The sequence below is a fragment of the Dermacentor variabilis genome, chromosome 6 (genome assembly GCF_050947875.1).
Source record: "Dermacentor variabilis isolate Ectoservices chromosome 6, ASM5094787v1, whole genome shotgun sequence".
In the NCBI taxonomy this organism is placed as follows: Eukaryota; Metazoa; Arthropoda; class Arachnida; order Ixodida; family Ixodidae; genus Dermacentor; species Dermacentor variabilis.
Window position 1 is genome coordinate 69,421,133 of NC_134573.1, and position 62,364 is coordinate 69,483,496.

Consider the following 62,364-nt stretch of genomic DNA (forward strand, 5'->3'; position numbering starts at 1 on the left):
GGCTTTTTCAGGTCAACACTAGCTCTCACTCAGCAGCCGCTGTATTTTGCAGCCGTTTAGATATTTGTGCGGTAAAGTTCCAGCGCCGTGTTACTCTGGGCTGCGGCTCCTTTTCTTCTTTTTAATAAATATCTTGACGCTACTGTGCATATATGTTCCAGCTTAGGGCGTACTATTTATATTGCGGAGTGCACTGACTTGATTATCTCGTTTCAAAGCTAATTGGTGGCCTTGAAATAGCAGTGCGTGGTAAGGGCCGATGTACGCTCGAGCCGCACGCCACGCCACCCGCTTGCCCGTACGCATGTGGTCGGGTGACGATTTGCACATTTCGCAGACTGGTACAAAGACTTTGGTTTACCCTGCATGTGCGAGCCCAGTGTATGCCAAAATGTGTGGGCCAGCGTGCGAAATGTGCAGTTTTCCGCACGACCGCACGCGTGCGGCAAGCGGGCGGTGTTACGGATCAAGCGTGAATCGACCTCTTATTAACCAGCCCTAGGGTCGGCATAAAGCTGTGTAACTGGTGCGCGGCCTACACAGTACTCCGCTATCACACCGGTCAGGTGGTGTAGCGCAAGCAAATTTTCTCGATGTGTGCCTACGTCATCGCACGCTCACCGAGTACAGTAGAACCTTTAAAAAGAAAAGTACTCACAGTTTACGAACATATTTCTCTAAACATTTTAGTGGCGCTCCGTGAACAATCCGCCACCTTGGATTGGAACTGTGATTTAAAACAAACAGCTTGATTCCTGAGTATGTCATATATCGGCATTAATGTGTGTTAAAAAAAATGTATCAAGAACTCTCAAGTTACTTCTCATTCTAAATATATTTCGGCAAACAGTACGAGCTGTTGACGTACTGGGGATACATGTCCCTCAGAAAAAAAAATAGTTTGGTTATGTACAGTAAAGCATTCTTTCAACAAAACTAATGAGCCTTATGACGGAGTACTAAAGTTGTTATTTAGACAAAAGCTAGAAGAAGATATTGTCACGTGGTGGTGACGTTAAGAACACAGTAGTAATACTGTGAAAGGCAAAACTAGATTTTATTGGGCGAACCTGTGCCCACAAAACAGGCTACACTTATAGCACAACGAGAGCAGCGAACACAGTCGGCGATCGTCGAAAAATCGGATCAGCGGGTCAAGCGCGTCGGCTTTTATACACCAGTCGTCGAATGTTCCAGACTAATCGTTCTGACCCGCGTGCCTTCTACAAAGTTCTACACCATTCGCGTCACGCGATGAAATCAGATAACACAAGGTTCGGCTACAACATACAGCCGGGTAGAAGCATCGATAACTTTCCAGAAACTTCAGAACTTCACATGCAGGCGCGTCCCGCGCTGTGCGATTACATTTGTTAGGCGGCGAAACGTGGTCGCCCGATAAAGATAAGTACACGTGTCAATATGTTAACGGTGTACTTAAATATTCTTTGCACAAAAGTAAGAAGTCTTTTAACGGTGTACTTCAAATATTCTTTATACAAAAGTAAGAAGGAAAACTTTTAACAGTATAATGAAAATATACTTTATACAAAAGTAAGAAGGAATGCTTTTAACGGCGTATTTGAAATATTCTTTATATAAAAGTAAGAAAAATATTTTGACACTGTATGAACAAATGCTGCTAGAATGTAAGTGCATGTTGTGTGTATGTTGGATGTACTCACCACGAGCCCGGAAAGACCTGTTGCCTTTTGAGTCCGCTCATTCTAAGACGGTAAAATGCGCCATTGTTATGCTGTGCCTGAAGGAAGCCCTGCAAAAATCATGTGTTCACCTGGTAAAGGACAGCCTCAACAATCAGATTGACAGGTTACAGAAGGCTGGTTTTCCCGTTTCCGTCGTGGATGCTGTGGCAGAGAAGCTTCTGCAAAGCTTGAAACCTAGAACACCTCAAGAAGGTGGCGGTCAACCGAAGACCAGACCGGCGATTCTCCCCTATATTCATAGGGTCTCCCACAACCTAAAGAATGTAGCCAATCGCTACGGTGTGCCGGTGGTATTTTCTGCCCCGCGCAAGTTGGCCTCTTTGTTCCCCCGGATTGTCTCCGGCGAGGAATGCGTGCGAGACTGCATGAAACGTCACGCCACCCAGTTTGTCAGGTGTTCGGTCGGGGCTGTGTATGAAATTCCCCTGACACGTGGAAAAGTTTACATTGGCCAGACGGGCCGTTGTATAAAAGGGAACACAAGCTTTCTATGGTTAACGAAAAAGGGTCAAATTTGGCCTTACATTGCGGCGCATGCCCTTTGGCTACGCCTGATAAAGCATGCCAGCCTTTGCTGGTTAGAACCAAAATCTTAAGGCGCAGTCGTAAACAGGTAGCACGTGAACTCGCAGAGGCTTTTTACATTGATAAGTCAGGTGATGAATGCGTAAGCGATTCTAGTATCAATTTGTATAAGAAAGAGAAAACGTTCTTGGCATGTGCGCTTAGGCAATGATTGAATAAGAAACTAGGTATATATATATGTATGTTCTTTCTGAATAAAAACAGTCGCGAGTTTGCGCGCGTCCATGTCCTTACGCGTCCGTGTCTTTTTTAGCGCAATTCCCTTCTTTAAGTAAGTGTAAATAGACGGTCAGTAAAGTAAAGAGGAAGTTGGTAGAAGTTCTAAATAATGTTAATAGGCATTTTTGCAAGGGATTCCCCACTTTCGCACGTTTCGCCTCTACACGCATTGTCCTTGTGCGTTAATACCAAAATGTCACATGCTTGTAATTTACTTTTATCCGCTGACATCGTCGGGTGGGGCTTCGTACGGGAACTACTCCTGCTTACCTGGTGCCACAACGTTGGATGTACGCACAAAGAGCCCCCAACGTGGATTTATATGGAATAAAATACCCATTTCCTCATTTCACAAGGCGTCTTGCGTCTTCATGAAATTGCATGTGGCACATATTCTATGGAGGCTCGTAAAGATTGCTGGCAGTAATTTTTACTTAACAATAAAACAATTTCGCGTGAAAACCGCGCGCGGTTGAGTTGCAGAAGCAAAAAAAAAAAAGAAAAGAAAGAAGAAACGCGTCAATCAGCGCAGCCGGCGTGCGTACCAGCTAGCGTTCAAAACGCGCGCGCACCCAAAACCGAAACCGCAAGTGCGGTTCAGGTGTCACCGACGGCGGTTTGCTGCGCTGCAGTCAATACGGCTGCTGGGCTGTAGGGGAGAGTCAGCTCTTGTTGAATGCTTTCTCTATGGTGTTCCTTACCAATGATTAAAAATTGTAACATTCAATATTTAGCCTATATAAACAACAGTTGCGCGCAATTGCGGTCAAAAAACGAAGCCACTGCAAGAAGTCTCTCTGCCTCCACAGCGTCCCATCCTTCAGATCCATCCTTCAGAAATGTCCAGTGGAAATAGATTCTAAACACCCAGCCTTACATCCCGTTCAAGCGGTACCATTACTTGCGGCTGGAATCCCATTCGATATTGCGTGCTAATGCTCAAAGTATGGGAGTCCATGGAAGCGGTCGAAGTTTGGTGGCGTTCTTGTAAAGAAAAAGAATAATTTGCGGTGGAAGTACTGCACCGAGTGGTATATTCCCGGTCGCATATCGACTTCAATGATTTAGTATTCAGCTTGTTGCAGCAGCAGCTCTGCTACTTCGCCAGAAGCTGCTTACTTTGCGTGACGGCACGCGGTCGCGCGCGCACCATCTTGAAAGCGATGTGCAAACAGCTCATACCTTTGTGCGCGCTATTTTCTAAACGCTGTTTCCCTTGAAAGGAGTGACAGCACGAAGGTCACTTAGCTCCCTTCCTCCTAAGTAGTTACACATGGCAGGTTTCCTTTCTATTGCCGCCACCCATGAGATTATTTCAGCCTCTCTGACTTTCCGCTTGACGTTTTTTTGTTGCTGTGTGGCCTACCCTACAGGCCACATACATGCTGGTAAGCTTCCGAATTCTCTTCCTCCACTGTGAATCAATGTTTTTCCTGTACAGATACCTCAACACTCTCCCAGCCCATTTGATCTTTTCCATATTCCTCAGTGGTTCTTCATACTCAATTTTATTGCGAGCTTCCCTCATTTCAAAACTAGTCCAGCCCATATCACCCTGCACAGCTTAATTTGTAGTCTTTCCATGAGCGCTCAATGCGAGGTGACCCACTGACCTTTGGTTCCCATCGAGTCCTGATTGTACCCCGGGATTAAAGCAAACAATCGCATTTCCAAAGTAAGTCCTGGAACCATTACACCTTTCCACATACCCCGGAGCCTCTCGTACCCATTGTATCCCCATAGCGCTCTGCGCTTCATTATGGCTGCCATTTCTCTAACCCTTCACTGTTATTGTTTTTTGCTGTTTTTCCATATATCTATTCCCTTCGTTTATCTATATAGCGATGTATTTATATTCTGTTACACGAGGTATTTCCTGGCCGTGTATCACCACTGTCTGTTCACTGTTTTCATTGAATACCATAACACCTGATTTTCTAACACTAAATTTCAAACCTAAACTGTTGCTTTCCTGTGCACACATATTAGCCAGACGTTGCAAATCACTTTGCTTGTTAGCTAGAAACTTCTGGAAGCTAGCTAGCTTCTTTCTGGACACTCTGTGCCATCTAACGGCACTAGCGGGAAGTACGCACATGGCGTTGAGACAAGAAGCGTGCCGCACCGGTATGCGTATTTCCAACTGCTCGTAGGTACAGCGGGACGTGGAACTTGCGGAGACGACAGACGTTTGCGCGCATGCGCGAGTGAGAGCGGGTGCGAGAGAGGAAATGTGGGGAGTTTTGCTCCTTGAAAATACGACTCTGCCTAGGTACTACGGAGTAGTTTCCTGGCGCGCGGTGTATGCGCTTGTCCCTAGGCGTGCCGGCAGAAGTCGCGGGGCGCGGTTGTGCTGAACTTAGCGCCGCAAGATGGCGGCTCGACGAAATCATATTTAATCGATCATGTTTTTACTAATGAAAACAACGTGTCATTCTTTCGCATTATTGGCGGTGCCTCCAGGACACCAAAGCGGCAACGGGGATGCTGCGCCGCCTGCTTTAATATAACCTCAGGTGCTCTCCTGAGGCCTCCGTTTGCCGGCTACATGTGCCCTCCTGGAGCAGTGCTTGTAAAAAATCCGATCTATCGTCGCGACGAAAAAAGCGACCCGCGACTTATAAAACACCAGTCAGAACATTGTCCCTTAAGACACAGCGATCACCAAGCGGCGTCCGCGCCCACTGCCCCACCGCGCGGGCAGCCAGCGGCGGAGCGTATAAACCAACTCTACCGAACCCCGCAGTGCCGGCATGTCTAGGGGACAAACGAATACAACGCACTCTAAAGGTGTATTCGATTCAGCCAAGTTTCTCTGCACCTTCTGCACCTATTCACGGTGCACTGCACCTAGACCCTCGATTTCCCGAAGTGCAGCAGTGCACCCTGCATCCCCATGCTCGATTGAACGGGGTGCAAAGCAAGGTGCCGCCGTGGTGCACTGCACCCTTGCACCTTGCAGCGAGTGGGTGCAGCCCGGCACCCCCTGCACTCTTTCGTTTGAGGTGCCGTGCACCTTTTTCTGAATCGAACAAACCTTAATAAACCTGCTCCGTAGTGCCTAGGCTGAGTCATATTGGCCTCGAACTCCACCATTGGAAAAGCTGTCGCCACCGTCGGCGTGACGTGCTAGGAGGGATCACGTGGACATAGCGGCCGCGTCGGCTGCTTCGGGAGCGCCGAAGCGAGCTGAAAACAAGTTTGAATTCCCTCGTACGCTGCGGTCCTCATTTAGTGGCGAAATTTTTCCGCTTCGAGTGTCTCCTTTACAACGCTTGAAAGCACTACAATAGGTAGTGGCTGCCTTTGAAGGCGCGCAACATGGTAGGCTACTGCTCGGTGCCGCAACGCCGGACGCACGTAACGGAGGCCGGTGTCAGCCTTATTCACACGTAGCCGTAGGGCAAGAAGCTGCGTGAAGCTTGGCTAGCGAAGCATAAAACCGGCACACAGTCATCGGCTACAACTCGGGTATGCAGCAAGCACAGACGCGAGGAAGATTTCTGCTACGGCGCCCGGTCTGCGATGTTCTGAAGACGCGCACTGAGACGCTCGCGCGAGTCTGCTGCACGACTAATGTCATGACGGTTTGGTCTATCAATTTGTCGATGCTATAGATACTGGCAAGTTCAGTGGAGTGGAAAGCCAGCGGTAAGAAGCACATATTAAAAAAGCATGGCATATGGTTATATTTGTGTTATGAATTAATGCACTGGATTACAAAAAAGGAGCAGCGGGAAATTGCACGCTGAGAACACCGATAAACACACAGTGCGACACAACTCGAGAAATAATATTGAAAGGTCAAATAATTTAGAAGAAAAAAAGATTGAATCGTCGCGACGGCACATCATAGTCCCTGTAGGCGTCGAAGTCTCTACAATGAAATTATTTTTGTACAGCTCTGATAGCTCCCACGCAACAATGGTTGCTTCTACACTGTCGAATGCTCATATTCTGCGGCCTAAAGCTCATGGCACGTTGCGAGAACGCGCGCGCGGAGAAACGAAACAGTGCGCGGACACGCATGCAGACGTGCAGTCAGTCGCTGCGAACGTGCGCGATCGCTGCATTGAGGCTTCTTTCTATTACGCTCCATTTAGTTATACAAACACTATAAGAACATATTTCACATAGTTTGCTCTCAGCGTTTACCTACCTTTCACGCAGGAAGCTGGTTCGGGAGACTCCATCGCGGCGACCGCGCGCAGTGGCGTTCACTGTACGTTTTCAGTAAAGAGATAGCGTCTGTAAACGATTGTGTGCTTTCAGTTTGCCCAAGGTTATTATTTAGACAGTAAACAACTTCTCTCGTTTCGAAAGTACTTACGGAAATGTCCGGGAGAGCTCGCGCGTGGTGTTTTCAGTGAGCGCTGACAGCAAAACCTATGAGGAGCGCGCCGCGTGATCCCTCATACTACGCCAGCGAGGCGCTTCCGATAGATGGCGACTCCGTAACTCCTCGCCGCCAATATTCAAGGAGCAAAAGCCCCCAGAATTTCTCTCGTGCACCCGCTCTCACTCGCGCCTGCGCAGAAACGTCGAGCTCCGTCAAAAGTGGCATGCCCCGCTGTATCTACGAGCAATTCTAAATACGCCACCGGTATCTGCGAACGTTGAGAATTGTTGCCACGCTTGCCGCGCACTCAGTGGCACACACTCAGTAACCCCGTTTCTCGAGAGGTTAATTGACGACCGGCTCAAATCCATTGCATCGATGGTGCAGCTAGCTAAAGCATTGGTGCGAAAGGCTACCATTAAAAAATTGACTGCCCTTCCACTACTGTGAAAAGGGGTGACAAGCGAAGCTCGGGATCCGCGGTTCTTCGTTGTCGTAACGACTCAGCTTCGCGCTCCCTTACGGCAAGGTCGGCACGTCGACGACACACCCTTTCTCGAGCGAATTCCTGGCGGCGTTCATCAAACCCCGCTTCAAAGGGCGCCTACATAAAGTTTCTAAATAAATACCCTTGAGGAAGATGTGGAGCAAGTGACTACGGCGCCTCTCCTACGCGTTGCCTCAACATACATGGGAATGATGGGAAGTACAGGCTGCGGATTGACTTCGATCTTCAGACTATTGGCGTTCACTTGCTGCGCAGTAAAGGAAGCTGTATTGTAATATTTTCGGGTAAAATCTAATTTTATTTCTGCAGTATTTCCTATAACGCATAATACATTACATAGGGTTTGTATGACTTCGAGATCGAAGCACGCTTTGCCTCCAGGCACACCAGGGTATACACTGTTCTGCAATTCTGTTCCCGATTGAGCACCACTGAATAATAATTTATTTATTTGTACAACAGCAATAACAACTGTGCATGTGCTTGCATAAAAATACTCACCAAATATTTATAGAAATAAAAATTTTGTATTGTGACAAAGTGTTGCGCCTCTGAGAGAAATGCCACAAGTGTCCTCTGCCACGACGCTCGCATTCTCGATGCCACAAGTGTCCATTCGGAGCGATGCCACAAGTGTCCTCGCTGCGAATGCGAGACTTTTCTCGGAAAGGATAGGCACTTGCGAACTCTCTCGCTCTTTCGAAAGGCCGCATCGGCTCTTGCGATTGCTGATTAAGTAACTTAAGCACATCTGATGTAGTGCTATCTGGGATGCTCGTGGCCTCCTACGAGGGGGGGGGGGGGACAAAGAGGAGGAAAGACAGGAAGGTTAGCTAGTGTAAGTACCCGCTGGCTACGCTGTGCTGGGGAAAGGGGTCAAGGGAATAAAAAGAGAAATAAGAGTATGTTTAATTACATTTTATGTTGACGTACCGCTGCTTATGAAGCTCGCGCCAGCAGCTGTTATGGCTTAGCTTTGCGCTTACCCATTTTGCGACAGCAGACTATAGCCAGGAAGCAGCAACCTTGGGCGCTATAACGTAAAACTATTCCAAACTTTTCTATTCCAATTCTGCTATCAGCCCTCCGCGATTGGTCAAAAACTTTTTTCGACCACCCCCCACTTCACCTGTCTGTCACGCGACGTCATGAAAACCGCAATACCTCCCCTGGTGATATGATGTGTACACACTAATTATGCATGATTTGACAGAAAAAAGAAAAACAGTTATTTCTGATTCGACCCCTTTTCACCATTAGCCGTCGGCTATTCGTAAAAGTTGTCGGGCTGCACTCACTTCACCTGCCTGTCCCGCGACGTCACAAAACCGCACAATTTCACCGCGTCAAAGTGACGTGTACGCGGTAAAGATGCATTATTATGCCGAACAAAACTGAATTCTTTTTCGGAATAGCCGCAGGCTGCCCCGTTCCGAAAGGAATAAAAGATGGCTGCCGCCGATCGCCGAGACGCTGGCTGCTCGCACCTATCGGAGAGCATGGGTGTATTTGCGTATAATAAAACTTCTTGCGTGACCGTGTAACGTTTTCAAGCACTTCCGGCACGTTTCCTACCTCATTCTGCCAACTCTTCTTTGCTGAGGGTCAGTTTTAGCGCCATTCTTAAGCTTCCGTTGCATGCAGCCGCAATTTTGGACCAGCCACCGCAAGCTAAGTAAGGGAAAGCCGACCAATCGCAGGCGCCGGCACCACCCTCTTCATCCGGTTATCGATTTTCAGTGCACTGGCTCTGCCCCAGTCAATCCCTCTCTACTGGATCGTTCTCCTCGCCTTTTGTCAGCCAATTAGATACGACAAGCCGCTCAGTGTAGGCAATGTTATTCGTTTTTCAAGCAAACAAAAGTGACCTCCTATGAACGAGGAGAGCGTTTGATTGGTCTGTTCAGACAACCCTACGGGTGACCGCCCGGTGCTTACGTCGGTGGTTACGCAAATTTGACGTCAGGAAATTGGAATAGAAACATATTGGAATAGTTTTACGTTATAGGGCCCCTTTTCTTGCCACAAGTAAGTTGTGATCTCAAATGTCCTGAAACACATATTTTGATGATTACATAAACGAGGAATGCGTAAAGAAGCCTTCAATCTGATTGTCAAGCGACTAGAAGTACAACTGTCTATGTAGTAAACAACATGTATTATGCAAGCAGTTAGCGGTCTTGCCATTGCACTCTGCATCACTAATAGAAAAAAGTTACTGGCAGGTTATTAATAACCCAGCACATGTGTGCAGCTAAACTTATGCTAGGTTTAAGGCTTGTGTTGCATATATAAGCATCTACAAGAAGCCAAGCAGCTGTAGCAAAGTATTAAGTTGCATCCATACATGCTGACCAGGCTAAGAACAATTGAACGAAAGATGTTACGTGCAACGGCAAGAAACAAGAAAAGAGTTGTGTGTATGCAAATGGGAAAAGCCGATATTCTGTTTGACATTAAGAGAAAATAAGCGAGCTCGATTGGCCATGTAATGCGTAGAGCGTATACCTGATGGACCGGTAAACGCCGGCCCGATCAGTCATCCCACAAGAAAGCATCAGTAGATGCAGAATCGCGACGCTTTTTAATGAGAGCTTGACTTAAGCTTATTACTAGGCACGCCATGTTAATACTTGCGTTAAAGGTTCTAAGCATTGAACATGTAAGTAGTGTCGTGCTTGTATCAGTAGTACCTTCTTCTTGCTCTTCTCAAGTTTGATAAAGCAGGTAACGCTACGGCGCCACCGTAAGACATTTAACAAACCGAGGTCCAAACAGTCAAAACACGTTCTGACAACGTTTACGATGCCGTCGCTTACTCATCAGGGCTTCACCACCACACCGCGACACAAACATCGGCCCAGACGCTAGCACAGTGCCCTATCACCACTTCGACAGAACAAAGGCAGAGCAAAGGCTTTGCGCACGACTACCCCACTGAAGGCTATTGGCCTCGAGCTCCACCACTGGAAAAGCTGGCGCCACCGTCCGTGTGACGTGCTATTAGGGATCACGTGGACATAGCGGCCGCGTCGACTGCTTCGAGAGCGCCGAAGCGAGCTGAAAACGAGAGTTTAAATTCCCTCGTACGCTGCGGTCCTGATTTAGGGGCGATATTTTCCCGCTTCGAGTGTCTCCTTTACAACGCTCGAAAGCACTAGAATAGGTAGCGGCTGCCTTTGAAGGCGAGCGACATGGTAGGCTACTGCTCGGTGCCGCATTGCCGGACGTACGCAACGGAGCCCGGTGTCAGCCTTATTCACACGTAGCCGCAGGACAAGAAGCTGCGTGAAGCTTGGCTCGCGAAACATAAAACCGGCAAACAGTCATCGGCTACAACGCGGGTATGCAGTAAGCACAGACGCGAGGAAGATTTCTGCTACGGCGCCGGGTCGGCGATGTTCGGAAAATGCGCACTGAGACGCTCGCCCGAGTCCGCTGCCTGACTAATGTCATGACGGTTTGGTCTATGAACTTGTCGATGCTATAGATACTGGCAAGTTCACTGGAATGGAAAGGTAGTGGTAAGACGCACATTAAGAAAGGCATGGCAAATGGTCATATTTGTACGTGTTATGAATTAATGCACTGGATTACAAAAAAGAAGCAGCGGGAATCGCACGCTGAGAACACCGATAAACATACAGTGCGACGCAACTTGAGAAATAATATGGAAACGTCCAAGAATTTAGAATAAAAAAAAATTGAATCGTCGCGACGGCACATCACAGTCCCCGTAGGCGTCGAAGTCTCTACAATGAAATTATTTTTAACAGCTCTGGTAGCGCCCACGATACAATAGTTGCTTGTATACTGTCGAATGCTCATATTCTGTGGCCTAAAGCTCATGGCACGGTGCGAAAACGCGCTCAAAGCGAAAGCAAAACATTGTGCGTGGACATGCATGCAGACGCGCAGTCGGTCGCTGCGAACCCGTGCGATCGCTGCATTAAGGCTTCATTCTGTTATGCCCCATTTAGTTATACAGACAGTCCATTCTAACAACATATTTCACATAGTTTACTCTCAGCGTTTGGCTACTTTTCACGCAAGAAGCCAGTTCGGGAGACCCCATCGCGGCGACTGCGCGCAGTGGCATTCACTGTACGTATTCGGTAAAGAGATAGCGTGTGTAAACGATTCTGTGCTTTCAGTTTGCCAAAGATTATTATTTAGACAGTAAAAAACTTCTCTCGTTTCGAAAGTACTTACAGAAATGTCCGGGAGAGCTCGCGCGTAGTGTTTTCAGTGATCGCTGACAGCAAAACCTATGAGGAGCGCGCCGCGTGATCCCTGATACTACGCCAGCGAGGCGCTTCCGATAGATGGCGACTCCGTAACTGCTCGCCTCCAATAGCAAGCGCGCTTGAAGTGAAACCACAATTTCCAAAAGAATACCTGTCGACTAGTTGGTCAAAGAACATAATACCAATTCGTAGTATGTACTTCCCATCATTCCCATGATAGTTTAACAATCGCAGCGCCACATTTCCTTCTAGTTATAGTAGTACGAAACTCTATGGGCGCATGCGACGAACACCGTCGGTTCGTTATACGCGCCCTTTAAAGCGGGGTTTTATATGCATGAAGAGGTAGACGCAGTGCAAGCCGCGAGCCAATCACAGGCGTTGCCTACCTGCGGATGCGAAAGGAAAAGGTGTGGTCGCCTGTTCGCTCGCCTCGCGCCCGCCATTTCCCGCCAAGTCAGGCGCGGCAGTCAGATGGCGGGGGGGGGGGGGGAGGGGCGTTTGGTTGGCTCTGCCGAAGAACAGGCTGTGTTGAAGGAACGGCAGCGGGAGCGGGCCGTACGTCGCGCATTTGGCCGAAGAATAGGGGGCGTTTTATGTACGCCGCCGTGAACTGGCTTGAGGGAAGGGCTTGTCGTCGACGTTCCGACCTTGCCGTGAAGGAGCGCGAAGCCGAGGCGCTACGAAAACGAAGAACCGCGGATCCCGGGCTTCGCTTGTAACCCCTCTTCTCGGCAGTGGAAGGGCAGTCCATATTTGAATGATAGCCTTTCGCGCCAATGCTTTAGCTAATTGGACCAACAGTGCAATTTCTATGTGCCGGTCGTCAATTAACCTCTAACTGAGTGTGCGGAGAGCGTGGCAAACGTTAAATGGAATAATTTTGTTTCGAACCGTTTGCGCTTCACCCAAGCAGTTCCGCAGGGATCTATATTAGGTCAACTTTTGTTTTTATTGTATATAAACGACATCTGTAACATACCTGATTCTCCAGATTTGGTTATGTATGCTGACGATACAAATATTTTTTCACATCACGTACTCTGCCGGAATTAGAAACTATCGTGAACGCCTATTTAGTAAAATAATACGATTGGATGCAGGCGAATAAGTTTAGTTTAAGCTTGTCAAAAACCAGGTACATAATTTTCAGACCTATTAATGCCTGTGTTCATTACACACTTAACCTAATATACGCCAACACCAAACTGCAACAGGTAACAACTCAGACGATTCTTGGTGTCTGGTTTAATGAAAATTTATCATGGAACACGCATATTTCAAAACTTCTTACGGACCTTAGTAAAATGTTGGTTGTCTTTACCGGATCAGCGATCTCTTTCTTGCCCGTTTCCCTTAGAGTATTCATATACTACGCACTATTTTTCTCCAAATTGTCCTATTGTGCACTGGTCTAGGGCACTACAACAATAAGTAATTTTCAGAAGTTATTGCTTTTGCAAAAGAAAGCATTGCGCGCTATTGAGGGTTACCATGGTAGGCCGGAAAACCTACCAACATTACCACTCTATCATAAGCATAATTTACTTAAAGCAAACCATGTTTACATATTTCGCCTGTTACAGTACATCCATCGTAATCGTTTGTATTCCATTGCTCCAAACCGCCCTCCTACTAAGTACCCCCTTCGGTAACACAGAAACTTGGTCCCTTAAACGAGGACAAATTACGGCAAACAAAAACTCGATTACCAGATTCCAGTCGTTCTCAATAAGCCATCCTTAAGTGTCATGTTTGCTCTCCCTAAGAACAAATTTTAAAAAAGACATCAAAAAGTTACTAATCAGCACTGACTCAATATAATTTGTTTTTTACTTAGCGAAACATCTCTTGTTTTTGTGTCAAGTTGTTTGTGTGTGTGTTTTCTTTAACGGCCTCATGCCATGTTTATGCACTGCCTTTGATCTATGGAACCCTGTCTTTGTATCGAAAGCAATATTTCTCATGGTAATACTGTCGTTTGATGCAATGTATTTAGTGCAATGTATTTTGTACGCTATCATACTATGTTAATATTTATTTCTGTATTGCTCACTGCTGTATCCACTGTTTTGGGGGACTGTGACCTCGCCAGGCTTACCGCCTTTTGTCGCAGTTCCCTCTTTCATCTTTGAAGGAAAATAAACTTCAACCTTCAACCTTCAATTCTCAACGTTCGCAGATACCGGTGCGCCCAGCTTCTTGTCTCGGAGGCCATGTGCGTACTTCTCAATAGTGCCGTTAGATGGCACAGCGTGTCCAGAAAGAAGTTCGACAGAGACGAACGGATGCCGAACGACGCATTTCACAGCGTTCACACGCACCGGCACGCCAGATATATTGGTCGCCATGCTCAGGCTTTGCGGCAGCGGCGGTGCCAGATGGCGCCTTGTGTGCTTAGGAACCCCGCTGCAGTACGCGCCTCATGCATAACTTCTTTCCATGGAGGCGTTGTGTCGCCGTGTTCATTGAATATGCTAACGCATTGCCGTCTATACAGTCATTGCGAGCACCGTTCTGCCACAAATTTTATAATCATTAATGTAACGAGCGATATTATGACTTTCCAACTCCCCTTCACGCGCCTGAAAATGTTTCCAAAGTAAACGTTACAACTGATTCGTTTTGTTTGTTTTTCCATAAGAAACTCTTACTAAAGTAAAGTAGTTCTCATTTTACGTCTTCCCATTTGCGTTCCACAGTCGGAGACATTCGCTGTTTATGTTCAGTCGTGATAATAAAATGACCATATCGTGTTTTAAATTAGGTTTCGTATTTTTTCTGTCGGAAATTGCCAAATCAGTAGTGTTGGAAAAACAAAGCCATGATAACGTGGGCTACAGATATAGTTACGCCTTAAAGTAAATGAAATCAAGAAGCGCTGTCCATTGGCATAGCCAGTTTTAGTAATTTCTACTCGCCGAGATCAATGATCCGATCCTCTAATGTTCATCCCGGAAGTGTCAAGAATTATTAGGGCTGCGAACATTTCGTGCTTTAACACTTTCTGCACACTTTGGTAACAAGGTAGTCAAAATTAATTCGGCGCCTGTCATCGCGACGTCCCTCATAACCCCCTCCCCCCCCCCTTGTTTTTTCGGGGCGTTATACCTTTGCTGGCAAGATATGAAATATCTGGCCTACCATTTTTTCTATTACCTTCTTTCATCTTCATTATGCAAAAAGGCATTATAAATGAAGTCTAGAAAAGTCTCCGAAAACTAAGCGAGATGCAGTAGGTCAACGGTATTATTGAGCTGCCAGGTAAATCTTAATTAACCTGCCAGCCATGTGTTTTCAACATGCTTATGAAAGCTCGCAGCGCATCGTTTATTTTTTAGAGTTATGCTAACGCTGAAAAGTAATGGAAATTTTCTGCACTCTTCAAATATCACAGCACATTGCATTTTGAATAGCTGAACCTAGAAGCACCTCTCTGCCAAAGAAACAGAACTCTTTGATAAATACCAGCTGAAGGGGACGCGAAATATCAGTTTGCTGCCACAAGTAGGCAATTTTCCATATGGAGTTAATAGACCTTTGCAGAATTCCGTTTCATTTCATAACTTTTGTTTTATGATGTAGTGCCATTTCCAGCTTTGTCTTACTCTGCGCCTTTCCTTCAGTAATGGCCATCAATACTATTTGCTGTCGATAGAAAGGACCAGACAATAAAGTAAGCGCAATGGCATTTCTGTTGTGTGCTAACTTATTTGAAGTTTTAGAATGTACATTTTGATCAGCTCCAATATCGCCATTTGAATGAAGTTTTGCGTGGCTAACAAAAAAAAAAAATTGTGGGCTCCGTCTTGCGGCCTTCTCGATGACGAGCGGGATAGCAAATAGTTCAGAGATAGGTTGAAGCAACATTCTCGAAGTTCCATAAGTTAAGATTTCGCCCGTTTTATGGAAAATGCGTGTCAGCTGCTCTTTTGTTATTTCGTGGGAACCATTGTATCAAGTGGGCGATTGACATTCTATATTTCTCGTATATGCAGTCTTCTACCTGGAATTCTACCTTTCTGGAATTTAGAAAGGCCATGAGCGCCCGTGCGTTTGAGACACAGCATAAAAAACGCGCAGGAACCTCTAACTGGTAGGTGAAAAACACGAGCTCACTTATAGGAAGCAATTTTAACACCGGGGAGAATGTAACCACTGAGTGCGCTAAGGGAACGACGGAGCCTGTAGCCTTCGTCCCAGAAGAATTTGCTGATGCGCATTTTCATATTTTAGTGAAGACCTATATAGAGCATGTGACTTAGTAAACTTAGGCACTGACTAATGCTCTTTTTGCAGAAGTTCCTGTTACATCAACAATATTGTTGATCTGCCATTTAAAGGGTTCAACCTGTGGTGCTCATGCGAGACAGACACGCCACGAGACGTCATTTCGGCACTGGGAATAAATCGCTTCATTGTTTGTTTCGTCGGCTCGTGCAGAAGTGCCAATTCGAGAGCGCCTCGCGCTCGTGGCAAGGTCCGTACGCTCTAGCGTCCTCAGTCTTGCCAATGACGCTGCTGCTGCAGGACTTGCTCCATAGAGAGCAGCGTGGTTTGAGCAGGAGGGACGTTAGCAACAACATGAGTACAGTCGGTCGGAGCCGGATGGCGACATCCAGGGTTGCGACGGCAAGTGCGATTGTAGGAAGGGTCTTTCAGCAGACAGGCTTTAGGCACTCTACTGCAATGGCGTCAAGTTTTCCATACGCCTCCACGATGTGTGTGGACACCCGTGTCTCCCTGACAGGAAAGGGCCCCGTAAAGTATGGGTGCTGAGCAGGCCGAATTGGTCCTTAGCGCACGAAGACGCGAGTAGCCGCGGTGGTGTAGGTCGGGATGCAGAGCGCGCGGGCGATGCCAGGGCGTGTCGGACCGGGCTTCAAATGTCGAAATAGGTTCCGCAGAAGATGCCCATACTCACGGATTTCGAGAGCTCGCGAAAGGGGTGGGGTGCCGTAGACGAGTTCCGCTCTCAAGCATCGCACGTCTGACTTTAGAGCGCACCGGATGCCCAGAAGTACAAGTGGCAGGAGCTGAGCTCATTGCAATGGGGCGCCATGAATGAACAGCACTGACTTGAGGTATCATTGAACCGGCGCTGCTGTGAGGATGGTTTAAATACGGAGCGTGATCCACGGAAGGCGGTGGAATAAAAAAGACTTCAAGCAGCAGAGAAAAAGCTGAACAGGGCCGCAATCGAGAACGAGAATAGTGACAATGAAACGCATTCTCTCGATGTTACAGGGCAGGCAGTGTCAGCAAAGCATGTGAAACCCCGTGCAACGTGGGGAGGGGTAGTACCTGACAACCAAAGGTGCTCTTCACATTTGAAGGCGCCTACCTGGACCTACATTGAGGCCGTCACAAAGGAAAATCAGGAACGCAGGAGTCAATGCCCCTTGTCAAGTCCGAATCACATGCTAAAGGATAACAAAAGGAAGCAGGGCGAGTCATCCGCAGGAGGAGAGAGTGAAAGGGTGATCTTCTCCGGCGACTCAAACTTGGCTAGATGCTCAGAAGGAATTGTGGAGAGAGGGAAAGGCGATAAAAGAGTGGCGGTATGGACATTTTCAGAGCGGACACTGGTTTCTGTCATGGAGCGAGCAAAAGCAAAGCTCGTGGAACATGCCCACGGACGCAACCTTGTCGTAGTAGCAGACGGGCTAAATGACGTCCTAAAAAAAAAAAGGGACAGGATTGGCCCAGCGCTTGGCAAAGGCGGTCGACGACTTGCGCGAGCTTTCCCCTCAGGTGCAGATCTTCGTGTGAACGGTGCCGGAGATGCCTGTACGTGGCAGTAACGTACAAAGAGCCGTAGTGGCTGCTAATCAGGTTATATGGACAATGACCCGAAAGAAAGCTTTCGAGGTTGCCGAAGTAAACAGGGAAGTGAGAAGGTGTTGTGGTTTTAAACGAGACGGGATCCACTTCAATTACAGGCTTGGACGGAAACTGCAGTTAGCGACTTGCTGGTCAGGTGGTTGCTTCTTTAGGGAGCCCACGGGCGCTCATGAGGCCAGTGTAGGTAGTAATGAAGAGGGTCCCCAGGGGGAACTTTAGAACAGCATCACCGCCAATAAGAGAAAAAGGAGCAAAACAAGAAAGAGAGCTTGCTATACAATAGGCTACATAAACATGCAGGGCGGCAGAAGAAAGGAAACGTTGGTAGAGCAGTGAAATAGAGAAGAAATAAGGGGTGTATGCGGTTGCAGAAACGCACTTACGAGACTTGGAAGAGCCGCCAGTGATTGAGAATTATGTTTGGGAAGGGTGCAACAGAAAGAAATTGTAAAGAAAGGAAGGGGAGTAGGAATGCTCATCCATCAGGGAGCCAAATGCAAAAGAGTAAATCGAAAATGTCAAAAGGATCTTTGGTTATCAGGTACAATGAGTGGAAAGACAACTTGGCTGGGCGTAACGTATCTGTGGACCGGAAATAATTGCACAGAAAAGAATCAAGATTTAGAGGAACCCCTAAGTGCTGATACTAATGGTTTCGAGAATGATGCCGAAATTATCCTATTAGGTGACATGAATGCTCACACACAGGATCTAGATTGCTATACCGACAACAACTGGAAGTCAATGCTAGATTTTTGTTAGCAACGTAACCTCGTTATCGTGAATACAGCGCCGAAGTGTGATGGGAAGACCACATCGGAAGTGGGTAATTGACGATCTGCCATTGACTACTCTGATGACACAAGAAATTCATGATAAGCTAACAGAAACGAGGAAGGGTATAGCATCATGGAGAGTGCCCATAAACGCATCATTTTGAAAATGTGATATGCAGTTGGGAAAGAGAGCAAGGAGCGCAAAATCGCCAGTCCAAATTGTAACACTGAAGAAATAACAAATATAGTCACAACAGTTGAGGAAGAAGTTGGCAAATGGCCAAGCAAGGAGGTAGAATATAGTGAGCTTCAGAGTGTAATAACGACGCAAATACGGAAAGAGAAGCAACATGCTTCTTGGAAAGGAAAAAAAAGAAACAGAAAGCTGGTGGAAGAGGGAGATATGAGAATTGATCGCCGAACAGAAAGCATCCCGAGAGCACTGGCAGTCAAACAAAGCGCAGTTGCCGCAGGGCGAAGTAGCCATAAAATGGGAAATATACCGGGAAGAAAAATCTGTGGTTGGAATACTGGTGCAAGCAAAGATAAAACGTGAAAATGATCGTTGATTGTGAAAAACACGTGAGAAAAACAAGGCCGCTACCAGAATATTTTGAAACCACACAAAATTATTAGGCAGGAAGTCTCGAACAACATATCCTAGACGAAGATGGAAACAAACTAGAAGGGGACGCGATATTAAATTACATCCGAAAAATAACAGCCTAATTTTTCCAAGTCAATGACGAGGTTGTAGTTGAGAAAAAAAGGGGCATGAAAGAGAACCATATGAAAAAGGAGCTAGTGCTCACAAATTTCAACTCTAAGAAAGCCGAAGAAAAATTTGCTAAGCGCAGAGCCACATGGCTAAGCGAGGTCCCCACTAGGCTGATTAATGAACTAGGACCAAAAAGCAAGAAAGCTTGGTTGAAAGCAGTAGAAAAAAGGCCAAAATACAGACGAATACCAAACAGTTGGCAACAATGCAGAATGAATTTATTTATTTGTAAAGGTAAGCGGAGAAAGACAGAATTCACTTGTATAGACCGCTGACTATTACATCGGTCATATACAGATTAGCAATGCAGGCAAATAAGTTATAGCTGCAAACATGCGCAGATAATAATGGCATTTCGGGAGAACTTCAGAATGGCTTCAGAGTAGGTAGTCGTTTTGATGATAACTTATTTGTCCTCACTAAGTCTATTGAAATATCAAGACTAGAAAGGAGACCGTTATATGGGGCCTTTTTAGACATTACAGGAGCGTATGGGAACTTAAGCCACCACATTCTGTGGGATATTCTGGAAAGGGAAGGCTTAGGCGACGATTGTCTGAGCTTTTGAGAGAGATTCACCTCGAAATACCGTTTGCTTTGAATGGAAAGGGATGAGGAGTGAGGAGAAAGTTGATATCAGCAAAGGACTGAGGCAAGGGTGCCCTTTTCTTCTTATGATGTACATGGTGCGCTTGGAAAAGGCGCCAGAAGGAAGTAATATCGGGTTTAAACTCCGATACAACCAGGCGGGTAGAGTAGTAGAATAGCAGCTTCCATGTTTGTTTTATGCGTTGAAATTGCTTTACTCCCTAACGAGCAAAGTTATATGCAACGCCTGGCTAATATCTCTGGACAGAAATGCGATAACTTACGTCTAAAAGTTAGCATTAAAAATCAGGTTTCACGGTATTCAATGAAAACAGATACAGATAGTGACAATACAGGGCCCGGAAATACCTCGCTAAGCGAATATGAATATTTTGGTATATGGATAAACGCAGGCAATAGATGTATGGAAGCCCAAGAACAAACAACAGTAAAAGGGAAGAAAATGCGAACATAATAAAACACACAGCGCTATGGGGATACAATAGGTGCGAGGTGCTCCGGGGTACGCGGAAAAGTGTAATAACTAAGACTCACATTTGTAGATGCTGTTGTTTGCTTGAAATCAGGGGTAAAATAAGGACTCGATGGCAAACCGAGGTCAACAGGCTGCCTCGCATTGGGCGCTCACGGGAAGACCACAAATGACGATGCGTAAGGTGATATGAAAGACTTTTAGCTTGTCCGTACATTCTGTGCTGCGAAAGATCATGCGACTCACGATTGTCAGGCGAAGATCTCATTGGATGAAAAGAAGAAAAGGCTCACTGCAGCTGGCTGGTGCTTCCGATGCTGCATAAAAGGGCACACTTCAAGGGAATGCCGCAACAAAAGGATAAAATGCAAGGAATGTGGCTGAGGAGATCTGACTCAGATGTGTGACGCGACATGGAAGCCACCCGGGAACAAAGCCACAGAGTTACACTATTGGACAGAAAAGAAAACTGAAACGGTACCAACTGTGCTGCTCCAAACCGCTCAAGTATAAGCACGGGGACGAAGAAGAGCGCTAACTCGTCTCCTCTTTGACGGAGGTAGCCAACAAAGCTTTGTCACTAAAAACCTTTAACGTGAACTGCAACTAGACGTTGAAGACGACATCACAATCTACCCATTTGGAGGAGCAGGAAACACAATAAAAGGGAAGCGCAGAAGAGTAAGAATTTGGCTAAGAAGTCAACACGACCGTAAAGAGCACTCTATCGAAGCTCTGGGAATACCGGAGATCTGCTGTGATCGGCGTCATGTTCCCGAGGACATCCTAAAAAAGGTGCAAGCGGACATGGATGAACTGACAGTTGTGACTGTTGCACGAGCCCATTTGATGGGAAGCGGGATCGATATTTTTACCGGTGCTTACTATTACTGGACTTTGGTGTGTGGTGAAGTCAAGCAGCTGCAAGGCGCTCTAGTTGCGGTAAAGACCGAATTTGGGTGGACTCTGCAAGGAACGATTCCCAGCAGTAGCTCAGTTGCCTGCTCCTCAACCGTGGCAGTGCTTCGTGCCGGAGTGTTCGCCGACACAACCAGCTTGTACAAGGAGCTTAAATCGTTTTGGGTACTTGAGAGCATTGGAATTATTGACTCTTGTGCCCAAGCGAACGAAGAAAGCAAAGAAGTCATGAGCACATTTTCGGCGTCGGAAGAGAAAATGGACAAGCACTATGAGGTATCAGTGCCCTGGAAATCCCTGAACATGCAACTCACCGACAAGAAAGCTGTTGCAAAGAAGCGCTTGACTAACCTCACGAAGAAGTTAATGAAAGAGGGGACGATACTGAACAAGTATGACGAGGCTATCCCTATCTGTCAGGACCTGGAACAGCGGTTTGCAGAACGACTTCCATCGCAGGAAACCAACAAGGACGTAAGCAGGTTATACTACATGCCTCATGGTGCAGTTTTCAGAACCAACAGCCTTTCGACCAAGATTAGAGTCGTCTTTGACGCATCTTCTCATGATGCAGGTTGTATATCCCTCAACTAAGCCTAGAACCTGGACCGAACTTGCATCTAGATTTGCTTAAGGTTTTGTTGAACTTCGGAATTCATCGTATTGGATTAGGTTCAGAAATCGAAAAAGCATTTCTGCAAATTTCGGTGCAAGCAGTGGATCGCGATGCCCTCTGATTTCTTTGGTATGGACATCTTCCAACGAATGAAGACCCAGAGCCTCCCATTGAGGTCTGCAGGATGACATGTGTCCCTTTTGTGGTGACAAGTAGTCCATTACTCCTCGCGGCCACCGTGCGCCACCATCTGTCCACAACAGAACATCATCCAGAAACAGGCTAAACCACCAGCGAGAGCCATTACGTGGACGACCTTAGAACAGAAGCGAACACAGTGGAGGAGGCTACAGATTTCTACCGAGGGGCACCAGATGTCATGAATCGAGCCAGCATGACACTGCGCACGTGAAACTCAAATTCCAAGAAGCTGGAGCAGCTGTTCAACGACGAAGGAACCGGATGCGCCCTTGGTTACGTAGAATGTCCAACAACAAGTTTCTCACGGGTCCTAAGACTTGTGTGAGATAAGGACAGAGATCACCTAGCATTTTCCAAGGAGGCCATCTTAGATTTCCTAGACCGAAACAGCAACACAAAACTAGTCATTCTTCAGGCATCGGCTCGTATATATGATCCACTTTGTCTCATTTCTCCGGTCACACTGACAACCAAGTTAATGTTCCAAACACTCTGGGCAATTGGGTATCGAGAGGGTCGCCTCTCTGCCAGAAGAAGTCAAATCAGCTTGGACGCAGTGGCACACCCAGCTACACCATGTAATGGACGTAACAGTGCCAAGACCATATGGTCGCTTACCCAACGCTAGCTGGAATGAAGTACATGTCTTCTTAGCTGCCAGCCCCAAAGCTTACGGCGCATTTGTATATTTGCGCATCTCCGGGGTAAAGGAAAGAAAGGTTATTCTGGTCCTCTCAAAGTCTCGAGTATCACCAATTAAGAGAATTTCTTTTCCAAGACTGGAATTAATGGGCATGGTGATAAGTGCTCGACTGAGGGAATTGTTGGAGCGGTCAATGAGCCTTCCAATAGCCAAACGGTATCTGCGGACTGATACCGTTACAATGGAAAGCCTTTGTCGCCTACAGAGTGTTGGAAATTCAGCGGCGAACGGATCCAGACACTTGGCAACATTTTTCTGGGATCCAAAATCCCGCCGAGCTTTTGACAAGGGGAGTCACACCTCAGGCACTCAAGTCGAGCTCACTTTGATGAAATGGACCTGCTTAGCTTTCGCAGCAATCTACGTGCTGGCCAAGGCCTGAAGGCACCGCTGACATGATCATCGCAGAGGAGGAAAGATTATTTCACGTTCGCAACGTGACTGTAAAGGAAGCTGTCTTGCCTCTGCATAAATATAGCTCCCTCTCTAGACTGCTTCGAGTGACAGCCTCGGTGTTACGATGTTTCCACAACACCAAGCACCCCAGCCAAAAATACGAGGGACCTATTACGACAGAGGATATTCAAAAGACACATACGTGATTGATTCTTCATGTACAATTCGAGGCCTTCCCAGGGGAACTCTAGTGTCTTCGCCGCTGGACACTCATGCCAAGCGATTCCCCTATACGTGACCTCAGCGTCCTCTATGACGGCGATGGCGCGCTGAGAGTGGGAGGAAGGTTCAGAGCAGCCGAGTTGTCCTACAATGTGAAGCATCTTGTTATCCTACCGTCGAAACATCCCTTCACATAGCTATCGATCAGCGCAACCCACCACCGTCTCATGCATGCCGGCGTACAGGAGACTCTTATCGAACTGAGGGGACTGTACTGGATCGTGCGGAAAAGGAAAATGGTGAAAAAGGTGCTTAAGAAATGTGTGACTTGCAACCATTTTAATAGCCGAGCTGCTACTGAGCCAGTCACCCCTCTGCCTCGTGAGACAACGCCAGTACAACGCCAACAACGCCAGTACATTCCAGCGCGCTTCGGAGGATCTAAGGTGACTATGTACAACAATAAGAGGAGAAGAAGTTCACAACTTCTTCACAAGCCACCATATCCGCTGGAAATTTATAGCTAAGAAAGCTGCTTGATGGGGAGGATTCTGGGAAAGATCGGTTGGGTCCGTGAAAACATCGTTGATGAAGGTCTTGGGAAACAACTACTGCAACGTCAAGCAGCTCACGACAATCCTAATTGAAATCGAAGCTGTCATCAATTCTAGACCCTTGACCTACGTCTACACGGAGGCGAACCATCGCACTTTCTACTGGGAAAGCGACTGACTACTCTTCCTGACAGTGGTCCCACTACAGAGGTGCTTCAGCCCCATGGTGAACTCACTCGTCGCTGGCACTGCCGACAAACGATAGTCGATCACTTTTGGCGTCGCTGGCAAAAGGAGTACCTAACGAGTCTCAGATCAGCAGATTTTGCTGTGCCGAATTCGTCAAGCGCACTGACGAAGGGAACTCTCGTTTTAGTCCATGAACACTGTCTGCCGAGGCAACTCTGGAAAACTGGACAAGTGGCAGAAGTTTTTGTCGGACGAGATGGAAGAATCAGAGCTTACATGGCGCGCATGCCTAATGGAACCACATTGAGAAGACCGATTCAACTGTTGTACCCCATAGAAGACATGGACGAATGACCGCAAGCACATTCCGGGGGGAGTATGAAGTAACTGTCAACTTTAGCCTCATTCTCTGCGTCAACGGGCCACCTTGTGCTCCTCCGAACTCGCTCGGCAACGGGCATCACTATCGAAATAAAGTTTAGTTGTTTTGTTCACCTCAAACGAAGCAGTCGGTTCTTTTTTGACCTGCCATAATTTCCTCACACCATTCTGCATAAAACCCATACTATATTGCGTGCTAAGCTCGAAGCACGGAAGTCTATGAAAACGTTGAAAATTTGGTGGCCTTTCTTTACAGAAAAAAAATCATTTGTGGAAAAAGTACCAAACCGATTGATATAGTCCCGGTGGCTTATCGACATGAATGATTTGGCATTCAGCTGGTTGCAGCAGCAGCTCTTGAAATGGCAAAAAGATTCGTTCCAAAAATCAGTTTTCCTGACAAGATTAAGGAATTGAGCGCCCTAGATATATATTCGTAACTTTGCGGTACGCCAGCTCATGTTAGCGATAGCCGGGCGCTCTAAACAACGGCCGATCAGAATTGCTGATGCCGCCAGCGCGAGTTGGTAGGGTCGAGGACAGCTGCACATTTCTGTTTACAGTGAAGCTGTATATGGCTAGCTGATTCGTCTGTCCGTTTGTCTGTCGCTTGCACTCCGAAAACTCCACGGGCGCAGCCCCATGCGCGTGCGCGAAATAAAAAAGAAAAATAAAGGCGCGTGATTGGCCGCGCCAATAGTGACGTCGCTGCTGTCCGTCGCAGCCGAGCGCGCGCGCAGCATTGTCTCTCTGGCTCCGAAACGGGTAGGCCACGCGCCATACGTACTCCTCAGAGGCAGGCAGCTTTCGATGAGCAACGCCGCGAGCAGAATTGGGAATGAGTTCGTCCGTGTCGCTTCCGTCGCGCGAAATGCATTGGGAGGATGGCAAGGAGGAAGCGGGAGGACGACAGTTTAGGCTTCGACAGCAGCTGCGTATTTCGCCACCGTGCGCAAGACGAACTGACGGTCGCAGCTTAATCTTCGCCTTTCGGACGAGACTGTGACTTTTTACCAGCTTATCGCTGCTTACTTTCGCAGTTTTGTGCCAGACGGCAAGTTACAAAATGCAGGGCAATTTAATATCGTTCTTCTTTTGTTTCTTTCGATCTGCACCAACCTTTTCGTACAGAAATGCAACTGGCTGGTTTGTCGTACTGCGATCGTGCTTCCGCAATTCTCTTGCCCTTTAGGTATAAAGCACTTTAAAGAATAAATACAGGAAACGTAATTTGATTGCTTGTTTCTTCCTTAAGGTGGACATTTCTTAAGGCATTATTAAGAAATATTTCTTGCCTGTGGAGCCATCTCATCGGAAAGGCGTGTATTTGCGACACATATGCTGCTTGAAACGTACGAGAAACAAAGTCTAAATTGCTTTGTGTGCTGTTAGAATACACTATGCCAGAAATACTACCAGCAGCGCCAGTCGTACATTATTTGTCGTCACGCAATCGTCGCAAAGCGCCTTTGTCACTTCATAGACGTCAATTTTTCTTCTTCATTGTATTGTAATTATGGTGACGTCATTAAGTCATGATTATGGCGCCGGTATCAAGCCCTCATCGTTAGTCGCTACATGCCTCCATTGTCAGAAGGTCGTCGAAGTGCCATCATCGTTACTACAGCTACGTCATCCAACTCTCGTTAGGCCGTCGCGGTCAAGCCATTGTCGTCATGGCATTGTCACGCATTCGTCGTCATTCCCTTGCCGTCATTATATCTTAGTCGCGCTATCGTTTCTCCTTAATCACTTCAGTATCCTAACCACATTGTGCTCGTAGAACCTTTGTAGATTCATCGATGTCATTTCTTGTCTGTAATTTTATCGTAATCATGATGTCCCAATTCAGTCGGGATTATATCTTCTTTGTTACGCCATGGTCGTCATTGCCTCGTAGTCCCACAGATTCTTCGTTTCACAGATGCCGTCAAGGTCCTGTGATCGTCGTCATTCTTGCTTCCTAATCCGGTTATCGTCATACCGTCGTACTTTCGTCACACCATCGTCAAATCATTGCCCTCAGGTCGTCATCGTACGTTGCTGCCGTTATACCATCGCGATAATTCAAGAATCGACATCTCACCGGCGTCATGCCGTTGCCATTGTACGCCTTTGTCGTTCCATCGGTATCACTCATTCTTCCTCATTCCATCGTCACTGCGTAAGCATCATACAATCGTCGTCATGCTTCCAAGCTCCTGGGTGTCCTTGACAAGCGAGTGCCACACCAAAGTGGTACATTATTGGATTATGCGGCATACAGCCAAAGCAACGAAAATCTCAGAATTTGCTCGATTACAGTGATCATTACAGTCGACGTTCATCGTGAGACGAGTTCTGCCGTATTTTATTGTAGGATATCAGATGTATATAATACGTGATTAGCTCAAGAAGGCTAGGCGAACTTGACGTCGCGCCCTTTCGGAAGGGATGCCAACAGGAATCATCATCAGCATCATAAATATGACTCGCACTCCTTTTATTTCTCAGGAAGTAGATCCCTTGCTACATTTAGCTATAAGGACGATGCTAATTTTTTTTTGGTTCATGCTTGCATTATTTGTGCCAGCAATACCATGCTATCGAAGTGCCAACTTGCTCAGCAACAAGCTTTGTGATTCCTGTTAGGTTATGTTAACGTACTTTCTGTCGGATTTCCAGTTGAACACTTTTGTTCCAAGTGGCTTCCTTGCCATGTCAGGAGGCATCCACGTTATTATCGCCTAATTTGAAAAAAATACGTGTACGTTGCTTTAGCAATAAAAATAATCAACAAATAAACTAACGTTTTTTTTTTCATGCATTTTAACCGTGCAGGCGGTTGTGCGAGCTTTAAGCCACTTCCCAAGATATTACGCTGCGACGTTTTTAAAGAGCTTTGAAGTGGATTTAACGTATCGCCTTGGCGTTCTAAAAGCCTTTCTTCAAGCTTATTTACTGCTACGCTGGATAAATTACAGATGACTAGTAGATGACACACATTGCGCTTCTGAATTCGCTTCAAACAGTAACAATGCCGTTTTTAGGACAGCTAGAAAGCTTCTTGCTTCTTCTTGTTTTTAAAACGGTTACAGGTTGTCCTTTTTTCCAACATTGGCAGTGCATTGGCCGGACTTCAAACCCTCTTTAAAATTATTTAACACTTCGATAGCGCTGCGGCAGATACCCCTACAAGGTGATTTAGAAATTCAGTGGAAACAAAAGGAAGACATCTCTTCGTTTGTTTTAACATGCTCGCCATGATCTTGTCGGGAGGACTGGCAGACGACAAATAGATAATTTTGCGCTAGGTTTGCTACACTCTTCTTCACTTACACTAGTTTTAAATTCGCCTTATAAATGATAACCCCGAAGAACGCAACCTTGTTATGACTCATACATTGGCTGTAGAGGGAAGGAAGCGAAGGAAGGAAGGAAGGAAGGAAGGAAGGAAGGAAGGAAGGAAGGAAGGAAGGAAGGAAGGAAGGAAGCGAAGCGAGATAGCTGTTGTGTGCGCTCTCTCTTACCTTGAACCGACTATTTCGTTAAAATAAATGAAAAAGTGGGGTTTATTACTCCCCGAGAACCAAACTGCTGCATGACACAAGTCTGGGACTGCTTGCCATCTGTGCAAGTGCTGTTAGAGCAAAATAAATTTATTAAATGGAATAGTTGCGACAGGAAACAGCAGATACCCTCCTGCTGCGCAGGGGAAAATAGTTGGCGGCCAGACAAAGCAGATATCTCTCCTGCGGCATAGGTGAGAATAATGCATCATTTTCTACGCCTATTTTGCAAAGCGAAAAATATTTGCGCATTTCTTCTGAGACCACTCTTTAGCCCATGTCTTTTCTGTGTCGAGATAATAAATTATAGGCACTATAGAAAACTGATCTAAGCTTCTTGACTCAAGCAAATGCTGATTTTATGAATTAGTAGACTGGAGATTGTCCTGAACGAGTTTTGAAAAACCTTAAAACACATTCGAATATCGCTCACTGCGTCTTTTGATAAGGAAAGGGTTTGGGGAACAATTTTATCCTTACTTTGTTACGTTGCTGTGGCAGATATTATGGCTGGTACGACAGAAGGGAAGACGAAACCAAGGCCTTACACAAGCCTGCATGCACCGGATCTGTACGCCGAGACTAATTCCTTCCGGTCTAAAGAGACTCGCGATATACTAAAGGTAAGGCGTCTATGTTCACTAAAGATAGCGGTGCCTTTTCGACTTGTCGGACTGCGATAACGAGTTAGTCAATTCGATATCTCCTTGCTATATAGCTTGTAGTACAGCGACATGCAGTATTCATTGTTCCCACGTAAATCAAAATTGCTTTAAGTCAGCATAATGTACACCGATATTGCGGCAGCATTCACACCTGCAAGTACCATGGTGCGTGAAGATGGCAAAATAGGTGCTTCCTGTATCTGCCTTGATATTCAATTTTGCAGGTAATGCACCAAAACCACTATATGATAATGATGTACTTCGTAGTGGGCAACTTCGGAATAATTTTGACCAGCGTTCTTTAAAAGCGCCCGTTCATCCACTGGGTTTGCGTTTTTTACCGTGCACTCCAAGTGCAGCACACGGGAGTTTTTTTTTTTTTTTGACATTTCGCCCCCATCGAGATGCATTTGCCGCGACCAGTATTTCATCTCGTGCCCGCTAGCTTCGCAGCGCAACACGAAATCAACTGCGCTGTCACGCCACGTTTCCCAGTAACTGTAACCCACGAGAGCAAGGCGTCTTCAGAAAGAAAATCGCTCCAATTTGAGTCAAGGAGTACGAAGATGAAGTGCGGGCGCGTTGACATCGGCTCCGGCTTTCAGCAATCTTCTAGAGGGGTTCCCTCGGCGGAACCGGGTGATTCATGCTTTAATCGACGTTGAAAGTCAATAGGACTCTGCCGATACTATATTTTCCTCGGTTCAGGGACTTTTCGCCGTTCTTAAATGAAAAACGGCGAGGAGACGCGGGTAGGCTTAGGCCTACTCCCGTGCATGGTGGGCTTGGAACCCAGATTGGACGTGGTGGAAGGAGAAGAGATTAGTCAAGAAGAGGCATGCGACCCGCGATGGAAGGTTGCGTATGGCCGCCTGCCCGGCACGCACAGGGAAGAAAATTCGTCGGCTCAAGGTGGTGGAAATACACGTGGCAGAGGGAAGTGTGGCGGCCGCAACGCTGCACCACGCGACACGACGCTTCACCGTTACTTCGAGGCTCCCTCGACTGCCGAGGGACACTTTTTTTCCATCATTGCCAGACCGCGGGACGGCCTGACTGTAAACAAGGTCAGCAAAATCCACTTTTAGCAAGCCTTCGCCTTAGCAGCATCCTTGGCCCCGACCGCAATCGAACAGTACACAATGCGCCCCAACGGAGTTCAGAACATATTGGTGGTGTGCACCACGCATGAGAAAAATTCGGTCGCTTACGCCCAAGTGCAGCAAATCAGGCTCGGCGAAGGCACGTGTGGGGTGGCGTCCTACCTGGACCCACCCCGGAATGCGTTTAATAGAGTCATAAAGAGGAGCCGACGTGGAAGTCAGCGAGGCTCAACTCATCGCGAGAATCGTAAATCATTGGAATCCGGGCGGTTCGGAGGCCAGGCGGATCAAGAACACCACGGCGGTGATAGCGCTTTTCGAGGGCATGAGGGTGCCCAGCTACGGGACGTGCGGCGCGATCATATTTCGCTGCACGCTCTACCAACACTACACGGAAGTATGCTACGACTATGGGGGACTGGGACACCCGGCTGTTGTTGTTGTTGTTAAAAACTTTATTTAAACAGAGGTGTTCGGGCCACGTAGGCCCCTGGGCCCCCGCACGACCGTAGTCCACTCAAGTGTTTATGTTCCGTAGGTCCATAACACTGGCAGCCCGGCTGGTCGCGATGGTCTGCGTTGCCGAGTCCTCAGAGCGGAGCACGGTCTCCCAGTCCTCCCACGATGTCAGGTGCTCCAGGCCCCGCGGGGGAGGGTCCGCCGGGCAAAGCGAGAGGATGTGGATGGCGGATGCGAACGGTTCGGGACAGAGGGCGCAGGCGGGCGTGGGGAAAGAGGGATGGTAATGGGATAGGGTGACAGGGGAGGGGAGTGTATGGGTCTGGAGTCGCCTCCACAGTGTCGCATGCCTGTTGTCTAGGGATGGGTGAGGTGGGGGGTAGATCTGACGTGCTGCTCTATAAGCCTGCGTCAGATCGCTGAAAGAGTGCATGCGCTCCTTCGTGAATCCCGGATCGGAGGCCACCTGAGCCCGGTTAATAGAACCTCGGGCTAAAAGGTTGGCAGCCTCGTTTCCGGGATTCCCGGAGTGCGCAGGCACCCATATCAGCTCCACATGGCGGGGTGGAGGTGCAACGGGCGAGTCCAGTATGCAAAAAGCAGGAACATGGACTCGGCCACGTGCAAAATTTAGTATAGCTGTTTTTGAATCTGTTATTATGTACCGGGCTTCCGTATGGGTGATGGCAATGGCAATCGCAGCTTCCTCTGCAGCTTCTGGGGAAGTGTGTGGGGGGAGGGGTAGTGTGATGAGTGGGGAGAGGGAGGAGTCCACCACGGCGGCAACCGCTTGCTCTCCCATGCATGCGGCGTCCACCCATACGGCGTCCGGTTCGGGGCCGTAATAGCGATGGAGCGCCTTAGCTCGAGCTCGGCGGCGCGCCTCGTGGTGTTGTGGATGCATGTTCCTCGGGAGCGGCTTAATAAGCAGCTCCCGGTGGATGTGGCGTGGGGTGGCGAGTTGTGTAGGGTCGTTGGCCGGTATCCGGATCCCGAGGGAGTCCAGGATGTGCCGCCCAGTGGATGTTCGTGTCAGGCGAATGTATTGCGCCTGTCGGTGGGTTTCTACAAGTTCCCCGATAGTGTTGTGGAGGCCCAGGCCGAGTAGTCTGTCTGTGGGTGTATTAATGGGTAGTTTTAATGCTACTTTGTACGCCTTGCGTATTAATGCATCTAGGGCATTAGTATCGTGTCGGGATAAGTGTAAATATGGCGTTGTGTAAAGCACACGGCTGAGGACGAAGGCATGGATGAGGCGACATAGGTCGCGCTCCTTCATGCCTCTGTGGTGGGCTGAAACCCGGCGAATGAGGTGCGAAATCGCACCTGCAATCTGCTTGAGTTTCTTCAGGGTGGTGGTGTTTTTACCATCACTCTGGATATGGAGTCCCAGTACTCGGAGGGTTTCAACCTCCGGCACTGGGCGTCCGTCCAGCTCGATCGTGATGGGGAAGCATGGGGAGCAGCGATTACGAGGTCTGATGAGTAGTAGTTCGGATTTTTCTGGTGAGCAAGAAAGACCGATACTGGCAGCATAATTTTGGGTCAGGGTGGCTGCAGATTGGAGAGTGTCCTCTATGCAACCGTCACTGCCGTGGGTAGTCCACAGCGTGATGTCGTCGGCATAGAGGGTGTGTTTGAGATGGGGTATGATTGCCAATTGTCGGGCCAGGGGGATTAGGGTGATATTAAATAGAAAGGGGGACAGAACGGACCCTTGCGGGGTGCCAACACTCCGTAAAGTAAAAGAGAGGGAGGTGAGTGGGCCAAAGTGTATCTGAGCTGTGCGGTCGGTAAGGAATGCTTGAATGTAGGTGTACGTACGTGCACCCACATTCAGTGGCGAGAGAGCAGTCATGATCGCATGGTGTTCTACGCGATCAAAGGCTTTGGAGAGGTCCAAAGCCAAGACTGCCTTTGTGTGACCCGGGATAAGGGGGTCGAAAATGTCGTGCGTAAGTTGTAGCATGGCATCCTGCGCGGATAAATGGGGGCGGAAGCCCACCATGCTGTGAGGGTAAAGGTCGTTTTCCGCCATGTATTGTGTGAGTCTCGATAATACTACATGCTCGAAAAGCTTTCCGAGGCATGAGGTTAGCGAGATCGGGCGAAGGTTTTGGAGTGTAAGTGGTTTGTTGGGTTTGGGTATGAAAATAACCTTCGCATGACGCCAGGACTGGGGGAGGGTGCCCTCCCTCCAACACTGGTTGAAGTAGTCCGTAATATGTGTGATGGATTGATCATCCAGATTACGAAGCATAGATTTGGTTACCTGGTCGGCGCCAGGTGCGGAGCTGGTACGGAGAGTCAGGAGGGCCGCTCTGACTTCCGTCTCCGTTATGTCCGTGTCGAGTGTGGGGTTGGGCTGCCCTGTGTAGGGAGGTAAGCGAGTCGGTGTGCCTGGGGAAGTGTAGGTTTTTTGAAGTGTATCTATAAGGCTGTCAGGGTTGTCCATGCGTGCGTGGACGAGTCTTGTTACATGGTGTTGTGTTGCTGTTTTTGTCTGCGTCGGATCTATAAGGTGGCGGAGGAGCTGCCAGGCCCGCTTGGTGGACAGGTTCCCAGCAATGCCGTCGCATATCTGGCCCCAGTTGGACCGGCACAGCTCCTCAGAATGTTGTTGGATTTGGGTTTGCAGCGCGGCTAGCCGCTTTTTAAGTGTCCTGTTTAGCTTATTCTTCTTCCACCGTTCTAGGAGGCTGCGATAGGCCTCCCAGAGGTGGGCCAGTCGGGTGTCTAATGTAGGGGTCTCTGCAGGGGTTTCAATGAGTTTTGTGTTGCATTGGACGTCATCCTGGAGTGATTTCACCCAGGTGTCGATATCGGAAATAGGGGTGTCAGAGCGGGCCGCCCGAGTAGTGCGGAGAGAGTCCCAGTTTATGAGTTTGTGTGTCATGTAAGTGTGACGGGGTTGTTTGTATGGGACAGTGACCTGTATAATGTAATGATCGCTGCCTAGTGTGTATTGTGTTCTGGTCCAGGTGACGCCTCGGAGGGAGTGGGTCAGCACCAGGTCCGGGCTGGTGTCCATGCTGACGCTATTTCCGATCCGAGTGGGCGTCAGGAAGTTGTTGTGTACGGTGAGGTGGAGGTTCTGGAGGAGCAGCCAGAGCCTGCGGCCTCGGTGTGTTGTTGTTTTGTATCCCCAGTCTGTATGTTGACTGTTGAAGTCTCCGCCGACTAACAGGGGGTGTTTTCCTGCCAGCCGGTGCACCGATCGAAGTAGGGACTCTAGAGACGCCATCGGGTGTGATGGGAGGTGATAAATGTTTACAATAAATATGGATGGTAACGTGTGTTTATGGTGTATGATCACCCGGCTGACGTGTGTCCCAATTCGGGAAGCAAGTGGTGTCGCACCTGCAGCAAACGATCGCCGACGGATGATCACCAGTGCCATTCGAAATGCACATTGTGCGGTGGCCCGCAACCCGCAGCAGTCAAGAAGTGCAGGGACAAATTTAAAATTCCCTATATCGCCAGAAGACAACGGCGGCAGCGGCGCCAACGCGCCGAGCAGCTGCAGGTGGGGACCGACGTCAACACGGCAAGTGGCAGGAGCCGCTCGAGTAGGCCAGCTGTGCGGGAGCGCAGCACCGAGAGAAGCCGCTCTCGCACGCCAGTTGGGCAGAAGCACGAAGCAACCAGGCGCCACTCTCGATCCAGAGGGCGCTCGGTGTCCAGCGTGAGGATGCAGGAGGAGCCTACCTGTGCGGATCGTGTCAAAGGGAAGACGAAGAAGGAGCAACAGAGACCCACGGAGATAATGCTGTCGGTATCGCTAGAGCATGGTAGTAGGTCGCAGATGGACGCATTACTTAAGGCAGTTAAGGAGCTTAGAGAGGAGGTACGCCGACTCAAAGCTTCCAAGGCAAACCCAAACCCCGTGAAATTGAGGCAAGAAACCCGGTAGCAGAGGTAGTCGAACATATACCCCGCGCAGGACTCACTAAACAACGCGCAAGTACCCTTCCTAAGGACGAGAGCGACTCGGAAACGTCTGAGGGAGAGGATCATCAAGGAAAGATGTTGGAGGGACTAATCAGAATAAGTAGAGAAAATCAGGAAAGCTTAAAGCTTTTGGTGCAAAAAGTTATGGTATTAGAGCAAAAGGCGGCGATTGGGGCCAAAGCCACAGTCCGAGTGCAAAGCAAGGCAGCGAATCACTCCGAGGATGCTTCAGGCGCGGAGCCAGGCATGGTAATGTAGAATCGTGGCGGGCGATCACAAAGAGCTGGCAATGTGGCAGTGGAACTGCGCTAGTTTTCAAAGGCGCAAGGCTACGCTACCCCTATTTTTTGCGAATCAGGTGGAAAAGCTTCAGATTTTGTAATTAGAGGAGACACTATGTGACGTCCCTACCCTATTTGGCTTCAAAACTGTGTCGGTCAGGAATGACGGAGGCAGAGGACTAGCCACGATGATCAGAAAAAATTTAGCCTTTATTGAGCATCCAATGCAATTTCGACGGGGTACGATGGAGGCCCTTTTCGTGGAGTATATACCTCACGGGCGGCTTGAACAGAGGGTATTTGTGCCTAAGGTTTATAGCCCGCCGTCGGACCAGAGAAGCACGTTTAACTCCCTGTTTAACGTAGTAGTTCGGCGGAAACCCGAAAGGTGGAGCGACGTAATTGATAAAAGGAAAATCAGACAACCACCCGTTCGTAGCAATTGCTACAAAGGAATCCCATACGGGCTTCTCGAAAGAAAAGCCTCAGAATTTTTCTTCAACTCTGAGGCTTTTCTTACGAGGAACCCGTATGGGTTTCCTTTGTAGCAATTGCTACGAACGGGTGGATGTCTGATTTTCTCTTTATCAACTCCCTGCTTACGAAGGCGACGTCGATAGCCAAGCACTTTCCCCTGATAGTTGCAGGGGACGTTAACGCCCCTCTTAGTGCATGGAGCTACTTCAGAAAGATGGTAAAAGGCGAGAACCTCGCGAGGATCCTGCATGATCTCGCGTTTACGGTAATCACGGGCCCAGGGTTCCCCACTAGGCTGGGCAAGTCAGTTGGGTGACACACAACGCCTGATTTGGTATGTGCCAGCAACGTAGATAACCTCACGTGGGCCATTAAGCAGGAGAACCTTGGCAGTGACCACTTCATAGCAAGGGTAACAATTAGGGTGGAAGCTCGACTGGCCAGGATATTTCGAGTCAGGGGCTCGGAGGAGATCAGGAAACTTAGGAAGAAGCCAACGAGCACATTTTCTTCGTTTGGCGTCGCTATTGGCTCGCTCACGGAGGACGGAGAGAGGCCTACTAAGGTATTAAAAACAGAAAAGGAGGTCCCAAGAATGGTTTTGCATCCTAGCGCACCCTGTTGGAGACCAAATACTCAATTATGATGAGGTATAAAACACAACGGCTAAAGCTCAGGCTCACGAAAAAAGCCGCGGAGCTTAATAGAGAGATCAAGACATATTGTTCAGAGCTTAACAGGCTACAATGGGACGAGGTCTGCGCGGCAGTAGATGGTTCCATGACCTCAGGAGGGATATCGAACCTCCTCAAGCACCTCCTGGGTAACGTGCAGACTAAGGGGAATCAAAGGCAAACACCTAGTAAAGTCATACACAGGCATCAGCAAAAGGGAGGCACTGAACAGTCGCTTTTGAATGCTGTCGTGGATAGATACCTCCCCATAGGGACGACGCAGCAAGAGAGTTATCCGTAAGTCAAGTGCGTGACGGTGGAGGAGCTAGAGACGCCCATAGCAGAATCGGAGATAAGGTGGTGCTCGACAATTTAAGCGGTAGATTGGCTCCGGCTCCGGCTCCGGATAAGTTTTCTAACAGGCTATTACGAAACCTGGGCAATGAGGCAGTGGAACTATTAGCTAAAGAGGACAACATGGCTTGGGAGGCAGGACAGGTGCCCGGCGGATGGAGGGCGGCTACAGTGATACTCATCCCTAAACCTGGAAGACCCCTTGATTTGGACAACAAGAGACCGATATCGCTAACGTCGTACATAGGCAAGTTAGCGGTGCACGCGATGTTGAACAGGGTTTCGGGGTACATAGAGCGCAGGCACCTCTTCCCACACCATACGGTTGTTTTTTGGCTCAGCCTATCGGCGCATGAGGTTATGCTAATGCTCAAGAAGCATGTCTTTGATAGCGGCACTCGGGACATGAGAGGGATTCTCACCCTAGACCTCACTAAGGCGTTAGACACAGTGTTACATTGATACACACTGAAGGCTATGACTGGGATAGGCCTGGGACTTAAATTCCAGGCCTTTATCAGATATTTTCTGGTGGATAAAACCGCTAATATTCAGGTGAAGCAGATTCAGTCGATCGTGTACGGATTGGGGGCTCGAGGTACTCCGCAGGGATCAGTCATCTCACCATTGCTCTTCATTTTAGTCATGAAGGCTCTTTCAGACAGGCTGGGCGGCCACCGGGGCGTAGGTCACGCACTCCACGCAAATGAAATCACGATCTGGTGCCCGGGGGGGGGGGGGCTCCTTCGCGGAAATAGAGCAGGCTCTACAAGCGGCCTTGGACGAGACGGAGGCTTACCTCGCGGGCACGGGTGTCAAGCTGTCTCTGAGTAAGTCGGAGCTGCTACTTTACAGACCCGCAAGGAAGGGGGTTAGGGGTCTCACACCCCTCAGCCAGCTTCCCGTGGTATTATACGCGAATAATGGGCAGAAAATTTCTACAGTCTACAGTTTCTACAGTCCTAGGTCTGCTCATAGACGCGAGGGGTTGGAATGCCAGAATAATTACGCACGTTACAGCCAAGACGGAGATTACGCTGAGATTCGTCGCTGGGGTGTCCAATCGAAAGAAAGGGTTGGGCGAGCACAACTTCATTCGGACGTAAGACGCGTTTCTCATCGGTCATATTAACTATGTGGCTTCAGCTCTTGTATGGACCAAAACGGAAAAGACCAAGTTAGACGCCCTCATGCGCAAAAGCATCAAGACAATGCTAGTGTTGCCCATTACAACGAGCTCCGACAGGCTAGATCATGTAGGGATGCACAATAACATAGACAATATTGTCGCAGTACAACGCGGACAATAGAAAAGGAGACGTTCAGGAACCGCAGGACAACTTGTTCAAAAACAACACAGGCCAGAGACACGTCTTCGTCCTCGCCAAATCCCACTGACCCAGTAGACGAAGTCCGTTAATGTCGCTATCTTTGTTGTCGTCTGCATAGAATACACGCGTCATTTGTCCCTCCCTAAGAGAGCATTGTCCCGATGCTAGACCAGAAGTGTTACTTGCGGAAGTTAGGGTCTCTCGCATAGGTATTCGCTCGCATACGGATTCATGCGGACAGAGTGAACAAGTTCAGGACGGTGCGTGCGCCGCAGCGTACAATTGAGACTATCGGGGACGACCTCGTACGTGCACTGAGTCGGCGCAATACTCGATATGGTCCGGAATATCGCCTTAACAGCTTCTCAAAGACGCCTCGTTTCGGCATGGGTGTTCAAATCCACACTCTGACGCCGACGTTATCGATTACTATTTGACGGTGAAGATCATAGCGCCCAGCGTCGTAGTATTGCTGCTGGCAGATCCACAAGCACGCGAGTTGCTGAGCCTCTTCTGAGCGTTGCGTAAACACATCGGCGTCCGTATCAGTGTTGTCAAAGTGATCTGGAAGCATCGCATCCAACATCGTTTGTACATCCCGTCCATAAACAAGGGTGAACGGAGTCGTGCGCGTCGTCTCTTGTTCTGCCGGGTTATATGCAAAGGTGATATAAGGTAGGATGTCGTCCCAATTTTTATGTTCAACATCCACGTACACGGAGAGCATGTCTTCCATTGTTCTGTTTAGGCGTTCTGTTAATCCATTGGTTTGTGGATGGTAGGCGGTTAACTTCCGATGAGCCGTTCCACTCAGCAGCAAGACGTGATCTAAAAGCGCAGCCCTGAATGCGGTTCCTCGGTCTGTTATTACGACGGTTGGTGCACCGTGTCGTAACACTATGTACTCAATGAAAAAGCGCGCCACCTCGGCTGCTGCGCTTCTCTGGATTGCCTTTATTTCAGCGTAACGTGTGAGATAGTCGGTTGCGACGATAACAAAGCGATTCCCTGCAGTAGAAGTAGGAAGTGGACCCAATATAACAATTCCGATTTGGTCAAATGGTCTTCGAGGAACCTGGACGGGTTGTAGGAGGCTGGCTGGTTTCGACGGAGGCGACTTGCGCCTCTGGCAGTCGAGCCAAGTGTGGCGTCTTCTTCGGATGGAGCAGACGACTCTATCGGCGATGGAGACAGGCACTCAGCATCCGTATGTCGTTTCCCCGACTTGTACTTGACAGTCATGTCAAACTCTTGCAGCCGCCGGCTCCAATGCGCCAGTCGTCCCGAATGATCTTTAGAGTTTGTCAACCAAGACAGTAAATGGCGGTCGCTGATAACTGTGAAGTGGCAGCCATACAAATATGGGCGAATTTTCATAACCTCCCATACTATGGCGTGGCATTCCTTCTCACTTGTGGAGTAATTACCTTCTGTGCGTGAGAGTGTTCCGATTGGATAGGCAAGTACTCTTTCTGTGCCCCCCTGCCGCTGCACAAGAACAGTTCCCAAGCCAACATTGCTGGCGTCAGTGTGGAGAAATGTAGGAGCGGTCTCATCAAAGTGAGCAAGCAATGGAGGTGTCTGGAGACGTTCCCGCAAGTCATTGAATGCACCTTGCTCTTCGTCGCCCCATACAAAAGCAGCGTCGACTCTCGTCAGGTGAGTTAACAGCGACGCAATGTGAGCAAAGTTCGCAATAAACCGCCGGTAATAGGCACAGAGGCCCGAGAAGCGCCTGACAGTCTTTTTATCGGATGGTACGGGAAACTGTGCTATAGCGGCACTTTTCTCAGGATCTGGGCGAACAGCTGCGTGACTGACGACGTGACTGAGAAACTGTAGTTCCGCGAAGCCAAAGTGGCACTTCTCCGGCTTAAGGGTGCGGCCGGCGGACCGGATGGACTGCAGAACCACTTCAAGCCGTTCGAGGTGTTCTTCAAGCATTGCCGAGAACACGATGACGTCGTCCAGGTACACTAAGCAGGTTTTCAACTTCAGACTCGAAAACACAGTATCCGTGAGGCGTTGGAACGTAGCAGGGGAAGAGCACAAGCCGAAAGGCAAGACTTTAAATTCGTATAGGCCGTCTGGCATCAAAAAGCAGTTTTTTCACGGTCTGTCGGATCTACCTAGATCAAATTTGCGTAACCGCCGACATAAGCATCGGGCTGTCACCCGCCGGGTTCTCTGAACAGACCAATCAAACGCTGTCCTCGTTCATAGGAGGTCACCTATGTTTGCTTGAAAAACGAATAACATTGCCTACACTGAGCGGCTTGTCTTATCTAGTTGGCTCACAAGAGGCGAGGAGCACGCTTAAGTGGAGAGAGATTTGATAGGGCCAAGCCACTGCACTGAAAATCGATAACCGGATGAAGAGGGTAGTGCCAGTGTCTGTCGTTTGTCCGCTTTCTCTTACTTCGTTTGCGGTGGCTCGTCGACAATCGCGGCGGCATGCAACGGAAGCTTATGAATGACGCTAAAACGGATCCTCAGCAAAGGAGAGTTGGCAGAACGAGGTCCTAAACGGGCCGAAAGTGCTCGAAAATGTTGCACGGCCACGCAGAAAGTTTTATTACACGCAAATAAGCCCATGCTCTTCGACAGGTCCGAGTAGCCAGTGCCTGAGCGATCGGCGGCAGCCCTCTTTTATTCCTTTCGGAACCGGGTAGGCGGCGGCTATTCATCAGAACAATCTGTTTTATTCGGCATATTAATGCTTCTTTATCGCGTGGACGTCACTTTGACGCGGTGAGTTTTTGCAGTTTTGTGACGTCGCGTGAGAGGCAGGTGAAGTGGGCGCAGCCCGTAAACATTTGACCAATGCCCGAGGGCTAATGGCGAAGAGGCGTAGAATCAGATATAACTATTTTTCTTTTGCTCGGTCAAATCATACATGATCAGTGTGTATACGTCATGTCAGATGGGGAGCTATTGCGGATATCCTGACGTCGCGTGACAGACAGGTGAAATGGGGGTGGTCCAAAATATTTTTGACCAATCGCGGAAGGCTGATTGCAAAATTCGAATAGAAAAAGTTTGGAATAGTTTTACGTTATAGCGCCCCTGATGTAGTTTTCGGTAGTCCACGCAGAAACACAAGCTGCCGTCTTTTTTATTAACTAGAACTACCAGAGATGCCCAGGGACTCGTTGATGGTTGCATTACGTCGTCTTCTAGCATTTTTGTCACTTGTATTGCTTCACGTTCTCTGGGAGCCACACGATAAGGATTTCGGTGAATTGGTCATAGAGGCGCAGACCACTGCCCAGGTGGTTAGGCTATCATCGACCAAGGCTGGCAGGCGAATCCTTCACGAGGTTGGCATGTCTCCTAGGATACTGGAGGGTCGGCGGATAACACTGACACAGGAAACGAGGGCAACCTACATGGTGAGACCCTTCCCGCGAAACGTACGTCCAGAGCACAAGGAGGGTAGACGTAAAGCCTGTGCACCAGTCATCTTGGAGCAAGCTAGGGATAACATAGACTTCGCGGTCTCTGCCGATGCGGCACATACGGGAACACGAGAATGTTGGCTTTGTTGATTCTAGACGGGCGGGGGGGGGGGGGCGCTTCGCTCCTCCGCCTCAGTAAGGGCGGCCACCCCAGGTACAGTAGGGCAAATCGCTGTTACGCTGGCCTTGTGTGACATTTACATTGACTCGAGAGACGCAATCCCAGCTTTCGAATCGGGTAACCTCGCTCGAGAGGCGGCGTCTATTCGAGAAAAGAGGGCTTTCCCGGTTCTCATTATATCCCGTGGTTCCCCACACACATGGGGACAAACGCTCTCGAGGGCTACCCAAACCTCAACAACCTGGTCCACAACCGTGCTTGAGAACTGACGCACCGCGACGGTCTGGATGATTCGGAGGGGTAGGAAGGGACTCAGAAGAACGATCTGCTTCTCACATTTAATAAAATTACTAAACATTACCAACTTGGCAGGAGACTTATTCCTCTGCCTAAGCCGAAGCCCAATAGAGGTCAGTCAGCTGCTCTAAGAACATTGCAGACAGGATCTTTCCCGTCGCGGGGCTTCCTAAGTACGATATACTCGGATGTCGACCCTGGTAGTCCCGACTGTAGTGAAACTTTTCCCTCTATGGCTCACATGCTCTGGCGATCTCCCGCGTTGCCTAATGACCTTCTCTTCAGCGAAGCCCAATGGGAGGAGTCTCTCAGAAGCACGGAACCCTGAAAGCAAACCCAGTTTATCTAGAGGGCCAGGAAAGGGCGGAGCGTCACGGCGTTCTATCCTCTACGTGGTTGTAGTCGGCGGCTATAACGGTCTCCTGTTACGGGGTCCTGACAGTAGCTTCTCAGGATCAAATAAAGTTTGTTGTGTGTCTGTCCAATTGTGGTCAAAATGTTCATTACATTAACAGTAGATTTTCTGCTTAGCGGAGGTTCTAAGTTACGTTACAGGACCACTCAACAACCTGCTTTTTTTATCTTGGGAGCTTTTCTCCCTGCCTGTTGTTCATATACATTACATCTCCTAAGTGCGGCTTGTGTGAACGTCTGTGACTATTAGTGCAATTACTATTAGACCACTCGCGCTAATTTCCTTCTTTCCTTCCCTCCTCTCTCTCTCTGCCATCTTTGTTTCCCCATTTCCTATTCGCCCGGCGTACGGTAGCCAACCGGACGTTATTATGCTGCTTAATCTCCCTCCCTTCTGCTTTTCTCTTTCCTCTTCTCCTTAAGTGCAAAGTCAATCTGTCGAAAAAAGTTTATTTTGCGCACATCGAAACATTTAACCTGTTTTAGATACTTCAAATTGACAGGAACATAGCACCGTTTTTCTTCAGTGTTGCTTTGTTACCACGTCTGTCCGCTTCAACACACAACATTTATTGAAACTTTTTTTCCATTGTCTGCTTGGCTGTAATTTTTTACTAGAACGTGCATAATAATACAAATGACCAGTAGGAAGCCTTGTCTCTGTCGCTTCTAAGGGCACAAAAAAGTTGTTAGCAGTGGAATTTACCGTGAATATGCATGAAACCCAGCATTGTATTCGTTTTTGTAGAGAAGTATTTTTCACCTTTGAAAAGCGCAAAGTTATGTTCATTGACATCCATGACATTCTATTGCTTCATGCCTTCAAAAGTGCAAAGTACAATGACAAAAGTGCCTGGCATAGCTTCAGGCATCTAGTAATCACAATATGGATACTCTTCCGTTTATGTTATCTGACTGAACTGCCTGCAAATAACTATAATCTTTTATTCAGTAGCTGTTCTCTATACACTGCTTGCCGGTAAACATTTTCACTTTCCACAGGCTTTCCAGCCATTCTTCGTAACCGAAAGAAATGACAACTGTCAATTTTTGGATGTTGGCTGTGGGACAGGACATTTCACTCGCGGCTTCATCTTGCCCAGCGCCCAGCCATGCCGAAGGTAACACCGTTAGTGCTTGACGTATATGCTTTTATCCGCGACACCATATAAGTAGGTAGCTTTGTACTGATTATATCATTGTCTACGATTGTCCATTAAGCAGGGCTAAGAAGCACAGATGTGAGTGCTGCTCCGGACGGTCAGCAGAGCAGTGCAACGAACTAGGGGATTTAGCGAGACCACAAGCTACGTGATTGTTGTGTATAGGCACACCCTTCCTGCTTTATGTCGTCTTAACCAATGTAGCTCCCACAAGTACGATACTGCGTCGTTATGATCTGCACTGCAACGTCACGAGTGTGCCTGCTGTGCGCCCGCCATGTAGGCGCCTACACCTGTTCCTCCGGCATTCCCTCCGTGTTACTCGCGGAAAGCACCCTAAGCTCTTCGCCACTGCCACAATTTTAATTGACAACAACCAATTGACCATGCGCCAGGGATCCACTGGCCAGATGTGGTGCGCACTTCGTCACGGACACTGAGTTTCTGGACAAGATGATAGTGGTCTCGGCGGCTTGCGATCTGTGCCAATGAACGGACTTGGCATGTGCAATAGCCCCGCCTATACGGCCCCTATGTGCCGCAAATAATTCATCCCGCACTGTTGTCACGAGAAGGGAGTTCTTCCGCAAAAAATAAACTTGCAGTTGCACGGTTTAAATTATCTGCCTTTATTAACGACGCAGTGAGCATCATACTGTTACCGCGCGGTGCCTTGATGTTCCATGATCGCGGCAATTCTCTCCTTCCTACATTAATATATATATGCATATATATATATATATATATATATATATATATATATATATATATATATTGTCGCAGCCTAGTGGAAGACGGGAAAGCCGGCGTAGAGGGTATGGAAGCACTTTATCAGATCAGTCAACGCGACGTCGTTGTCGTCTCTGTTTTTACACTCGCGCGCTACTTCTGCGTCGTTCTCATCGCCTGGCACATGCCCGCTGCGACCATATAGGATGTGGCATTTGCCCCCCCCCCCCCCCCCCCTTGAAGAAGAGGCATCGTCCCGATGCACCAACGCCCGAAGGCTGTGCACAAACGGTGCCAAGTTGAGGTCATGAGGAAATGTATGGCTTCATACGAAGCACATGCACAACCTCAGGCAGATGCCGCCGGCGTTTGGAGCAGTTATGGCTAGCTGTCGGGGACAACTTCATAATTAACATCGCTGATGCGGCGCAGAACTGTGTACGGGTCGAAGTATCTTCGCAGGAGCTTTTCAGACAGCCCCCGCCGACGAATCGGAGTCCAGACCCACACCTGGTCACCGACGTTGTACGTGACGGGTCTGTGTCGAAGATTGTAGTGTCGGGCATCGCATTCCTGTCGTTCTTTGATTTGCAAACGCGCAAGCTGCCTGGCTTCCTCTGCGCGTTGCGTAAACTCCTCGGCACCAGTCTCGGCGTCACCGCACTCGTGCGGCAGCATTGCGTCCAACATTGTTGTCACTTCGCGTCCGTAAACGAGGTTGAAAGGCGTCACGTGTGTTGTCTCTTGGCGAGCCGTGTTATACGCAAATGTAACATATGGTAAAATCTCGTCCCAGTTCTTGTAGTCGACGTCGATGTACATACTCATCATGTCGGCCAGAGTCTTATTCATACGTTCTGTGAGCCCATTGGTTTGAGGATGATTAGCCGTGGTCTTTCGGTGAGTGGTACCACTTAGTCGCAACACGGTATCCAGAAGCGCAGCCGTGAACGCAGATCCTCTGTCTGTTATGACCACTGCGGGAGCGCCATGCCTGAGGACGACGGCTTCGACAAAAAATCGCGCTGCTTCGGCTGCTGTTCCACGTTGGATAGCATCTGTTTCGGCGTATATCGTAAGATAATCCGTGACGACGATTATCCATCTATTTACGGCAGTAGACAGTGGAAACGGACCTAAAAGGTCCATGCCAATTTGTTCGAACGGCGCTTGCGGTATCTGAACAGGATGCAGCAGTCCAGCTGGCTTGGCGGGTAGGGCTTTGCGGCGCTGGCAATCAGGCATGTCTGTGTGTAACGTTTCACGATCGACGCAAGTCTCGGCCAATAGTACTTTAGCTTAATTCTTGCCAATGTCCGAGTGTAGCCCAAGTGACCAGCGGTCGGCTCGTTGTGACAGACATGTAGGACTTCGTCGCGAAGAGATGCGGGAATGACGAGTAGGTAGCTGCTGCCACTAGGTGAAAAGTTCTTTTTATACAGAACGTCGTGGCGTAAGCAGAATGAAGGCAGCCCTCTGGCGAATAACCTCGTCACGCTGCCTGTTCTTCCCTCTAAGTAATCAAAAAGAGGAACCAGTTCTGCGTCCTCGCGTTGGTGGCGTGAAACGGCGACAGTATCTAGCACGCCTAGAAAAGCCGTGTCATCATCGTCGTGCACTGCAGTCTGAACAGGAGACCTAGAAAGGCAGTCGGCGTCGGTGTGTCGTTTCCCTGATTTGTAGACAACCGTGAAGTCGAACTCTTGGAGACGAAGACTCCAGCGCGCTAGCCGACCAGCTGGATCGTTTAAATTAGTCAGCCAGCAAAGTGCATGATGATCACTGACAACGGTGAAACACCGACGATACAAATATGGCCGAAACTTCAGGACGGCCCACACCATTGCGAGACATTCTTTTTGTGTAGCGGAGTAGTTTGCCTCCGTCCTTAATAGCGTCCTGCTGGCGTAAGCAATCACTCTTTCGGCGCCGTCCTGTCGCTGTACAAGCACTGTGCCGAGGCCGACATTACTAGCGTCGGTATGAAGAATCGTAGGAGCGTCGTCATCAAAGTGTGCGAGCACGGGAGGCGTCTGCAGCCGTTGCCGTAGGTCGTGAAACGCCCGTTGCTGGTCGTCACCCCATACGAAGGGGTCATCTTCTCTGGTTAGATTCGTTAATGGCCATGCGATGCGCGAAAAGTCCGCAGTAAAGCGTCAGTAGTAGGCGCAAAGGCCCAGAAAACGTCGCACGGCCATTTTATCTGATGGCGTTGGGAAAGTAGCAACGGCAGAGATTTTATCAGGGTCAGGTCGGACACCTTCACGACTGACAACGTGACCGAGAAATTGAAGTTCTTCAACGCCAAAATGGCACTTTTCAGGTTTCAAAGTTAGACCAGCTGAGCGTATCGCTTCAAAGACCGTCTTTAGTCTCCGTAAGTGTTCCTCGAACGCGACGGAGAAAACAATCACGTCGTCGAGGTACACCAGACAGGTTTGCCATTTGAGGCCTGAGAGTACCGTGTCCACGAGTCGCTGAAACCTTGCTGGCGCAGAACACAAACGGAAGGGGAGCACCTGAAATTCATAAAGTCCGTCGGGCGTCACAAAAGCGGTCTTCTCACGGTCTCCCTCATCAACTTCTATTTGCCAGTAGCCGCTTTTCAAGTCCATCGACGAAAAGTAACGTGCGTTTCGTAGCCTGTCCAGTGAATCGTAGATATGCGACAGCGGATAAACGTCTTTCTTTGTGATCTGGTTGAGTTTTCGATAGTCGACGCAGAAGCGCAGGCTACCGTCCTTCTTTTTCACCAACACGACAGGCGATGCCCAAGGGCTCTTAAATGGCCGAATAACCCCGTCCTCAAGCATCGTCTTCACTTGCGTTTGTATTGCCTCGCGCTCTTTCGGTGCCACACGATAAGGATTCTGCCGAATTGGTCTGGCGTCGGCTTCGGTAACAATACGGTGCTTAGTGAGCGGCGTCTGGCTGACTCGTGACGTAGATGAAAAGCAGCTCCTAAATTCATCGATGAGCTCAAGAAGGCTGTTACGTTCGACGGGTGACAATGTAGGACTGAAAGCAACCACAGGGGCAGGCATGGCCAAGGTGGCCGTCGCGTGCTCCACTGAGAGGCAGTCTTGTATTGAGGTCAATTCGTCGAAGTAAGCAACAGCCGTGCCTCTAAGAATGTGTCGACGTTCCCTGGTAAAATTCGTGAGCAGGAGTTCAGCACGTCCGTCGTGTACGTTAATTACGGCCCTGGTGATGGAAACGCCTTGACTCAGTACCGGTGCGTCGATGTGTTCAGCGACACCAGTCCCGGGGTTCAAGTTGTCGCAGATAACAGGTACGAGGAAACAGCTTCGCGGCGGAAGCGTGACGTCGTCGTCGGCGATACGTAAGTGGGGTCGCTGGTGCTCCGCGGGGTCGACGTCGTCTGAGCTCGTAGAAAATGTGACGACGAGGTCACGGACATTAATCACTGCACCGTACTGCGCGGTAGTGGCACGCGCGATAAACATGTCCTGCTTCGCCGCAATGAAAGCACAGCGGCCGCCGGTCAGCGGTGCGCCACAAATCGGTCTTTCGAAGTGGGTAGCCCACAGGGGGATTCGCCGTAAGACCGAGGCGCAGCGATCGGCTGGCGGCGATACGGCATAGCTGGCGGCGGCTGTGACTGGCGAAAATATTGCGTCGGGGGTGGCGGTGCTGGCTGCGTCGTAGTGGTCGACGGTGTCAGCAGCATCGAAGTCACGGGAGGTGGACGACAGACAGCTTCCGCGTAGGTTAGTCGTCGCGGCACCGCCTGCCGGTCGGGGGACGAAAAGGCCTGTCGAACTTCCTCCCGAACGATATCAGCGACAGAAGCCACCGCTGGTGCCATAGGAGAAATCCCGAGCTGCCGGATCTCCTCTCGCACAATCTCCCGGATGACTTCACGCAGAGACGTGCCGTAGCTCTCAGGTAGAACTGAAGCATTCACCGGCGAGTTCGCGCGATCATATTGGCGGTACCGTTGCTTTAGTGCCCGTTCTATAGCGGTAGCCTCCTTGGTAATTCGACCACTGTCGTCGGTGGGTTCCTCACGAGTCCGGCAAACAGTTCCTCCTTCACTCCGCGCAAGAGATAGCGTAACTTCGTTTCTTCGGCCATCTCAGGGTCTGCTCTGCGGAAAAGGCGGGTCATATCTTCTGCATACATGGCTACGTTCTCGTTTGGTTTTTGAATACGGGATTAGAGTAGGCGCTGCGCAGTGTCTCTTCTGTCGGTACTAGTGAACGTGTCTAGCAGCTGGGTGCTGAAGGCATCCCATGTGGTCAAACTTCTCTCCCGGTTCACAAACCACGTCCGCGCACTGTCTTGAAGCGCGAAATAGACATTAGACAGCTTTTGCTGGGAGCCCCAGTCATTATAACTGGCGACACGCTCAAATTGGTCCAGCCAATCTTGGACATCTTCAAAAGCGTCGCCATGGAAACTTTCTGGTACCTTAGGATTCTGCAGCGCCACCTGCGATGGAGTTGCAGTAGCCATGGCGGAAGTAGGTAGACGCGTTCCAGCAGGGTCCTGCAAAGGGTTGAACTCGGGCGTCAGGCCTAGCAGGCGGCGACTGCACGGTGAACAGGAGTTTCGACGAACGAAGGTGATTCCGTTTTCGAGGTATGGCTCCGCGAAGGGGTGCCGAGCATAAGGTAATCCTACTCAGCACCTCCACCAGTTTCGCAGCCTAGTAGAAGACGGGAAAGCCGGCGTAGAGGACGGATGGAAGCACTTTATCAGAGCAGTCAACGCGACGTCGATGTCGTCTCTGTTTTTCTACTCGCGCGCTACTTCAGCGTCGTTCTCATGGCCTGGCACATGCCCGCTGCGACCATATAGGATGTGGCAAATTATATATATATATATATATATATATATATATATATATATATATATATATATATATATATATATATATATATATATATATATATATAGAGAGAGAGAGAGAGAGAGAGAGAGAGAGAGAGAGAGAGAGAGAGAGATAGATAGATAGATAGAGAACCGAAGGCGCCCAGAATGTCTTGCTCGCGGGTGCACGGCGCAGTATTTAGCGCACTTCTGCTGTGGTGTCAATGGACATGGTACATTTTTCATAATAGCAACAAGCTGTTTCAGAAGTACTGAAACTATAGGCCAGTTTCCAGGAGTTCTTCAGGCGGCACTGGAGTACTCTCAATGTTTCCCATGAGTACCGTTTGTTCCTATGAGGATCGCGTAGAACAATGTCATTTTGTTTATTTGCTGACAGCTTCTGTTCGCAGTAATGCAATAAGGCAACGAAGTCGGACGTTAAAAATATCTGTGGGAACTTAGATATTTAATGTCCTAGAGTACCGTTCCAAACCAAGCTGCCTCAAACGAGGAAACGAATGAAAAAACGTTTCAGTTTGGCCTATAAAACGGGCATAAAATTTACAATGTAGTAACGCATCGGAGTATCACGCAAAGCAGGTCTCACAAGACCATGGATTGGTAGGCTAGTTTGTAATGCAATATTAGAAAAACTTAAAGCGTTCTAAACGCACAGGACGTAGAAGGAACACAAACCACACTTTCATGTGTGGTGTAGGCATGTCGAGCTGGGAGTTTTCAACGCGCTATAGTACAACTTCATAGCGAAGAACGAAGTTGCGTGCATTTTGCAACTCATATCATGGCGCACTGAGTTACGTTGTCACCGAGCAGTAAAACCCACGTGAGTATCTTTGCTCACGTGTACAGGTTTAATTTTCGTCCATTAGTGTGTGTGGAGCCGCCAGAAACCGTTTCCGCAAGTGCAAAGACTAGAGTTTGTGTAAACGGGTTGAGAGGGCAGGCCTTGCTGTTTCCTTAACCGTGAGAATGGCGAGAGCAAGCAATTCCATCTGGTCTCTGAGATTCTATATGATGACAGCTGCCGTTTTCTTCCACCCAGTTGCCACACGCTAATAAATAAAGGTATTTAAGTGAGCTTGTCTGTTGAAGCCGCAGAAGTTTACGAATTACAAATGCAGCGTCTGCAAAAAAAGGTGCCGAAGAAACTCGATCCGATCCGGTGAACTTCGTACCGACGAAAGTCAGTGCAGGTATTTGTGACCTACAGTACAGGTTGCATAAGTCAGATTACGGAAAAAAAAAAGCAATCGAAGAGTATGGTCCGGGCTCCCCCTCCCCCTTCTTCCCTTTCGCATTCTGTAAGAAATTTCAGTGCACATGAACACAGGTCCTATTTACTGAGTCGCACAATTTACCCATCGTAGATGCAAAGCAATTTCGCCTCTGCTATAGGGATTTGCGCTCACCCTCTAAGTGCACCAAGCGCGAAGAAATAGAAGTGTCGGTCAGACTCCGCCACGATGCTAACCATGTAACGGTTCACTTAAGCCCCTTTATTAGCTTTATTATTTGAGTAAACCATTGCTCAGGGATTTCCGTTCTCATTTGCAGCGCGTCAAGCAAACGGACACATCACACCTCTTTGTTGCACCATTATGACTTCTGACTTGAGCTGTACTCTAAAGCGGCTGTACTGAAAAACTGCGTCTACTTCTTCGGCGCCGCATACGTATTCTCCCCTGAGGCTTTCTTCCTTCGTAACGTCCGCTGCATGCACAAAATGCTTTCAGTGGAAGAATTGTTTTCTTTTTTGCTTCCGCAGCGAATGATCAGCCGAACAGGTGCGGTACAACTCGTGCCTTAGCAGACGCTCGGTTTTCGTAGTACCCGCAAACAGATCAACGCTGGATGGAGGATGCTGCAGCCCGGCGTTTTTAAAGTGCCACCGCAGCAGCACTATAGGCCTCGAAATGACGCTAAAATTTGGCTTCTAAAAATACAGGTATGGTCTCAGGCGTGCTAAAGCACACGTGCAGAGAGCTCACTGTATGACCGGGAACATATGATCTTGCAATGCTTGAGAGAAGGAGCGTCGACATTTACAATGTGCGCATGTTTGCCCTCAAACGAGCGTTCTGTAGTGTCTTTCTGCTGAATATTTTAATTTGAGCATACGTTCGAAGCTGCGGATCAGGTGTCTTCGAAAACGGTGCATGGAAAGAACAGCGGGCATCGGAGCGCCAGCCGTCTCGCTCTTTCATGGCACGGTCTTTCACGGCAGCAGGTAATGTGGCTTTCACCACTCACTACGCGGCACCACATGCGCCGTTAATAAAGATTTTTAGCCTGTCCGCTATTCCGATAAACGGGAGTTGTTTGACCGGATTGCCGGATTTGCGGGGGCGTAAACGCGAGCGGCGAGAGTAGTGCAGCCGCCTGGTATAGCGTAGAGTTCAACCATACAAACACAGTGCTAAAACTGCAGTAACCCACTATACCCTGCTTCGCTAGTGGTGCAAATTTTTGGCAGCGGCGTAAAAAAAAGCAATCGAAGAGTATGGTCTGGGCTCTTTCGCCACTGTCGAAAATTTACACCAGCAGCTAAGCAGAATATAGTAATTAGCTTTGTGTTTGTGTGGTTGAACTTTGCACCACCTGCTGGCACCACCAATCTGGCCGCTCATGTTTACGCCCCCGCTAAACCGGCAAACCGCCCGCGCTTGCCGGAATACCGGACGCGCTAAAAGTATCTATTCTCTGTACAGCACGGTGACGGCGCAAGCGTGCCTACAGTGCGGTATAGTCTTCAAATGCGCCATATGCAGAGCATTGCCCGTTCATAGGCTACCTCATGATCGTATTGCGCTGTGAAACTATTAGTGCAGCAATTTACACCATTCAGAACGTGAAGAAATGCCTATACGCTCTGGGCATATATATTTCAAGAGCTGAATGTGTCTCCGCTCTACCAGTTTTCACCAGCGCTAAATCGGCATCCAGGTTATGCAACATACAGGAGTGCTTATTATAGGTAATTGTGTTGCAGGCTCGTGGCCGTAGATTCCTCTATGGCCATGCTGGAATATGCCAAGCAGAATTTTCCTCACCAACTCATCAAGTACGAGTACTTGGACATTGGAGGCGACGTCTCAAGCTTCCTCAAAGTACACGGGCCCTTTCACGGAGTATATTCATTCAGGACTCTGCACTGGGCGAAGGACCTACACCGTTCCCTCGCCAACATTTCGGAGCTAATGATACCTGGTGGCGAGTGCCTACTTGTGTTTCTGGCTCGTGGCTTTGTCTTCGAGAGTTTCAGGCACCTGAGTACCATGGATCCCTGGAGGAAGTACGCTGATGTAAGCACGCAGTTTCGTAAATATGATACTCTGTAATTTTCATTATTCATGAGGTGATTCGGCTGGCAATAAGAATTCATAAATATGTGGACGAGAAAGTCATTATTATACGGGCGAATAACCATTGTGACTTCGACGCACTTTCTGGGGACTATTTGTGGTTATATCTTTTATATTCATGTATCTAAGCTTGTATGTTCCTAAATAACCGTTTCGCACCTACCTGGGTTACCATCCCCAGTGACCAACTTCGGTCGCTGCATATGTTGCTACATGTACATGTCTGACGGTCCTCGATGAATGTCTTTCACGGTGACGTGGGTCATTTTATGTGCGGCACTGGGTAGGCGCCGCTGTTCTAAGGAACTCCTCCTGGCCGACTTGGTGCACAGGGTATGTGCCACTCGGTCTGTGCTGGGCTTCAATGAACCTATTTCATGCCAGCTTTTGTAACTGCGTATTCATTGGCCTGTGCTGCTCTTCAATGAACGTCCTTGACGCTATCGTCATTAGCTAAATATGTGACCCGAGGTATGTGCCCCTCTTCAATGAAAATACCGTAATTTTTTCCGATGCTGAGCGAATTTGAACCGAATTTACACGGGTTCCTCAAAGACAGCAGCCCGATAACTTATGAGACTGTACCGAATATTTACTAGGTAAGTGCTGCTTTTTAATTATAGTCCTTCTCTCCAATGGAATGGGCATGTGCCGCTCGTCAATTAACCTTTCGACAAACGGGGTCACTGAGTCTGTGTCACAGACGATGCGTTAAGCGCAGTAACAATTCTCAACGTTTGCAGCTACCGGTGGTCCACGCTACTCGTCTCGGAAACTGTGCGCGGCATACTTCTCGCTAGTGCGGTTAGATGGCGTAGCGTGCCCAGACAGAAGTGCGAGTGACTTGCACGGTTTCCGAATCATGCATTTCGCAGCATGCCCGCGCACCGGTGCGCCGTCTGTTTTGGACGCCACGCGCAGGATTTGAGGCAGTGGCGGTGCCAGATGGTGCCCAGTGGGCTTCGGAACCCCGCGCCAGTACGCGCCTCATGCGTAACTGCTTTCAACGGTCCCAATACCTTGTGTCGCTGTATTCATTGAGTATGCTAACACATTACCGTCTGCAGTCATCGCGAGCACCGTTCTGCCAGAATATTTTTTTTATAATGATTAATGTTATGAGCAACGTCGTAACTTTCCTCCTCGCCTTCACGCTCCTAAAGATGCCTTCGAAGTAAACGTAACAACTAAGCCGTTTTCTTTGCTTTTCGATAAGAAGCCCTTACTAAGGTAAAGCAGTTCTTATTTTACGTCTACACAGTTGAAAGTCAGATTCATTGGTAATTTGTGTTCAGTCGTGATAATGAGATGAAGACTTTGTGTTTACAGTTTATTTTCGTATTTCTTCTATCCTTAATTACCAAATAAGGAGTCCAGTAACGACAAAGCCATGACAATGTGGCTAAAGATATAGTTATGCTTTAAAATAAACGAGATCAAGAAGCGGTGTCCATAGGCATAGCAAATTTTACCCATTTCTAATCATGGAGGGCAATGAATCGGTTCTCTGAAGTTCGTTCTGAGAGCGTGAAATCTTATTAGTGCTTCTGAACATTCGTTCTTTGACGCTTTCTGCGCACTTCGGTAACACAAGCAGTCAAATTATTCCATAGCCATCCACCTCGACGTCTCTCATAAACGTCCCCACCCCCCTTCTTCTTTAGGGCGTTAAGTGTTTACGGCCAAGATAAGAAATATTTGGCCTACAATTTTTATATTACTTTCTTTCACCTTCAGGATGCACAAAGAATTTATAAATAAAATACAAAAAAGCTTCCAAAAGCTAAGCGAGATGCAGTGGGTTAACAATATTACTGAGCTGCCAGTAGAATCTAAATGCGCCCTGCAAGGCTTTTGTTTTGAACATGCTCACGAGAACTAGCAGCGCAGTGTTTTTTAGAGTTGTGTTAGCACTGAAAAGCAGCGATAAAGTTGTTTGCACTCTTCAAATACTATACCACATTCCATTTTGGATAACTGAATCTAGCAGCACCCCTTTGTGCCAAAGAAGAAACTGAACCCTCTGATAAATACCAGCTGGAGAGGAAGTGAAATATTACTTTGCTGCCGCAACTAGGCAACTCTCAATAATCGTGGTGGGAATAGACATTTCGAAAATTTCGTGTAACTTCGTAACATTTGTTTTATAATGTAGAGGGCACTGTTCTTTATCTTACTCTGCGCCTTTACTTCAGTAATGGGCATCAATACAAATCCTTAGCTATATGCCATCGTCGAAGAAGTTCCTTTGTTTACACTAGTAACATTTATTACGTGGGGGAGAGGACCCGGCAACAAAATCAGCCCAATGGCATTTCTACTGCGTGCTAACTTATTTGAAGCTTCAGAAACTACATTTTGATAAGCCCCAATACCGCCATATGAATGATGTTATGCGTGTCTCAGAAAATGTCGAATTTGTGGGAGGTGTCGCCCAGCCCTCTGGATATACCGCAATATCGGAATTAGTTCACCGATAGGCTGAGGCAACATTCTCGGTATTCTTAGAAGCTCACAAATTGTCGGTTTTATGGCAAAGTGCGTGTCAGCTGCCCAAGGTACATTTTTTATTTTGGGGGAACAACTGTTTCAAGCGGGCGATTGACATTCTCTGTTCAATGTACATGCAATATTCTATCAATAGCTTTTTGCAAGAATTCAGAAAGCCAATGAAGGGCCGTGCATTTGGCGCACTTCATAAAAAGCGCATAAGAACTTCTAACTTGTAGGTAAAAAACAAGTTTCACTTGAACAAACAATTTAACAGCCGCGGTAACTTAATCACTAAGGGCATTAAGAAGGAAACGACGGAGCCTGCGGACTTTGTTCCGGAACAATTCGCTGATGCGCTCTATCTATATAATAGAGAATATCACTGTTGAGCAGGTGACTAAATAAATTTTAAGTTAAAGGCATAGACTAATGTTCTTTTTTCAGAAGTTCCTGTTAAGTCAACAGTATTATTGATCTGCCGGTTAAACGGTTCAACCCATGGTGCTCATGCGAGACAAAGACGCCACGAGACGACCCTTCGGGACTGGGAATAAATCGCTTCCTTTGTTGATTTCCTTGGTTCGTGCCGAAGGCCCGACTCGAGGGCTCCTCGCGCTCGAGGCACGGTCCGTACACTCTAGAGTCCACAGTGCTGCCAATGGCGCAGCCGCTACAGGGCTCACCTCATAGAGAGCAGCGTGGTTTGCTAAGGAGAGGCGTTCGCAACATCAGGAGCACAGTCAGCCGGAGCCGTGACAGCGACATCCTGGGTTCCGACGGGCAGTGCGACTGCAGGAAGCGTCTTGCAGCAGACAGGCTTCAGATGTGCGGGCGATACCAGTGCCTGTGGGACCGGCCTTAAGATCTAGACAGAGGTTCCGAAGAAGCCGCCCATGCTCTCGGATGGCAAGAGCAGGCGAAGGGGCTGGAGTGCTGTAGACGAGTTCCGTTCCCAAGCATCCCACGTTACACTTCAGGGCACACCGTATGCCCAGCACTACGAGTGGAAGGCGCTGAGCCCATTACAATGGCGTATGCCGTCAGAGAACAGCGCTTACTTGAGGTTTCAGTGAAAACGTTCCCTGAGACCGATGCTCTGAGGGTTGTCAGTGGCCGTGCGCAGTCGCGTGGTGGCGAACAGCAAAGGACCTCAGCAAAGGAACAGCAAAGGACCGCAAAGAGCGCTGGCTCGAACTGTAGTCAGTGGTCTGTAACAATTTTAGTTAGGTATCCGAAAGTGGCTACCCATGTTCTGGCAAAGGCCGCCGCAATCGTTGCAGGGGAGATTTCTGGAGGTGGCGATGGCCCTGGTCGCCGGATAAGCCTATCGATGGATGTGAGTAGGTAACGAAAGTCTATACATGGTGGTAATGTTCCTACGCGGTCCATGTTGATAACATAGAAGTGATATTCATGTTGGAGGAACTGACATAAGAGGGGAAAGGTTACTGGTCGACTTTGACACGGTGGCAAAGTACGCATGCATGTACCGAGTCAAGTACATTGCGGTTCATCCAAGACCAATCGTAGCGAGGACAAATAAGGCGCTGAATGGCACGAACGCCTGTATAGGAAAGCTGCTGCACTGCATTGAAATGCTGCCTGCGTAACCTGCTAGGGACGCGTGGTTTATACCTAACCTGTCAATTTATCCATCCTAAGGCCTGTTGAACTGATGACGTTTTTGCTGAAAAATGGGTAGCTTTAAATACTGTCTGATTTCTTCATTGTTAGCATTCTCTTTGTTTTTGAACATGTGAGACTTGGTGCTCTAGAAAAGCCAGTAAGAAACAGTGTGCTTGTTATTTGTGTGCAGATTCTCCTGAGTTACATCCCTCCAAGCCATGACATCCTGGACCTTTCCGGGCAGCGGGCATACTTGAATAGTGCATTGGGATCTGCAAAGCTGGTTACTTTATCCGCCGAAGTGGTCTCAGAAGATGGCGTAGGTTTCCCACAAACAAGTGAAATAGGCGAGTTATCAAACTAGTTCCTGATCGCTTTTTAAAGTAACTGAGTGCCACTGCTAGTGAATCGGCTTGCAAAAGGACATAATGAAACAGCACTAAAATGTTCGATATGTAAACATCAAGCTGTCTGGTGAATATACTGTAGATACCACTAAATAGAGACGATTTTTTATTCTTTTTTACTTCGTAGCGCTTATTTCTATGCGAATAATGTAAGCACGACTACCTAGCGGCAATGACATTAGCAATGTTCCCCTCAATTTTCGCGTAGGCGCAGGTTTAACAACGTAGTATATTTTGGCTAAATAGTACCTAAATTCCGGCAGGACCCTATCTCGCCATTAAAGTAGAGGTAAGAGCGATTATATTGAAACAATGTATCGGTAAACATTATAAGGCTCCCGACTTGAAGTTTGTGGACACAATAGTGCTGCACTTTGGCCTAACGGGGAGCCGCGTCACCGACTATCAGACCGCCGGCACGGTGAGGCGCTCACGACGCCTGCGATCTTTGCAAATTTGCTTCTCGCGTCGCCGTTGCTACGCGATGGCTTGATGGTGAGTTTGCCGAGGAGCCCAGTACTGTTGCGTGGTAGACTGCCACAACAATGACAAAAACACGTGACTATGCAGCCGCTTGTCAAGTTCTATACTTTCTCTGGTAAATGCTGTGAAAAAAAAAAGCAGACGGGCCTTGATAACGACTGCCTACAGAAACAACATTGTCGGAATGCGAATGGTTGCCGTTTTTCTTAACGGTTGGTATTATGTTATTATTATTATGGTTGCTTTGTTGCTTCGCGTTCGTAACTCAGCCATGAGAATTTTCCTCGTGATGATGAAAATATCTCTGGAGCTCTACTTCGACGTGATTCGGCTGACGCGCTGAGCGTAGGATGATTTGCACGTGAGATGCACATTGAGCTTTCTCCTGTTTATTTGACAACGCATGCTTGGCTGGTAACATTTCTGTAGTAGTAAGCTGGAAGCAGTTAAGCATTCCAGCACAGGCTTACGGTTGGGTAGCCCATCTATCCAAAGAATGTGGACAGTACTGTGTGACCTTCTTACTCTGCGAGTTGTGTCGCGAGAGGGGTGCAGCAGTGGTTAGAATATCGTTGGCTTTCGGCCGTTCTTCCCTACCTGTGCAACTCGAGCGCTTTCATTCGCAGTCAAGCCCGCTTGCGTAAAAAAATTATTCCGGTCCAGAGTGGTTGCTACTGCATGACTCAAGATTCCTGATCGACTATGCGGGACGGTGCTGACGAGGTCCTAGCAGTGTGATGTACTGGACCTGGAACAGTGCAACACTGTGATCTAATTTGCCCGTGTACAATTACCCTGCCAGGATGTGCCTGTCAATGTGCCTTTGTGGCAGTGGTGCAGATTTGTCACGGATTTCGCGACCTCAGGGACGTCGCAGTCGTTGCGTAGCATGACAGGGTGGTAAAAGCATCTCGGTTGGTACTTGTGAGGCGACTTCCAGCACGAACTTCACGCTTTTTTGAGTCTTTGACGTATCATTCCTCGTGTTTGCTTTTAACATGCAGTGAAATCACATCTTCTCACACTACTTGCTGCACCTGCACGAAGCTACCCGCTGCTTCTGGCGCTCACCACTGGCTCTGAGCGGAGGCTAATAACCTGAAGGTGCCCTTTAATATTTGACTCCAGCTTCACGTGAGAGCACCTTCGGCTGACTGCATGGCATGAATAAAAATTTAGCATGCTTAAGCGAACAACTACGGGTTGCTTGTCTTGGTCAACAAGAGCAGGGGTCCACTCTTGTCCCCTCCATATTTTACTACCGGCGTAGAAATATGTAAAATTCCATTGGAGGGTATCGACCCTGCGTGTGTTCGAGATTGAGGTGGCACCGATCGGCAGGCTTGTGCGGACAAATACAACTGATTCACAAAGTCGCAGTCCGTACTCCCGCACACAACTCAGCTACGCGACCCCGCCCTAGAGCGTTCTCCCTACCGGCGGCTTGATCGCCCCTTGAGAGCGGCTCTACTCAGTAGCATCCGTAGAACCCCAAGCGCTGGTTGGGTATTTACTTGTGCCTTTACTACTACTAGGGCAGTTACTACAAACCATAAACGGGATCTGGTCAACCTGTCTTCTTACCAGCCCGCACCCCCTGAGATCCCCGTCCTTTGCCGCGGACTGAACTTCAACTTTCATAGCGTGCCGGACAAGATAAAAGTCATTTGCGCTGTTGAACAGGCTGTCCGTCAGCTGCCCTCGTCTCTACGGGAAGAAGCCCGCACCCGGGCCATTGGGATACTCTCAAGATGGCTGAAAGAAACCGGTCTACCTGCATACGAAAGGCAAGCCTTAAGGCGCCTGCGCGGAAACGACGATATTGTGGTTCTGCCTTCCGATAAAGGGAACGCAACTCTGCTACTTGATAGAGGCGACTATGACCGAAAAATGTCGGTCCTATTGGAAGACAAGGAAACTTACGCTGCTTTGTGTTACGAACCCACAAGCATGGTACAAAGGGGACTGCAAATTTACGCTGCTTTGTCTTACGACCCCACAAGTAGGGTAGAAAGGAAACTGCAAGAACTTCTGGCCAGCTTTTTCAAGTACGTACCTCTGGACAAAAGGAAGTTGCACTAGCATCTGCTCTGCGCTAACGGCTCTGCCCCCGCCATTTACGGTCTAACCAAGGTCTTCAAATTCGGCGTCCCCTTGCGACCCATAGTGGGCATTACGAGGTCTCCGCTGCATAACCTATCAGGACATTTGCACTGAGTACTGAGCCCCTTAGCTTTCAAATCTGCTACACACGTGGCGAATTCCTCGGACTTTGTTGCAAAGCTCCGCAACTCGCAATTGGATGTTGAGGACGTTATGGTGTCGTTCGACGTCGTAGCCTTGTTCACTAGTGTGCCTGTCGATCTGGCCGTCAGCACGTGCGAAGAAGTTTTAAAAACCACCATTCTCTCGGCGAACGCAAGCCCTTTGACGGTGAGGACCTCTGCACGCTGCTGAAATTTTGCCTCAGCAACACGTACTTTTCCCACCGCTAGTGGTGCGTTAGAGGTAGTATAGACATGGGCTGGTTGGTAATACATAGTTACACTGAACGTATAGCGCGAGAAGGGCGATAGACAAAGACTAGTCAGGACAAGCACTTGTCCTGTCTAGTCTTTGTCGATCGTCCTTCCCGTGCTATGCGTCCAGTGTAACAAGAAAGTAGGATGGCCGAATGGGAGTGACAACCGAAAACAAATTGTTTAGAAATTCACGCCAGGCTAAAATAGACGTCAGTTGAGCCCATGTTGCAACGCTCACACTGCGCACACGCGATCAGCTCGTTGGCTGCCACCTCTGTCGCTTTCCCAGCTCCGTTCTTAAAAAGAATTGTTTCGCCTAACCAAAAAAAAAAAAGGAATGAGCCACCGCTAGGGCATTCTTCAAATAAGTCGTCCACTGTGGATCGCAGTAGCCGGGAATATTTCTTGAAGCGCAGTCGGCGAAGGCCACAACGACATGTGCCGTCCCACAATGGGCGCGGACATGGCGGAATGCACAGAGATGACTGGTTTTAATAGGGTATGATTGGCATCGTCCCGTTCAAAGAATATCTGCGCCCAGCAGGCGCTGTGCATTGAGGCACCCTGTACGTAGCTGTCAAATGTAAACACTGCCCACCACAAAATTTTTTTCCAGTACACTTGGTCGTATGTTATTGTTTGAGAAAAGTATGCGTTGTTCTAAAGGCATAATGAGGAGAAACCGGTAAAAGAACGAGGCCTGGGAAAACTGGTAACTTCTTTCCAAGTCGCACAACGAGGCAGAATTCCAAGAAGAAAAAGGAAAGCTAGGGATATTATCATCATGCAGTATCTTGTAGTAATGAATGACATTTAGAGTCACGGATGCAATATTAATCACACTTGTTACCGATATTGTTACAGGAATATTGTGCATTTTTTTCGCTTTATCAAAACTTTTGGTTGACACCAGATAATGTGCTCCGCTTTCATGTGTTATTTCTCTTATTCATAGTGTCAAGGCGGTGAATGAAGACTCGTCAAAGAACACAATGCTTATCGAATGCCTCCTAAGAGCTAAAATGATTTTGTTATTGTTGTCTTTTTCAGATACGCTTTCTACGGCAAATCCAATATTCTCTTTGCTCTCGGAAGAACAGCAGTCTGCTTTCCTTGATGACATTTCAAGAAATCGCCCGAAGTGGTGCGAACTGTACAACGAGATATCAGGCTCGTCTAACTTCTGTTTCTTTGTCGTACATGCAGCTAAACAAAAATGAAAGCTTACTTGATTTCTTTTAGCATAGGAACCGTTTATTGAGGCTATTATGGGGGATTTTAGCATGAAGTAGCCTAGAGGAGGCGCGTTTTTTACTAGATCAAATGACCCTTAATTATTCAGCGAATAAATATGTTCCTTGATATCCTTCTCGTGAAGTTGCGGGTGAATGTTTCTATACTAATTGTCTCGCATCAAAATCAATATTTCGCCGTATTCTACTACTCTTCGTGCGCTAATACGGCTCTGAAAGTGACGCTTTTTCTTTTTACTGCGATAAAATTTAGCTCCTTTGACATGCATCCGGGACGTGCACAGCAGCAGACCTATTCAAGGTGCTCTCTGCTTAAACCGCTCCTAGGTAGCCAGTAAACAGTTATACCTGATTTTGAATATAAACACTATTTGGCATCTTTATTTTTTCAACACAATACAAAACTGCGGTATTGTTGTAGCTTACGTTTGCAAAGATGCAGTTGTTACCCCCGTATTGTGGCCTTCGCCAATTGCAAGACTTCATTATGTATCCAGATATGTCCCCACAAGTGCATTGAATTAAGTTGATTGGATATGATTCTTGTTTCTTGCAACTGCGAACACACCCCGTGGCAAAGCTGCACGCATCGCCTGTACTAGCCTATAGAGTAAATGAAATATCAAAGGAAAAAAGAATCATCCTCCAATGAAGAAAGATGTGTGCGATTACTGAATCAATGGTAGGTTGGAGAAGTAGAATCTTCAAGTATATCTTAGGAGGATAGTTTACTCTGTTGTCACTCGAATTCGTGGCATATTTCTCTATGAGGACGGTGGCATTGTGTTCCAATGTCCGTAAATGCATGATCCTGCACAAATGCCGCTTTGTCTCCGATTTTTCTTTTTTTGTATTCGGCAGGCATGTGTATTTTTCCGTTTGTCAATTGTTTACACTGGCAGAGTGACTGTAGACGTCTTACAATCATTTATTTTTGGCTAGTTGTGGGTCTTGTACCATTTTCATTATTATATATCCTGTTTAAATTGTACCATTTTTTTGTAAGTTTTTATGCAATGAGCACTTATGCGAAGTATTTTGTTGACCATTGCCATAAGGACCCGATACTTATGTCTTTCCGACAGCGCATTTATTTCAAAGCCTATTTGGCGTACAAATCTCTCCATTCATGTGTTTAGCCATAAATGGAAACTAAGAGAGAGAGAGAGAGAGAGAAATCAAGGACAGGAAACGCAGGGAGGTCAACCAGAAGAGCATCCGGTTTGCTACCCTACACTGGGGGTTGGGGAAAGGGGGATAGAAAGAGAAAAAAACGGAGAGAGTAAGCACTGAGTGCGTGTTAGAGGGACACTATGCACAGGAACACTATAAACGGCCCCTTAAACCGGTGGAATTCAAGTGTTGCACTAGTGCACGATTCGCATTTCTTGCCAGTGACGGGTGTGGCCACGGTCCGAGTATCTTTGACTCAGTGAACGGTCTTGAGTCCACTCGGTGTAAAGTTGCTCGCAGAGAGAGTCGTTGTACATCGTAGAGAGGACAAGTACACAATAGGTGCTCGATGGTGTCCTCGCACCCACAGGAATCGCACGTCGGGCTCTCGGCCATTCCTAAGCGATAGGAGCATGAGTTTGTGAACTCTACTCCGAGCCACAAGCGGTACAGCAAGCTTGCTTCGCCACGGGAAAGGCTAGGTGGCAGTTGTAGCAGTAGCGTTGGGTTCAGTTTATATAATCGGCAATTGAAGGCGCTTGAACCCCAGAGATCTTGCGACTTTTTGCGTGCATATAGGCGAAGTTCCCTAGCAGCGTCCGACCTCGCCAAAGGTACTGAACACGTCTGGGTATCTTCGTGGGCAGACCGGGCAGCCTTGCCAGCTAGGTTGTTGCCGACGATACCACAATGAGCAGGAATCCATTGAAATATAATGGTGTGCCCTCTTTCCAGAGCATGGTGGAGCACTTCTGTGATGTCAGCTATCATCTGCTCGTAATTTCTGTGACGTAATGCAGACTTGATGCTGTAGAGGGCTGCCTTAGAGTCACAAAATACGACCGATTTCTCTGTTGGCTCTTCAGTGACGTACAT

At 48.2% G+C, this 62,364-nt stretch overlaps 1 protein-coding gene across 1 annotated transcript; it reads left to right on the forward strand.

The window, feature by feature from the left end:
* Window positions 1-27,939: 27,939 nt before the first annotated feature.
* LOC142584204 (juvenile hormone acid O-methyltransferase-like) lies at window positions 27,940-60,429 on the forward strand. The gene is made up of 6 exons (XM_075694362.1): window positions 27,940-28,026; window positions 28,334-28,455; window positions 42,420-42,538; window positions 51,159-51,471; window positions 55,841-55,997; window positions 60,113-60,429. The coding sequence occupies exons 2-6, from the start codon at window positions 28,339-28,341 to the stop codon at window positions 60,280-60,282; spliced, it is 876 nt and encodes a 291-aa protein (XP_075550477.1). The 5' UTR covers window positions 27,940-28,026; window positions 28,334-28,338; the 3' UTR covers window positions 60,283-60,429.
* Window positions 60,430-62,364: the final 1,935 nt, after the last annotated feature.

What these genes read in the sequence shown, in the direction of transcription:
- LOC142584204 (XM_075694362.1), top strand. Translation starts at nt 28,339, where the DNA reads ATGGCTGGTACGACAGAAGGGAAGACGAAACCAAGGCCTTACACAAGC. An exon ending in AGACTCGCGATATACTAAAG is followed by an intron (nt 28,456 to 42,419) that starts GTAAGGCGTCTA and finishes CACTTTCCACAG; the next exon opens with GCTTTCCAGCCATTCTTCGT. An exon ending in CCTGGAGGAAGTACGCTGAT is followed by an intron (nt 51,472 to 55,840) that starts GTAAGCACGCAG and finishes ATTTGTGTGCAG; the next exon opens with ATTCTCCTGAGTTACATCCC.